Genomic DNA, 72,089 nt, shown 5'->3' with positions numbered 1-72,089 from the left:
TAAACGTGTACTGTAAAAAAGGGTTAAATTCAATTGTGCAGTGTTATAGTACGTCTAACTCACTGTTGTAACAACTAACTTATAAATGATATTCTGAATAAATTAAAATTGGTCGTTTCGTCTCAATTATTTTAATTATAATAAAAATTTTATACCGGGCGGGATAGAACTGGGATAACATTTTTAACAAATAACTCTAAATTGTGGAGATATATCTTAAAGAGTTATCTCGAGAAATTAATACCCCTAGGGACTATTCTTCCGAGGAGAGGTATATTTTGGCTGGCCAACTTGTTTATATTGCCTAGCTGATTATTATTATTATTAACCGTCATACCACGAACTCAACATTCACATTACAAAAACGTAATACACCAAACCGTCACGACGGTGAGCGGAAAAACACCATCCAAACCAAACCGCAAATGAATCCGTTAACGCTCACCGTCACACGGTGGTTTTGCCAACCCTTCGAGAAACTGCGGAAGCAGAGATTTCGAGAAACTGCGTACGCAATGATTACCCTTTGCCCCGAAAATGCGAACGCGTTCGCAGGCCTGACAGACAGACCCACAGACAGACAGACTGCACTGAGAGAAAAATATGCTGTCGAATTTACAGGTATATTTTGGACCCACGGGTGTCCATGTCGTTACTGTAGATTGAGCTGGATCTTTTCGTGAAATTTATGTACATAAACAAAATGTAAATTTTACATTTAAAAGTTTACGGTAGAGGTTTTTGTTGTTACAGGACAATATGTAAACATAACAGTAGGTAACTCTATACATTTTACATACACTATAGTACCGTTTCTAGCTAAAAATGTTTAAACTACAGTTCGCCCCTCAGTATATTTTACAGTTATTTGTATTTTATGGAAAAATATGTGAAATATAGTCTGAAGTACTGTATATTTTACCGTAAGTTATGTTTATTATATTGAAGAATTTGTAAATATACAGCTAAAATTACCGTATATTGTACAGTAAGATATATTTAATATATCGAGGAATATGTGAAATATACAGTCTGAGGTACTGTATATTTTACGGGTAGTCACGTTTATTACATTGAAGAATATGTAAAATATACAGTTTGAAGTACTGCATATTTGACGGGCAGTCATGTTTATTACATTGCAGAATGTGTGAAATATACAGTTTTAAGTATTGTATAATTTACGGGTTCGTATGTGTATTATATTGAAGAATGTGTAAAATATACAGTTGAAAGTGCTGTATAATTTACGGGTAGTCACGTTTATTACATTGCAGAATATTGTTAAGAAATTATGAGATGGTGTTTAAGTTTAAATGTGAAGAACCCTGTGATCTTGTTCCCAACCGCACTCGTACCCGTGCAACTAATCAACAAGCCTAGGCATGGACATCAGGCCCTGTCTCTAGGGATTGAATCGATCGTTGGAGCACGAAGGCGTCGGTACTCTCCGCCCTATCGCCATTTACACTGGCTATTTATATCGAGTGAGAGCGCAGCGGGGGGGGGGGGGGGGGTTCGGAACAGGGCACAAAATATATTAAAAAATATATTTACAAAGGTTTTTTATATTTACAGGTTAAAAGTCTAAATGTAATTTTTATCTTAACAATATGTAAAATATACAGTTGGAAGTACTGCATTTTTGACGGGTAATCATGATTATTATATTGCAGAATGTGTGAAATATACAGTTGGAAGTACTGTTTTAGTAAAGACAAAGCTACGGTTCTAATCGGCGGGCATTCCGCCTTTGCAAAAATCGTTCTACATGTAGTTACTTTCTGATTTCTATGTTTATAGTTTGACTTATACTTCGTACGCAAGGTTGCCAACCCTGTTCGCACGGCCTCGTAGTGACCTAGAAGCCCAACTTAAATAGGATAAATTCTAGTAAAATCCCAATTTGTAACGTTTTCGAAAGGAAAATCCTACGGATAATATAAGATCTTTCGGCCAAAAAACCCCTAGGTGAAATGCCAAAGTGTTGAAAATATATAACCTGGTGGCAAGATCGACCTCAAAATGCCAAGATCCTGGATAAATGCCAAGGAGTGGCAACATTGTTCGAGAGTTTGAAGAAACGAAGTTCTACGATCTAAGAATCTACATTTTTCCTGCAAAGACTATTAATACGCTTCGCTAACTAGACAGACGTCACCCTACAAGATATTGTTACCCCATTAAGGCTAGTTCCCACTTGGCGAATTTTCGAGACGAATAAAATTTTCGGGCAACGAAAAAATACGGGTTTTTTTTTCGGTCGCTGGGGAAGCGGTTGTCACTTTAGGGCGAAAATTTAAAAACGCTGAAAACAACTCGTGCGGGTTTTTAGTAATGTTTTAGGCTTAACATAAAACATAACTTCAAAATTAACCAAATGGATGTTCATGTTGATAATTTCAATAAATAAACGATTCTATTCGTGAGATAATTACCTTTACTTCAGAATCTTGGTCAAGTTGGCTGAGCCGCTTTTCTAAAGACCTAGGCTTAGTAAGTGACGGACGGGAGCGGAATAGATCGAGGGAACGCGTTTGCTGATTGGCTGAAGCTTTTTATCGCCAAGGTGTGGACGTCAAAAAATAGAACATTCGCTAGATACCGCGGAGACGCGAATTTGAAAAAAAAAAACGGAAATTTTATTCGCGAGCGTCAATTTTCAGCGCGAAAATTGTTTTTTTCGCTAAGTGGGAACTCGGCTTTAGAAACACGGGAGAAGCTTCTGACCAGCCGTTAGAGGCGCCAGTAGTAGCACTGCTGAAGTGCAGAACAAACTACGACCATCGTATGCCGAAAATAAAAGAAAATTAATCGTTATGACGATCAGTACAAAAAGGTCAACAAAAGTACAATAAGTTCATTCTTTTGCCTGGAATTCAGCAACTTAAAACATTAGCGTATCACAGCAATAATTCAAATATTGATGATTAAAGAGTGACGAAAACGTCATTGAATAAAATATTAGAGATTTTTTTATACTGCGTAACAGGAATGTACCCTCGGAGAGATAAAGATTAGTACCTTAAAGAGAGTACGTAGTTCCATGTTTATGGTGTATCAACGAGTTCCGCATTTCTACCACCAGGTTTAACAAAGCTAGGAGTGTTATTTGCTAGTTACCTAAGAACGAGTTTTAGCAGATGATTTTGGGATTTAAGTGAGCGCTTATAATAATAAATGTAACGTTCCACCCAGTAGCGTAGCCAGGGTTTAATTTCGGAAGAGGCACACAATGGATACAAATAAAATACATAAATTGTATATACACGTGCCACCTGTGCCCCCCTAACTACGCCACTGGTTCCAACTGAATAGTTTATTATTATTTGGTAAAAGTAAGAGTATACTTTTATCTTTAAAATATATTTTTATTAGAAAAAACATACTGTCATTAAAAAATAGCGTTGCGAAAATAAACTAATGGTGTTATGTAATAAATGTGTTCTAAAATATTTAAAATTGATTTTTCATTAAAAGTTCTCGTTATGAACTTGTGAATTTTTCCCTTCAAACATGTATATTTTAGCTTCCCATATATGTAAAACATACAGTTTTCAATTACATAAAACGTATTTACGATATCAAACTGTCCTTTTAACGTAAGCTAACTTACTTAGCGAAAGCATTATATTTATGTTAATTTTGCAATGTGCACTGACAATTTCACAGACATTTTCCCTGTAATTTATACAGATTTAAAGTGTGCTAAAGGTTTTTACGTAACTCTTCGGTACTTTTTACGGTAAATACCTTTCTTAAAGAATACACGTTATTACTGTAAATATTCTCTTTAAAAAATACCAAAACCCGGTAATATTTACAGGACTATTCTGTCAACGTGTTGCATCATATTTTCATGTAAAAATGTCCTGTTAAAACTACGGTTTTTTCTCTCAGTGTGACACGGTGGTTGTATAACCCCTCCTAGGGTACAAAGTCCCCTCGGAGAGGTAAAAAGGTGAGCCGCAATGTGTGTGCTACAGTCATCTGAACTGGCCATACAGGTACAATGTCCCGAAAGGAAGGCTTCATCGCTGTCAATGATCACCCACGGTTCAAGTAGTTTTTCCCAAAGTCTTTAAGAGTGCATGATCTAATTTAAATGAAATTTTACATAAAAGTAAATGAAAAGTTAAATTTGTAAATAAGTAAATTTACTTGGCCCCTACTCAAAAAAAAGACTCTTACCTTTATCACTAAATATTTTCACGCCTACATTTCGGATGAAACCGCAAACAAACTGATCATACGCCTAAAGTGATTTGTAAATTTTTAATAACTTATGTGTGAATGGTCATTTACCAGAAATTATATACAAATACACATCAGTATAACCAACAGGAGGCAAGTTACAAGTCAAAGGAATTTCTACACTCCCCATTATCTTGGCCATTAAATTATTTAAAATCACATTTTTTTAGGAGATAAGGATCTGTATTATTTATTATCCTGGTCTTTTCTCTGTACCTTACTTTAACTACTTCATTTAAAATTTCAAAATAATTTAATTTGGGTTCTTTACTCATCGTTATACAAATTTCCTTTACAAAAAAGGCGCCGCACTATCAAAATGGCGGCATAGAACGCGCGATTGGAAAGTCTAACGTTGCTCGTGACAGCTCCTAGTAAATTGGGTGACGTCAAAAGTGGCCAACGAATCGTATTGAAGCTGTATAAAATATAACTGAAGACTAGAAGTTCTGAGATATAACATATCGCGGCCTCCGTAGCTGGGTGTGTAAGTCGGTTTGGACTGAAGCCGGAGGTTGTGTGTTCGAATCCTGGTATCAAAATTTGGCGTGGTGGAAGGTAAATTGCGTTGAAAAAAATTAATTTTAAAATTAAATGTAGAATTTCAAAATTGTGTAGTTAATTCAATGAAAACATTGGATAATTAATTAAATGTTTTTTGATAGTTTTCGCAAGTTTATTTTCCGATACCTTCATTTTTTCGCAGCTTTCATTGCCAAATTGTATAACGAAAAGGCGAGGAAGTCTGACCTTTTAAAGCTCAAATAAGAGTTTTAACGCTATGCTTCTCAAAGGTTTAGTTGGTTTACATTGCAAAACACGAGGGGCGGGTCTCTTCCATTTTGGGTGCGTCTTAATCATAGTAAAATGATTAAATCAGGGTAATCAAGATTAGAAAATCTAATTACGATTTAATCAATCTAATCACGATTTAAACGAGATTTAATCATTCTAATCATGATCTAATCATTCTAATCATGATATAATCTTTTTAATCAGGATTTGACCATTTTAAACAGTTTTAATCATTTTAATCACATTTAATCATTTTAATTAAATTTAATCATTTAATAACGATTTAATCATTGTAATCACGATTTAATCATTGTAATCACGATTTAATCATACTAATCACGATTTAATCGTTGCAATCAGGATTTAATCATTTAATCATTATTAAATCAGATTTAAACATTCTAATCATGATTAAACGTGATTCAATCAACATATTCGTAATTAAATTGAATTTAATCAAAATAATCACGATTAAATCGGATTTAATCTTTTGAGGCGTGCGTCGTTAATCGAGGAAGTGACCTGCCCCTCGGCAGTGCTGCATACTACAGGCGTATCAAGATGAACTAGATAAAATTGATACGAATGAGGAGGTAGTTAAAAGATTTAATTAATAAAGAGATTAGAGTTCAAATCTTTGGCTAACCACAAGTACGATGATAAAATAAAATAAAATTTGTCCGAATATTCTGCGTAATTATTTTTGGGTAGTTTAATTCCGTTAACCGATCTAGTCGGACTTCCTAGCTCATTTGATTCTAACTTGGTTAATACTGCTTAATTCGACTAAAATCGGCGATTTAAAAGTTAAAGAAATCTGGAAATATGCGTTAAATAACTCGAAAAAATCTAGCGCTATCGGCTCCCACCCAGACATCCATTTACGATTCTTTCAAAAGAATAAAACCTTCCGCTGCCGCTGAACTATAGGTATTTCACTCTTAATTTTTGTCAGTGTAAAATGTCATTAGATTCGACTTCACTAAATTCTCTCGCTGTCTGGATTAAGGGAAAACCCCCGGAATGTAAAGTCACGTTTTCCGCCATGCACTAGATGATGCAAGGATTCCCTCAATTCGAGCTATATTGTTAGAGTAAAAAATTCCCGTTCTTACGCGTTGATTAGCACTAGTGACGTTAAAAACGAGTCGTATCCCGAGTTAGCGGACGATTTTCGATTGAATTTCCTCTCCCTTTAACCGTATGAAGCGTATCGCGACTCTTCGCGAGTTTTTAAAAACACCCGGAAAACCAGATTTCAACACGAGTAAGGTTTTAAATATCAGAATCCATCCAACCGGCTAAAAGGCGGGAATCTGGAGTGGCTAAGAGCATAGAGATGTAAATAACGGCCTACTACCAGCTTGCCTATCTAAAACATGACCATAATTACGGTCAAAATCACAATTAGCTACCAAGTACGATACAAAGCTCCAAAATATCTATTTTCTTTCCAGCGTCAAATCAGCGCCATTTTACTTTTACGCAATAACCCTCGGAAGCACTCGGCGGAAGACGCGAAAACAAACTCGCCTTATTAGTTTAATACTAGGGATTTCAGGGTAGGGTAAGAAGAGTAACCCTAAGACGTCATTTACTCCGATTCTGCGGTGGCAAATAGTTTGAGTCGGAGTAAAAACGTTTTTCCAAAATGGCTACTTGGGCCCCTTTTACTGGCTAAGAAATACAAGTCGACGCAACCCTAATACGAGTTCTGAGAATGGTCGGAAAGCCCGTTAAAAATGACGTTGTCGGCGAACGAAAAACCACGTAAATGAGCTAAGCCTTGTCGATACGCGTATTAGAAATATGATTTCCCATTTAATCTTGGTAAAAAAACCTATATACCAATAAGGAACCCAAGCCGGTAAAAGAAGTTCATTTACTTTTTATAAGAAATTAATTTCCCACTGGTAAAAAACGTCAACGAATGTGTTGTGAAGTGCAATTGCTGCTTGTTCAGCTACACGCAAGAGTAATGAGATTTTCTTAGAAGCCTCCTCATACAACGTAAACCTTTGTTTAAACAATCGGCAATTTTGGTCAGCATTACCGATTTTTCTGAAATTTAGTTATTAAAGCCATCCTATACTAGCAATAATACCCTGAAAAATTCGCAACTCTATCTCTTGCAGTTTCTGAAAAAAAATGTCCAGTCTGAGCAATTCAAAACACCATGTATATAAGCCGTTTTAATTCTTGCTCATTCTAAGTTTCTACGTTAAATATGTTGGAAGAATATAATTTGAAACCCTTTATAGTTATTCTCTATACCGAAAATTCAAACACGTTCAAACAATTCTATTCTGTTTAAATACATAACCAGTGAGTCCTTCCCTGAGTCACATTTTCATAGCTAGGGGGCATCTACGAATCAAATTTCGGGGAAAGGTGGTGGAAGCGTAGCTTTGAAAGTGATAAACCCCCAAAACCCTCCTTAAATACGCCATTGTTTTTTAGTAGTAAACAAAAGTATCGCAAAAAGTCGCATAAGGGGGCCCCAAAAAGAGTTTCGCGGGGGGGGGGGGGCACTGATTCCGGGGTTTTTCCCTTAATCCAGACAGCGAGTTAATTTAGTGAAGTCGAATCTAATGACATTTTACAGTGACAAAAATTAAACCTATATACCAATAAGGAACCCAAGCCGGTAAAAGAAGTTCATTTGATTTTCGACGCGATTAACGCTGCTGCGAGGACGCAAAAAATAAGACCGCCTCTTTTTTTCCTCCCCCCCCCCCCCTTAGCGTGACGGGGGTTAGGGCCTCAACGTGTCCGTCGATAGTCTCGACATATTAATTCTCCCTGAGTATAAATAAATACATTCTTGGTTATAGTGTGCATTTTAATAAATATAACTTTCTAAACTAGTTTACGAACGAATGTTCAAAAATGTTTATAATAAGACTAAACGTAATGAATGTGAAACGAATGTTTCCTTATCGTGTTATATTTCCTGTAACACTTTCTAGTAAGGTTTGTTTTAATTCGCGTGCCTTTGTCGTCGTCATCCCGACTACGCGTTCGACATTGGTCGGCTTTCGTCTCTTTCGAACGCGGATGGTTTTTTGGTGGTCGGGAGGAGGTCTGCTAGCGAGCACTTGGATTTTTCCTTCCCCCTTTCGGTACTTTCCCCCTTGTTGTTTTCCCTTTAATACCAACATAAAACTTATCGCGAGCTACCTCCATTTCGGACCGTTCTTTTTACCCAATTGCCGTAAAGCTTTGTCGCGTTATTAAATGTTTTTATTTATTTTAAAATACAAAAATTATTCTAGGGCTCCGATTTTAAATTTTTTTGAAAGGCCGAGGTATGTACATTCGAACGAGATATCATTGACTTTTCTAGACCTAACTGTTGAAGAGATACGCGCATCGGCTAGACTGTACGGGAAAGGGAAAATAATACACACAAATACTAGGATAGTGTTAAAAACGTTGGGGTATTTACAAGGCTGCCGAAAGCGGCCCTGGACCCCGGAAAATAAATTTCGGGCCACAATAGTAACGTAAATATTAGAGATAATTAAGGCAAAACTAGTCTTCCTTTGTTCGAAATCGTGCCCCCGAGGCTGCAAAAGTCTCTTGTTCGGCCTGGATATTTACTAATATGAAAAGCATGTTTAACGTGAAATGTAGGCCAAGTGTATTTGGTGATATTTGTTCTTCCAAACCATATTTTGTGAAATTAGCGGGAGCCCGTGAAGGTATATTATATCTAGAGACCAACATTAGCCGTGTAGGCGGACGAGTCAATTTTAAAATAAGGCCTCGTGTAACAAATATTATTTCAAATTCCGCGCGTTTTTGACAGTTTTACGAAGAACAGGATGTCTCGGACATTGAAGTACACGCAATCCCGCGATGTGTTAATACATTTTGATAATTAATAAATTTGTATTATTTTTCAATCATCTTGTACATTTACTGATAATGTACAACAACCGTGTATATTAAAACCTTATCTCAATCACCCTGTCCTTTAACATAACTAACCCACTTAGAGGAATAATTTTTGCACGCCTTATTAATCACCCTGTCCATTAATTATAAACCTCATTTCAATCACCCTGTGCATTTAATTAATAAGCGCACTATAGCCACCTAAGTGTAAATTTCATCGAAAAATTCACCGCCCGGGACAATAACTCAATCACCGTGTCATTAACCATAATCAGGGAACTAATTATTAGCAACCGAAAAGTTACTTTACCAGAAAAAATCGTGACAACGCTTTGTCAATCACCCTGTTCAATACTAACAATATTTCAATCACCCTTTACATAAACGTAAGCGCACTAGAACAACCTAAAAGGAATTTTTACGAAAAGCAGCACTTTCGTAAGAAACTATCTCAAGTAAAATTAGCTAATATATAACGTATCTATATCCGAATTTACTTAATTATATTACGTAGTTAATTAATTCGACCCCTTATAAATCCTTTTTAAGACCCTTAATTAACGGTAGAAGTTACTTGTTGATTTTAACCCTTTTTTCCATTAACAAAATCCGTAAAAAATCAATTTGGACCCATTATCTGTTTTTTTTTTATTCCGCCAGTAGTTCCCCTAAATTATCCAAGACTCTTGACACAAACAAAGATGGCCATGCTGAGAATTCTCGGAATCCCTGTGACCCTTCCGCGTAACCAATACACGGGAGTGTAGACCTTTACTTCGGAGCGCTAAGGAACCAATACGGGAGTGTAGACCTTTACTTCGGAGCGCTGAGAGACCAATGCGGGAGTGTAGACCTTTGCTTCGAAGCACTGAGGGACCAATACCGGAGTGTAGACCTTTACTTCAGAGCACTGAGGGACCAATACGCGGGAGTGTAGATTTTTGCTTCGGAGCACTGAGGGACCAATACGCGGGAGTGTAGACCTTTGCTTCGGAGCACTGAGGGACCAATACGCGGGAGTGTAGACCTTTGCTTCGGAGCACTGAGGGACCAATACGCGGGAGTGTAGACCTTTGCTTCGGAGCACTGAGGGACCAATACCGGAGTGTAGACCTTTACTTCAGAGCACTGAGGGACCAATACCGGAGTGTAGACCTTTACTTCAGAGTGCTGAGGGACCAATACGCGGGAGTGTAGACCTTTGCTTCGGAGCACTGAGGGACCAATACCGGAGTGTAGACCTTTGCTTCGGAGCACTGAGGGACCAATACCGGAGTGTAGACCTTTGCTTCGGAGCACTGAGGGACCAATACCGGAGTGTAGACCTTTGCTTCGGAGCACTGAGGGACCAATACCGGAGTGTAGACCTTTGCTTCGGAGCGCTGAGGGACCAACGCGGGAGTGTAGACCTTTACTTCGGAGCGCTGAGGGACCAATGCGGGAGTGTAGACTTTTACTTCGGACCGCTGGTGAGGGAACAATACGGGAGTGTAGATCTTTGCTTCGGAGCACAGAGGGACCAATACCGGAGTGTAGACCTTTACTTCGGAGCACTGAGGGACCAATACCGGAGTGTAGACCTTTACTTCGGAGCACTGAGGGACCAATCCCGGAGTGTAGACCTTTACTTCAGAGCGCTGAGGGACCAATGCGGGAGTGTAGACCTTTACTTCGGAGCGCTGAGGGACCAATACGCGGGAGTGTAGACCTTTACTTCGGAGCGCTGAGGGACCAATACGCGGGAGTGTGGACCTTTGCTTCGAAGCACTGAGGGACCAATACCGGAGTGTAGACCTTTACTTCGGAGCACTGAGGGACCAATACCGGAGTGTAGACCTTTACTTCGGAGCACTGAGGGACCAATCCCGGAGTGTAGACCTTTACTTCAGAGCGCTGAGGGACCAATGCGGGAGTGTAGACCTTTACTTCGGAGCGCTGAGGGACCAATACGCGGGAGTGTAGACCTTTACTTCGGAGCGCTGAGGGACCAATACGCGGGAGTGTAGACCTTTGCTTCGGAGCACTGAGGGACCAATACCGGAGTGTAGACCTTTACTTCAGAGCGCTGAGGGACCAATGCGGGAGTGTAGACCTTTACTTCGGATCGCTGGTGAGGGAACAATACGGGAGTGTAGATCTTTGCTTCGGAGCACAGAGGGACCAATACGGGAGTGTAGACCTTTACTTCGGAGCACTGAGGGACCAATACCGGAGTGTCGACCTTTACTTCGGAGCACTGAGGGACCAATCCCGGAGTGTAGACCTTTACTTCAGAGCGCTGAGGGACCAATCCCGGAGTGTAGACCTTTACTTCAGAGCGCTGAGGGACCAATACGCGGGAGTGTAGACCTTTACTTCGGAGCGCTGAGGGACCAATACGCGGGAGTGTAGACCTTTACTTCGGTGCCCTGAGGGACCAATACGCGGGAGTGTAGACCTTTGCTTCGAAGCACTGAGGGACCAATCCCGGAGTGTAGACCTTTACTTCAGAGCGCTGAGGGACCAATACGCGGGAGTGTAGACCTTTACTTCGGAGCGCTGAGAGACCAATACGCGGGAGTGTAGACCTTTACTTCGGTGCCCTGAGGGACCAATACGCGGGAGTGTAGACCTTTACTTCAGAGCACTGAGGGACCAATACGCGGGAGTGTAGACCTTTGCTTCAGAGAACTGAGGGACCAATACCGGAGTGTAGACCTTTACTTCAGAGCACTGAGGGACCAATACCGGAGTGTAGACCTTTACTTCAGAGTGCTAAGGGACCAATACGCGGGAGTGTAGACCTCTGCTTAGGAGCGCTGAGGGACCAATACGGGAGTGTAGACCTTTACTTCGAAGCGCTGAGGGACCAATACGCGGGAGTGTAGACCTTTGCTTCGGAGCGCTGAGGGACCAATACGCGGGAGTGTAGACCTTTGCTTCGGAGCACAGAGGGACCAATACCGGAGTGTAGGCCTTTACTTCGGAGCACAGAGGGACCAATACCGTAGTGTAGACCTTTACTTCGGAGCACTGAGGGACGAATACGGGTGTGTAGACCTTTGCTTCGGAGCACTGAGGGACCAATACCAGTGTGTAGACCTTTACTTCGGAGCGCTGAGCGACCAATACCGGAGTGTAAACCTTTACTTCGGAGCGCTGAGGGACCAATACTAGAATAGGTTTGTAAAAGAAAGAGGGAGAAAAGGGAGGGAACTAAACAATGATTGAACGGTAAAAACTATTTAAGAACCCTTTTCCATGACCTTGATAGAAAGAACATTCGACATTCGACAATCGTTCCGTAGTGCGGCTGCGCGATTTTGAAATTCCTCGTTCGATTAAAGAAGGTTACGCGAAAAAAACTACTCGACTACTCGAATAAGGAATTTTCTGGCATAATCAAGTACTCGATTTTTGGATTGGCCAAAAATACTATACGTGACGAAAAAATTTAAAATATTCGGTATCCGACTCGATTGCCTAAAACCAAGTGCTACTCGCACAGCCCTACAAAACACGCATGGTCACGCATTTAACGAAAATTCACTAAGATTACGTGTGGTCACGCATTTAACGAATATTCACGAAGATCATAGAAAATAAGTAGAACTAAAGAAGTTCACTCGCACCAACCCATCATTAAATCTTCCAGTAGGATTTGCAATAGTGAATATTATTTTTGGGGCACTATTGCGTGACGTACTTATGTTGTATTATGTTACTTATGATACATAGTTTTTAGTTATCTACCTAACGAACTAAAATGAGCAAAGTTGTTTTGACAGTTTCAAATAATCTGCGCTTTAGTTTGTTACAGGGGGGTTTTGGTTCCGAATGAAATTGGGACTGTGGCACAAGCGGGCACAGTCAAGGGGTCGGGCACTCACCCAACATGTGTACGGGATTTTGAAATCCGGGATTTCACGCTGAATTTCAAGATTTATTGTTGGATTTTGGATTTCTTAAATTTTGTCCCGAATTTCGAGATTACGCGTCGAATTTCAGGATTTCTTGACGGATTTCGAGATTTTAAAAAAGTCTTTGAATTTTGAAGAAACTGAGGCTGGATTTCAAATTTCTAAAAAAGTGTACGGGATTTCTTCGAATGTCCAACCACTCGGGCTCAGAGCTCCCGCCAGGTCCCTGGAATTCCTAAAAGCCCCAATTTTACTTTATGTCCCCAAACCAACGTAATGATTCCTATTTGGATCTATTTTTATCATAAATTCAGATTTGGGGGGGAGCCCTGTATGGGCCTAAACCAAAATGTGATTTATTAAATTTCTATTTATTTTAGTAGAACCGCGTAACCTTGTTATTCAATCAAGAAGGCGAATTTCTCTACTTTAGGAGAATGCCCGTGTCGAGCAACGTGGCCGAATTTCCACCCGGCAGCGTTGCCAGATTGCCAAAGTCAACTTATCGTTCCCAAGGGGGGATTATTCGTAGTAACGGTTTTTCTCTCTGTTGGATATTGACGAAAGCCTCTAAGCTCGGTCGCCAATGACGTAGATGGATGCCAAATCTTAGAGGTACCTCGCGTTCGCACAAAATTCTAGCCGTCTTACTTAGCTCCAAACTATATCTGTCTTTATAAGACTAAATATGCGAGTATATAACTTTAATCGGAAGTAACATGCTTTTAATGTTAAAAAGCATGTTATTTGTTTTGATTTATTACTATTTTAATGAAGTATTAAATGTTGGAAAATTTATTCAAAATTCTTTTAATTTTAACGGTCTTAATCAAAGTCATACATTTTTAAAAATATTTTAACATTAATTTTAAAATATCACAAATACTTTTTCACTATGTTATTTTTCACTAGATTATTTTTGGCAACTAATTAAATGAAAAAAAAGGAAAAGGTCATATAAGACAACCTTGTTAAAATGTTTTTGGTTAAATACATTTAAGAGAAAAAATTCATTAATCTTTCATTTTTAACATTAGATTATTACTTGGTGAGCTTTTTCATTTTTTTATCACGTTTCCTTTCTTGTGATTCTATATTGCTTGCCATATTTATAACCTTTATCCTGATGAGTGTTCTCATTTTAATGTACGTGAAAATTATTTCTCTTGGATATTGAGTAAATAATTGGCAAATTTTATCGGTAAAATTTTTTACAACACCCTTTTCTTTACTTATACTAATTAACTTAGAATTTGTAGCCTCTTTGTGATAGGAGATAAACATTTTTTCAAAATTATTGACATCGTTTAAGAATGTATTGGACGGAATTACCAAACCACCATAACTTAATTGAGTAACCCATGAAGGAATGGTATACGAGTGGTCGTTTAGAGTGTTTGAAGAACATTTCAGATCAATATTGGGGTATTTCTCCACAAATTTTTTTGCCACCCAACCAGCTAAATATTCCATGCCACCTTCCTCTTGTGGGGACAAATTTTTTTCGCCATTCTCTTTAGTTTTATTGTTTGTTTTGGGCGAATAGTTATCATTTTGTACATGTTTACTATTTTTTGGGGGTGAGGTAAATATTTCTTTAGACATTTGACTTGGTCTTAATATTACACAATTTGTGAGGTTCGTTAACTTTGGGTTTTTTTTAATAGGAGAATGAGTGGGAGAAACTACATTATTAATACTACATATTGAATGTACATTAATGTCATTTGAAAGTAAGGACGTAATATCATCAATATTTTCCATTATGTCTTCGTCATCTACTATTATATCAGATTGCTTGAGAACATTTGTAACAAAGTATTCATCGCAGGATTGAGACACAGAGTTAACATTTGATTTCACTATTCCTGGATTTTTACCAAGAACGATCATCCTAATCCTGTAAAAGGCATTTATAGGAGTAGGATGATCGTCCAACCCTCCTCTCGTTCTCAATTGAGAAAAAAAGTTTTCTAAGCAATCCTGATTTAACCGATGGGTCAATATGTATTTAATTCCATACTTATTTTTTAAATCATAATGAAGACCTTTAAGGGATTTGTTCGATATTATAATACTTTTCTGGAAAATTTGCAGAATCCCGTTTTTTTTCCCATCACAGACCATAGCATTCATTGTGTATGACATTTTATCTAAAATTTGATTTTGAGCTGAAAAATTAATACCATAACCACATTTGGATTCTGGGGTGTCATATTTAACAAAGCTGTTCATAACATCGAACCAACTATTTACTGTTTCTATAAACTCTGCTGTATCATTACAGAGCCCCATTCTCTTAACAGCTGTTGCCACGTTGTGCGATAGAAGTTCAGCGGCTAGCCTAACGTTCTGTCTTTGCGTTTTAACACAGTTGAAATGCAAATTGGTTAGCTTTGGGCACATTTTTATTTCACCGACATAACTTTTAAACATTGTAAGGACTGGTTCTTTAGATAGCTAGTTTCATTTAAGTTTGGTGTAGAAAATAACTTTGTACTATATGGGTTTGATGCTAATTCCTTAGAATTCAAAGTTGGTAACAAATCATTAAAATCTAAATTTTGAAAATAATTTTTAAATGTATTATTTCTAATAGGGGTGGACTGACAACCATTAAAATCTTTGAAAATTGAGCTATTGCAATTATAGGCACGAGTTGAGATGTGAGGTGAATCACTCTCTTTAAAATAGGAACTTTTGGAAGTATCACAAATAGAATTTGAATTTCCATTTTCTTTTGAAAGTTCATGTAGTTTATCCGTAGACAAGGAACTTTTGGTATTATTATCACAAGTAAAGGTTATGTTCCCTTTTTCAATAGAGTTTTCTTTTGGATCTTGTTGGTTTATTGAAGACTTAATGTTCAAGGAACTTTGGTTGTTATCACAAGTGGAATTTAAGATCTTTTCACTACAGGTGTCTTTCAGAATTTCTTGGATTTCAGTAGGCTGTATATCACAAGATACATTTGATATTGGGTTTTCATTAGAGCATTCTTCAGTAGTTAGATTATATTCTGGGGGTAGAAGTTCATCTGGGGTTGATTTTTCACTGGAAATGGTCTCAACCTAAAAATTGATTAATGTTATGTTTAATATTTTAATGAAAAAAGGATTAATTTTTTAAAACCTCTTGATCACTTGATTTTCGCCTGTCTCTTGATTTTCTTCCCATGGTTTGGCATGCGGCTTCATTGATTGGTAAGTTGATTGAGGGGATAGCCGATGGTATTAATAACTTCTTTGATTTATAATTCATTAAGTCTGCCATCAAATTTCTTTGAAAGTCTTGTTCGATGAAATGGTCTGAACATATCCTGGCACATTTTAAATTTAGGTTGTCTCGTAAAGATCCACATGCCTTTATCCATTTCTGTCGGATATTTATTTCGGATGGAAATCGATGGTATGACACATTCTTACCCCTACTTCCAGTAAAAAAATTACTACACCCAGAAACTGAGCAGCGTTGACCTGGCATTATCCTAAATCAATGGCGAAACGTGGTCTCTAAATTCAAAATAATCAAGTCAAATTAAGGCTTCAAAGTTAAGACTCGGCAAAAACTAATACTAATTTACAACAGATTATTCAATAAAATCACTAAGATTGCAAATTACCACTATAACCTATATAATACTCGAAGCTATTTACTACATTAAAATTTAAAAAAATTTATTTTTACCTGCGTTTGAATTATAAATTGGTTAGCCATGATGACAAGCCATCGTCCGACGGTCCGCAAGGTTCGTAAAATACTGCGTATAATAGACGGTCCGAATGGGTAAAATCCCAACTTCTGCTACACGCCACTCGCCGATTTTGTTGTGGTACCCCAAAATATAACGCGACTACGCGAAGGCTCGTTTATTCGGCAGTGGCATCCACTGACGTAATGAAAGGGGAAACACCGGTTGTTTGCCTCCCTTTTTTTGCGCGCCGATCTCTCGTTCCCCAGAACCGGCTCTATAAGCCAACCTTATTATACGCAGTATTTTACGAACCTTGTATCGTTCCAACGTCTAGAAATTTCAAATTTTCAGTCCAAGGCTGCGTTCAGTAACTCAAAAAAGCTCAGCGCTAAGTCAACAGATTTTTTGGCTTCCGGTTTTGACATCACGTTGCTCGTCCGTTGAGCAACGAAGTGATCGGCTGTAAGAGCAGATTTTTCCGTTGCTCAACGGTCACGTGACGTCTCAGCACGAAGGAAGGCTAGCTGCGGACGCCACAACAGACGATATTTTACAAAATTTACAACGAGCGTAAAAAGCGTTCAACAAAATACTACGTCACGTCACCATGGTCACGTTAGCAACGCAGCCCAAATTATTGTATCCGAAACATCCGGCGGGAAATTCAAATTTAAACCCATCGTAACTAACGCTATAATGACGTCAAGTCGACTCGTGTGACGAGATTATGATCCAAGTGTCTGGGAGTTTGCCCAAATTTCTATCAAAGGAATTCCGTTATGTGGTTCCTTGTCGTATTTTTTAAATAAACGTGAAAAAATTTAGACCGGCCATTAAATTATCAATTTGTATAGTACGCCAATAATGAATTGTCAAAAAAATGGTACTATAAAGTACGCACCGAAAATCATGTAGCGATTTCCATTTGACTGCTCTCGAGCTATCTAGATCACTCTGATCAAGATTCGCGTGTTCCTTTTCCCGCTCTCGGGTGCTCCGAGATCGACCAAAACCGATTTGCCGATTTCGACAGATCAGCGGATCGAGATCGAGATCGGAACAAATTTTTGCGTGTTCTTTTAGATTTTTGGGCAAAATGGCAGACCAAGACGCGAAAATTCAAATTACTAGCGGACGAAAAACCACAAAGTGCGGGAATGGCATGTTCCATTTGCGGTCTTACTCTAGTCTATTGGGGCGAGATCTATGACGTCAGAGACAGATTCGGAGCGAATCTCGAGCAATCAAATGAAAACGGTATCAAACAAATTGTACACCCAAAAATTGGTCACCTAACCGAAAAATGTCGCGTGTTCGTCCACCAAAAAATGTGCCAAAGTTTGCTATTCACTCTCCATTCATGGTCCGTATTGGTGAAAGTGTTCCCTCGACAACGCGAATATCTAGCGGTTTTGTAGGGTCGTTCCTCAAAGGTACGCTTTAGCTGACTTCTATGTTATAAAAAACAAACAGATCATCCGCTAGTTCGATTTTTCTCTTAAAAAATCTTGGGAGGCCACGACTTTATCCAATATACTTTACTTTTTAAGAATAGTTATAAACATTTATAATGAAAAAGTTCTTATATTTTAAAAATTGCAAAAGTGGCTCTCGATGTTATGAAAATATAAATTTTTGCCCTGTTCCAAAAGAATTTTCAAAATTATAAAATATTTATTTAGTCTCAATATCACTTTTAAAAATATCACATTTTAACACGTTTAAAAATATCACAATTTCAACTCATTTCAACCTTTTAAATTTTTAAGAGATCTTGACTATTATACAGTACATCATTTTTCAAACTATAAATCCTATAGGTTCAAATTCAAATGGTTCAAATTCAAGTTCATTAGGAAAAAATGTTTTAGTACATTTTACAGGGGTGTAATGGCTAAGTCATTGGCTGACTTGTAAGCCCTGCTTGGGTGCTTATTCAGTTATTAAACATTGAGATCAAATTAACCAAAGGAAATATACACAATTAACACTATATAAAAAAAACAAAAAGAAAACAACTGTATATTATATTTATAAAAAAAAATAATAATAGGGAAAAATATAATTACTCACTAAATAATAAAACAGACAGAAAGTAAACAGCGGTAAGAGAGTTTCAAGTGGTAGTCCTACTCCGTAGGTTTTTGTTCTATCAAAAATAGCTTAAGTCTCTTTTTAAAAGTATAGATGATTTCGTGTATATCGATTTTAACGATTATGGAATTAAACAATTTGATACCATTATATAATATTGAGGTTATTTTTTTGCTGGTGTTACATTTAGGTAGTTTAAACATTTGTTTTGATCTCGTATAAACAAATTTTTCTGTTTTTCCTAAAATTTGATTATTACCGTGGAAATCTTTGTACAAAAATATGATGGTTAAAAAGTTATATAGTTGGAAAATGTTTAGAATCTGGTTGTTTAAGTATAGCTCCCTTGTATGGGTTAAGAACGGTACGTTATTTATCGATCGAATAATCCTTTTTTGAAGCGTGGTTAGTCTGCTTAAATTGTTTTTTGATGTATTACCCCAGATACATAACTCTATGTATTTGTATCCCGCTGCTCCGCCTAAGCACTACAGCGGCCTACGAGATTAAACAGGCCGGGACAAAAGTGCGCTTTGCGAAACAACGTTCGGCCAGTGAGACAGCCATCATGACTGCCCCACATATAGCAAACAAACGCCCTCATCATGGCCCAACAAAAGACGACACCATGGGCTGCCCGAAACCCACCCTCGCACAGCTGAGGACTAGAGTGACTTCTTCTTCCACTGCAAACTACCCTCCTTAGTAGGTCACTGAATGACGAGTATGGAACACCCATGACGTTCCAGTGACCCAGCGCCCCGATCACATGACCTTGAGAGCCGGGTATGGAGCCCCCCACAGGCTCCAGTGACCCCATCACACCACTAGATAGGGACCGTGGGAATACAGAAACCATAGCTGATCTTTGAATAGAATAGAGCGTAATATATTTCTTTTAACATTTTATGGGATAAGATATTTTTACATTTGTGGGCCATTCCACAAACATTTCTTAATGAGTTACATAACTGATTGGTTTGCACGTTCCAGTTTAGGTGCTGGTCATAGTATATTCCCAAATATTTGTAGCTTTGTACCCTTCTTAAATTATAATTATCTATATGCAAATTTTCGCTAGTGCTAGTGTCTTTTCCTATGTTACTGAAAACGATATATTCTGTTTTATCAAGGTTCAAACTTAAGTTATTATTTTTAAGCCATTGGTTTATTTTTCTAGCATCTGGTTGGCTTTACTAATTACATAGTCAATACCCTTACCTCCCAAAATTAGCAACGTATAATCTGCGTATAAAAAGGCCTGTTTTAATAATATTTGTTATATCATTGATATATAAATTAAATAGAAGTGGAGAGATAACAGAACCTTGTGCTACACCATTGGCTAGGTATTTTTCTTCTGACAGAATGCCATTTACCCTGGTAACGCAGACTCGGTTTGACATATAGCTCTCTAGTCAGTCTCCCGCGACACCTCTAATACCTAATGTGCGTAAATTCTGTATTAAATTTGTATGTGGTATGGAGTCGAACGCTTTCCTTAAATCCAGAAAGACTCGAACGCATAATTATCTTTTATCAAGAAATCCCATACTATTCCCATACGCCCCACAGATGGCATTAACCGTTCAAATTCCTTCACGAAAGCCAAATTGCGATTGTGAAATTAGGTTGTATTTTTTACAGAAGGTTTTTAATCTATCATTGAAAGCTTTGTCAAATATCTTGGCTATGAAAGGAAGTATAGATATTGGGCGATAATTTTTACATTCGTCTAGTTTGCCTTTTTTGTGAATGGGGACGATAATGTTTTTTTTTTTAGTTTGTCAGGATATATACCTGTGGAAAATGAAAGATTTATTAAAAATGCTAATGGGAGTAGTAAGTAGGGGAATACAAATTTCATGGGTTTGGAGTGGAGATCGTCTATGCCCGCGGCCGACTCATTAGGGATACTCTTGGCTATATTTAATAGCTCCTTATTGTTGATAGGGTAGAGAGCCATTGTTGCTGACATGTTAGGGCAATTGCTATTATAAATGTCTGCGTTGCTAGGGATTTCTTCTGTAAAGTAGTTATTATGTTCATTGGGAGGTATAGGTATTTCTATCTGGGAAACATTTTTCCTGTTCATTAGGCTATTTAGTATATTTCACTTTTCTTTCGCGTTTTTACAGTTGATTAATTTTTGGTAGAAGTAATTGTTTCTAGTATTTCTAATTATATTATTGGTTGAATTTCTGAACGCTATGTAATTACTAATATTGTCGTCTGAAGGTTGTCGTATAGCTTTCTTCTGTAGTTTGTGTAATTTTTCTAATCGTTTTTTTTTTAATTTTATATTTAAAACTCTTTTCGTATTCTTCCTTAATTTTAGTTTCAAAAGTGTTATATGCGTCATTTATATTTTCTTTTTATACAATTGAGACCAGTCTGTCTCGGAGATTTTTTGCGCAAAGATATTAAGGTTTTTTTTTACAAAAGTTTCTAATTTCCATAGTTTTGGTAATTTGGGTTTTTTAGCCGTGAACGTAAACGACCTTATGGTCTGTAATATAAATATCAAGAAGGACCACCTTTTCTTTAAAGTTTAAAAAAATATTGTCTATGCATTTTCCAGATGCGTTTCGTGTTGGCTCGAAGATTGTTTGATGAATAATAAATAAATATATCTAAAATTGCGTTGGAGCATGGGGTAGCAGTAATTAGATCTACGTTGAAGTCGCCTGAGACTATGATTTTTTTCGCCATGCTTTGTTTGACGGAATTGCTAATAATAAGTTCGCATAGGCTTAGGAAGTTATTTATATTGGATGAGTGAGTTCTATAAATTATAATGTAAATATCCTTTGTTTTGTTATTTTGTATTACATAACTTTAAATTTCGGAATTAAACATGCATTTATTGGTGAAAATTGTAATTCGCTTTTGTAGTAAAAACCCACCCCTCCTCCTATTTTATTACCTATACCGCGAAAGGTGTAGCCAGGGTGATAGTAAATAACATCATCTTTAAACCAGGTTTCGGTTAACGCATATATTTCTGGGTCAATATTTAATTGAGATATATTTGCTACTAGAGAGGAGAAATTGCAGTGTGCACTGCGTATGTTTGAGTAAATACAGCTCATAAAAAAAGGTGGAGGAAAAATTACATCGATAAAATAAGTGACGGGATTATAAATATGGTTTAGTCTTTTCTTTCTACTTTGCCCTTTACTTCGTTGAAATAATATTTTGTATTTTCAATTTCTATTAGGAAGTTTGCTATAAATTTTCCATTACCGCTGCCGTGTGTTTTTAGATATTGTATAAGGTAGAATCTTGACGTTTCTTGCTTTGGCGTGAAATCTGGTGAGATATATATCTTGGAGCCAGCAAGTTTGTAATCGTGTTTTAGTAAGTCAATTTTTAATTCGGGGTCATTAAGTTTTAATACTACACGCCTGGGTTGTACTTCTTTAGTATTCCCCCTTCTGTAGACTTGATGAGGCTTAATATTGATTTTAAAGCCAATAACGTCAGTAAGTATGTTGTGAATAGATTTGGCTATTTAAATCAGGCTCATTTAAACCCGTGATTGCAACATTTCCCTTACGGTTTTCAGCTTCTAGATAGTAAATTCTAGATTTTAGGTCACGGTCGCGATTAGCATTCTCACTGATGGTGTCTCTATATTTTTCTGTAAAGTTATTAAAGTCGAATCTAAGGGTGTCTACTTCATCTATCTTACTTTCTATGCTATTGAGTCTATTATTATGATCTTTTACTGTGCTTATTAGGTTCTCCATTTTTGCGTTTGTACATAGGACTGCATTGTTCAGACTATCTACTTTTCCAGATAAGATTTGGGAGCTTTCTTCCAGACTTTTCTGCAGGTCTGTTTTTGTTTTACGTAACTCGGTAAGGATTTTTTGGAGGTCACTTTTTTCAGACATATTTGCATATGTTAGGGTTGAGCACCAGCAATAACACAGTTCTAAGACAAATAAATTTGAAAAGGAAGTTTTTTTTATTACCTGTAAAAATTCAGGAGCGATTAGAGATGGTCGAGAAAAGCTGGTGCTCTGAAGTTGCCGTGAGATCACTGTATCTTATATAGACTTCGTAAAAAATAATCTGGCGGTTGTGGTACTGTAGATAAGGGTGTCGTAGTAGGTGACGTTGTTATTAGATTCTGCACAGGTTGATAAACTTGTTTTTTAGGATCGGTCGTAGGTCTTGTTAGGCTAGAATACTTCGGGCGTTGATGCAGTTGCGTTCCTTTGGCCAAGGATGAAAGAGACAGCTTCTTGTGTGTACGCCGATTTCTGTAAAAGTTCAGGAGCGATTAGAGTTGGTCGAGAAAAGCTGGTGCTCTGAAGTTGCCTTGAGATCACTGTATCTTATATAGACTTCGTAAAAAATTTTAGTTACCAATCCCCACTGCGGATTAAGAGTGGATGCTATAGCAACTCCAGCTTATACCCTACTTACGTAGGTAAAGAGGCAAACCCTTTGGTGCTTCCTGTAATATGTTTACCTATTTTTTTAGCGTGCAGATAAACTTTACCTTGCAAAACAGGTTTTTGGTTCATGATACTTGTTTATTTACCCTTGCTCAAGCTCAAAACCAAAAATTAACTTGAAAAATGATAAATGAAGATTTAAATGAGTCAAGATGAACAGGTTAATTCGTTACGTAAATTCAATAATGTAACGAAAATGAAAAAAAAAACACTGAAATACAACAGGAATATCTTCATGTATCAACGAATACTTTCCAAACTCAGAGCCAAGACCTCTTTTTATAAACTATAAGAAATCAAATGATCTGTATAGTAGATAGCCTGTTACAAGTCAAGATATATTAAGGCTTAGTTGGTAAAATAAAACCCTCCTTATGAGGCCACCAAATGGGGACTCCTTGGGGAGTATGATCAAAGGCCAGTGACCCCAGGAGCATGGTACATGGGTCAATAGACCCAGAAGCTCCCATGAATACGGACTGCAAATCCAGTGACCACCCTAGCCCCACAGATAGGGACAGAATATATAATATACGAAGATGAATTGACAATAATAGCTAAAAAAAGTAGTTGAGGGAGAGTTCAAATATATATATATTTCTACTGAACCCAGTTTAAATATAATCAAAACTAAGCTGTCGTTGGGTTAGCCTTCTGTGGCCATTATGCCGAACTTAATAATATAAGGAGATTGTCAAATTGGCCCAGAAATATTTCACCTAACTTCAAGGAAATATTGATTATTGATTATTGATTAATTTATTGATGCCATACACAGAGTGCATTTGTTGAAACACGAGTAATTACATCACCCTAATCCACATGAGCGAAAAGCTCGTGCGTGGAATGCGATTCTAAATAAATTAACAAGTTTTACCTTTCGAAACGGCAGAAACTATGTTTATAACATAAAAAGAGAACAATTTAACGAACTTCAATAAATTAACATCACGATAATTAATTTCACATTAGTACGAAAAATATTATAATAAAGTTTACATTTATACATTAATCAAAAGATAAGGAAGAATAGATTCTATTATATCCATATTCAATCAACCATTGACATATTTTTTTTTAAATATGGATATATTCACAATTTTTTTCATATCAGAATCCAATAGATTATATAACTTCGGTCCTAAATAAAGGATATATTTTTGTCCAATTGATTTAGTCATTTTGTCTATAGCTAAATTATCACTCCCAATAAAACGGGTGTTATACATATTAGGTGGTTTTAATGTTTCTCTAATTTTATATGTATATAAAAGTATAGATATAGCGTATAACTGCCTAACGGAAAAAAAACTAAAATTATTATACAAATTTAATCGATGTTCATATCTGTCTTTTTTTAAGCAAATTCTAATTATGTTTCTTTGTAATACCTCTAATGGTTCTATAAAGCATTTATATGTCCCTCCCCAGCCAACTACACCGTAAGCTAGCGTTGACTGGATTAGGGCACAATAAACCGTTCTTAACCATGATAATGGGAGGAAGTTTCTAATCTCATAAAATTTATATAAACAGAATCTTAGTTTCTTTATGACATTGTTAATATGAGCATTCCATTTAAGATTTTTATCTATGGTTATTCCTAAATATTTAATTTCTGAAACATCCTCTATTTCCAGACAGTTGCAATTACACAAATGATCATTCTGATACTAGTGAATTATTATCTTAAAGTCATTAACATTTTTTAAGGTTCTACTAGAAAAACAGATATTTAGTTTTAGTCACATTAAGAGTTAGTAATCTATCATTTAATGCTTTATGAACCGAGTTTAGTGATGTTTGCACTATTACAAAAACTTCAGCCCAAATATTTCCATGGCTTAATATTAAGGTATCATCAGCAAAAGATATAAAACGTCCATTAATTGGGATATTGCAGAGTTCGTTTACATATATTAAAAAAAGTATTGGGCCCAATATAGTTCCCTGTGGTATATTTGAAGTTTGAGATTAAAATTTTTTTTTTCACCCAGAGCCAAAATTTCAAAAATTTTTCCTGGAATATAATTCCAAGTTGTTAAATTAATGTCAGCTTAGGGTAAAATAAGCTTTCATAAGGAGTCAGTCAAATTGAAACAATATTTAAAATGTCTTTTTTATTTGAAGTAAAATGCAAATTTCTGAGTATATAGGCCTATATAATACAGAAAGATAATGACAATAGCTAAAAAAGTAGTCGAGGGAGGGTTCAATTATGAATATTTCTACTATATTTATAATAATTAAATGTGATAGAAAATGATCTAAATGCAATAAAATAACTTGAGATTTTCTGCCTTTTGTTAAGTCTTTTAAGAATACTTGTCGTGCGTGGTACTGGTACGGCATCCGTCTACGCTTCGTTAACAAACTTAACATCCTGGAGAAATTTGAAAGGTTAGGCTTAGCAAAGAGGTCCCTTTTTTGGTACATCGTTTTGAAACGTTTAATTTCTTGGATGATAATAAATTAAAACGTATTCCGACAATCTGTGAGCGCATTAAGGTTTCCTTAAACCTCTAGGAGGTAGAAATCCGCACTTCTCACAAAGATTATGAAATCTGTCAAATTAATTAAGCATTCTATCAACGTTATCGAACGCCCGGAAATGTGTAAAATGGCGGATTGCCGTTGTTGCCACTCTATGATTTACAAAATGCCAAGATCGAGCTCGAAAAAATGCCAAGAAAGGCCAAGCACGAAATTTGAAAGCAGAAACGAAAATTAAGCGTAAAAATTTTGTTTTATACAGGTCACCGCGTTTTATAAAGAAAAGGAGTGGGTTCAAATTGACTAAATACCATTAAAAAAATATTTATATTCGCAACCGAAACGGCTCTAGATGGCGTTGCGGTGCCGACCTTTTTTTTAGCCACTTATTGCATAATATGTAGCATCAACGAGTGCGAAAAATGGGTTAATTTTGGAGTCGTTTCCGTTCTGTTGTACATGGAAATAATAAAGCGTGAAATCCAAAGGAAAACAATACCTTTTCATAAATGTAGGCGTCGGTTTTAAAACTGTATTTGTCAGTAATGTCTGACAACAGTGGCGAAGCTAAGACCCCCGAGAAAGTCTTTTCGGGGATTTAGCCGGAATTAAGCATATTATTTGATAGGAATTTAGGGCCCCCTGAAGACCTGGGGCCCTTCCGCATTGCGGGGGTGATATCTACGTGACTGTCTACTAATGCGCTACGTCTTACTGAATTCTGTCTACGTTCGAAAGAGGTCTTAGCCATTGTTTTCGGTGTAATTTGGGAGTTACACCCGACCGTGAAAACAATAAAAACTTACACAAACTAGAGACTAGTAAGTAGCACACCATGACATCCGCCCCGGGTGTCACCCCATGCTATGATATCCGCCCGTGTGTCATCCATGATAGCAACGCCGCCTATAAACGTTCCTTATAAAGACATCACGCTGCCTTATTCATAGATCATATATCTATGGCCTTATTTCCAAAACCACGTCACTTTGTACACAAATCTTAAGAAGATACCTAGTTTTGGAAATAAGGTAGCTCAATTGTTTTTATATCTCCCCTTATTTTTTTTATTTTGTATCAAAATTAAAAAAAAACTACGTTTTCGCAAAGAAAATCTAAGGAAGAATAAAAGATCCTAGAACCGAAAAAACTCTAGGTAAAATGCCAAGGTGTTGAAAAAAAATACCCAGATGCCCAGATCGCTCTCAAAATGTCAAGATCTTGGGAGAAATGCCAAGGAGTGGCAACATTGTTATTTTACTTGTTGACTTGTTGTTTCGTGGAGGTTTGTGCATGGGTTTGTGTTTCTTTATTCTTCACACAACACATATGATTTGCATTGGTTTAAAGTGGTCACGTGTGTTTCGTTTTTATAGTTTTTCCCCATTGGGTTCATTTAGTCACGTGGGTCGTCTGCTTAGAATCAAATCCTTTCGTTCTGCTATTGGAATAAAGCGTAAATGCCATTGGAATAAGTCGAATAACGCGTAATAGCCAGGGCCGTCTTAAGGCATAGGCTAAATGGACTACAGCCCAGGGCCCTCAGCCAGTTTTGGTGCCCCGTAAAGGCCCGCCATACAGCCTCTACTCTAGGGATAAGGGTTTAGTTGGTTAAATAATATATATGCTCATTTAATATTATGTATCATTTAGTTATGTCTAAAGTAATTTGACTCATCGCCACATCGCGTATCATACGGTATCAACAATTTCTAAACCTAACAGCGAGTCACTGTCAGTAAAAATCTTATTTTCAATAGGCCTATGTTATACATTTGAAATTAAAAGTTTTGGTTGATTATTGTGTAGTTGAATTTAGACAACGAACATACAAAGGCTGACCGTTGGGGATCGCAAAGGTTTTAAGATATAATTAAGCCAGGGCCCCAAAAGGTCTTAAGACGGGCCTGCTATCAAGTACTCGATAACCCGACTACTTAATAATATTACTCAAGGTTTTTTTTAGTTACTCGCCTCAAATAAGATAAAGTTTCCCCTAAATCCAGTACTCGATTACTCGAGTCAACTTCAATATTACTCGATGAAAATAACCGGCTCGATTGCCTAAGATCACTAATCGCAAAGCCCTAATGGATAATAGAAGGAGTTTAGATAAGCCTCGTCTAAATAAGGCTAGTCTAATACTCAGCATACGTATGTCACCGAATTCTACGTACAATTCTTTTAAATAAAAATTTCTATTTTCTAACGATCATTAAACGAAAATTGTGGACTAATTCGCCCAAAACCATAATCGTGTTTTCTCAATATGGCATCATTCGCTAATATTATTACATTTCTAAAATGAAAAGGAAAACTCTGATTTGACTAAATTTTGTTTGAAAATTTCAAAAGTGCATGTATTCCTCTCGGGAAAGTCTCATAAGATCGACTTTCATAAGATCGACTGTTGATGTTCATAAGATCGACTGCTCACAAGGTCGACTTTTTGAAGTCAAATCAATGTCACCTGATAGTTAAGCCATAGAAAATAGAATGGCTTATTAGCCTTTGACAACTGTACTAGTACTACTAGGTAAGGCTTATATTTAATATAGTCGATCTTATGAACATGCCATTTGGTTCATAAGATCGACTAAAGTATAGTAGCAATTTGATAGTAAGATTTCTTCTATAGTATTAGGAAATCAACCTATTCTCTATAGCAACGAAAATTTGATATAGAATTTAAAAAATATATATTTTTGAAACACGGTAATTTCTCATAAAATTTTAATCGAAATATTTGTGTGTTTTTTTAAATTGGTAATTACCTACTTATTTAAATTTTTAAACTTGAGTTAAATTATTCGGAAAGCATCCAAATTATATATTTGCTTTCAACCAGACGGCGACACGGCATAGGTTTCGTTTGCAATAAACAGTATATGTTTTTTTAACTAGTTTTAGTTATATTCATTATTATTTAAAATTATTTATGTTAAACCAGCATTAATAATGCCGGTTTAAATGCTTTTATTTAAATAGTTTGAGACTTAAGTTAATTAGAAAAGTTCAAGATTAAGACTTGGATTAAACTTTTAACTTGCACAACTTCCACTAATGGTAAGAAACAATTTAAAATTCCATTTCTATTGGACTTTATAGAGTAGTAGCACTCCGTAGCTTTGGCCATGGCCGCTATTGTGGGCGCGAATTTTTTATGAATAGGAAAAATCATGGGTGACGTTGTGTGACGTAGCACTGCCATTACTCTATTGTCACTTAATACCTATAAATAGCTGATTAGTTTGATGATTAATTGATTAATGATTATTAAGAAAGACTCATTGAGTACTTGACTTATTGCTCAAATATAAATGAAATGGAGGTTAAGTTATTTTACTAATTTAAACTTAAACTTGTTGTAGACCTCAGACATTGTCCCAGTGAGGCAGTGACCAAAACCTATTGACATTGAACATTTAAACAATGACTGATGACCGTAATGAGATGCATTTTTAGAATAGTCAGGACCGCGACGGAATACCAAGGGCTTCTAATTTTGAAGAAGTCTCTACCTCCTCAAATATCTATATAAAAATAAATTGTCCCTTAATTTTTTGGCTTAATTTCAATAATTAAATAATATGCATATTTGGTTTGAAAATTATTAGACACTTTGAGGACCAAATAAACAAATTATTTGATATAGTATTAAATATTTGGATACTATACAGTATTTGATCAAATATTTTAATGACAAAATTATTTGACTTTTCAAATATTTGATATGGTCCCTAAAAAAGGTATTTGCACATCCCTATTTAAAGGAAATTTGTTTATTAACAGAAAATCAAATGATTGAGCAAAATGCAAAATATATTTATTTCATACAAGCCAGATTTAGATATAAAGGACATCGCACTTCTTCTATGGGATTTGGCTTTCGACAGATTTTGTTACTATCAATAGAGTTTTCTTGCCAAGATTCGCGGTGCTTCCCAAAACAGAGCGTAGGATTTGGTTATTTTCTGATCGCATGATGAACGAACTCGGTAAATAAATAATTAAAGATTGGCTAAAATCGATAAATAATTAAAGATTGACTAAAATCGATAAATAATTAAATATTGACTAAAATCGATAAATAAGTATTTCATCTGTTGCGGTGTGACTGTTTCTTTCTTATCAGCGAGTGTTGAATGGGGGATTCAACGAAACGGTTAATCATATATATTCTGAATTTTTCTGATTTCTTATGTATTTATTTTATGTTATGTTTTCTTTATTATTGCTCATAAAATATTGAACAATAAATTATTCCACGTACGAAAATTCATCGAATAATAAGTTGCGAGAAAAGAAATAATGAATAATGAAGTAGAGGTGTAAAAATCTTGGCAAGAAAACTCCATTGATAGTAAGCCAGGACTAGCGACGCGCGAACGTAGAACGCTAACCGATGGGCCGTGAGTCCTTGACTTCTTTTAACAAATAGACTATACTAAGTTTTGTCCACTTTTGACCGCTGATAGGAGCTAGGGAAAAATAGCAATGGACACTTTTGCTCCTTTGATCAAGCTTAACAACATGTTTCAATTTCAAAAAAATCTGTCGAAAGCCAAATCTTATAGAAGAAGTGTGATGTCCTTTAAAAAAAAATTAAATATGAAGTCTATATATTTACATTGACTAGTTTGGTTTAACAAAAAAAACTCCCGACAAATTGAAAGTGAAAACAATTTTTAAAAAGGTTTTTGGAATGAACATAATATTGAAAACGTTATAATAGCGCGAGATTTTTTAAAAACAATATTAAAAAAAAACAAAATTTCCGATATGCAAGAAAAATGCGTTAAATTCGATAACCAACCTTAGGTAAAAACAATTTGAAATTCTTCCATGATTTGACCGCAGACTGGACAACGAAGAGATAGAGGTTCTTCTCGTCGCGCAGCTTGATCCGCAAGTTCCTCGGCGCATTCTTGGCAATAGCAGAAATGACGGCATAGCATGGCCATGCGACTTCGTGGGACGGCCCAACACACGATGCAGGTCAAAACTTGAAGATTGGCAGCGGCTTCTACTTGAACTTCTTGAACGGGAGCATAATTCAAAGGAGGGAGGATCGGTGCCGGAAAATATTGTCCATAATCGTCTGCGGGAATTTGAAAATCTTCTTCGTCGTCGTCGTCCTGGGTGTTTGCGGCTTGGGCGTCTGCGGCGAGAGCTGGTCCAGCTAGAATCTGAGCGGGAACAGGAACCGGAACCGGAACCTGCGCTGGAAGAGCTAAGAAAATATTCGGCGCTGCGTCATCTAGAAATAATTCAAACAATATTTATTATGGGCCAAATACATCTAAGTATATCTGTGTACCTTTTCTTGAGGTACGTCTGGGTCAGGAATCACAAAATGTTGCCCAGGCTCTATTCTGTGTTTGACTCTATCTATAAAATCCCCGATAGTAAAATTTCCATTGCCATAACGTTCGGATAATCTCATAATTGCTCTAAAAAATCAAATAACAATTGAATTAGCGAGGAAGAAATTACTTAAAAATATAGATGAAAGCAACTAACTTGTTGTTATGGAGATATTTTTTGTTACGCCCACTACTAGAGGCCTGCGCCGATCTGATATAGGTCGGCGGCGGCGTTTGACCCAAAATATACCGGCGGCGGCGGCTTACGCCGGCGTTTAGGCCTACGGCCGCGGCGTCTTCGGCGTGGCCAAAATGACCGGCGGCGGCGGCGTACGCTGGCGTTTGTATAAATTTTAGAGCTATTTTTTGTAGTGACAGTTTAAAACAAGACGTACGACGGTCAGAATACACACAATCCTTCTAATGTGTTAAGTTTGTTTGAGCTATTCACAGCAACCTGCAACGCCGGTATCACAACCAATATATATCCACGGCCACACATAATTGTATTTACACTTATTTGTTACTTGTGGTCATACGTTGCAAGCATCGCGTACTGCTCCGATAAGTGTCACACTTATTTGTTACTTCAGGTCATACGCTGACCAAAAAACCTTACTTAAAATTAAAATTAAGCAACGTAATTGCAATTCTATGTGCTATGGAAACCACCGCTATTCAAAAATATAACTTTCATGAAAATCGGATTTAAATTAAGGAACATTATGTCGACTTTCAGGCGGAAATATAAAACCACGAACATTGGGGTCCCGTAAATAACCCCGAAAACTATACTTAAATTTAATATTTACTGATATAACCGAAGTTGTAGTTCCACTGAATTCTAACCTATCCAATAATATTTTTTTTAACGTTACTGGACTTAGTTTTTAACAAAATATCAACCACATAAAGCCAAACTACCGAAAACGGTAAGTCGGGCAATGCCCAACTTCTTGGGCTCCGATTTGAAAACTTTATGAAAGGCTATCAATGTTAATGTATGTACATTCGAACGAGATATCATTGACTCTTCTAGTTATAACCGTTGAAGAGGTATGCGCGACACGGTGCCATCGGCGGCATCGGCATCGGCGGCAACGGCTACACTGTACGTGAGACTAATACACACAAATCCTTAGGATTGTGTGTAAAAAACGCGACCAGAAGGGCAGTGTGTCAGAATTTATAGCCCGGTGTACCTAGTAACAGATACCATACCACCGGAGGCCTATCATCATAGTGCCCTACGCCAGCGTCCCCAAGCCCGGACAGGTGACAAATCCAGCATGGGTAGGAGTACCCCACTACTGATGGTCGCACCTTTGACGCAAGCCACTCAACCCAGCAGAAGGAGCAGCAATGGGTGGACCAATCCCCCTTCGCACACAGCAGTTCGAGTAAGAGTGGATGCTCCTAAAGGGGAACGGCGAGCACACAGCTGCCCAAGTAACCCGACACAGCTGGCACCGGAGATCCCAGTGTGATTCCAAACGGGCCGCATATGGAGGCCCGCCGCCCCACAGCAGGCTACCCAATCCGCCGAGGCGGCCAGTTTGCACGGACCCTCTCCGTTAGCCTGAGCCGTAGCTCAGTATCCAGCAAAAACCTGACCGAAGTCGGAGGTGGAGATAGGACCATTTGTTCAGAGCTAACGTCTCCCAGTGCGCCACCGCCCTTATGGGTTACAAGAGCCGGACCCCGACTCCCCGGTAAAGCCACCAGTTATTGCACACTCTATCCCATTTATGGCCCGACCAGAAGGGCAAGGGCAAATACCAACTCGTACTAGTCCTTCCATGGACTAATTAGTGTACTTCACACTGGGACGCCTCGTTTCCGAATATTTGCTTCGGGTGATTGTTAAATGTGCGCTCTGGCGGCGGAGTTAGGAACTAACGGAAAACAAGGGTCAACCGGGGAAGAAGGAAAAGGGGGGGGGGACATATCGATAAACCAAGCAACATTTAAATTTAAAGGGAATTAAAATGTGGATAAGCCTTGGTTATATTAGTGACTCTCTCTATAGCCAAGATAGCAATGCTGGAATCTATTGACGCTTAGTGAAAATGCTATTACTCTGCGGCGACCGAAATCCGAAAACCAAAATTTGACGTTCGACGTCGTGTTCAAATGTAGTTATTTTCAGGTAAATGAAAACCAAGCTTAATATACCAAAAAAAAAGTGTATACAGAAAAAAAAAGAAACGGCGGCGCGCCGTTCTTTGTATCGGCGGCGGCGGTGGCGGCGTGCGCCGATTTTCGAACAATCGGCGGCGGCGCGATAGGCGCGTTCAAAATTATCGGCGGCGTTTAGCGGCGGCGCAAGCCTCTACCCACTACGAATGACTTCGTCCTGTTCTACCCGCAAAGGATAGTCCCTTTGTTCCCTATCTTCTACCATTCTCAGTTTGTCTAAAAATAACTTTAATCATTATAAAAAGAGAAAAAAAAGGGTAAAAAATAGCTTCTCTACCTACCAAGGTACAGGTAAATATTTGGATGTTTGGTTGGCAGACTTCGATTAAACTGAGAGTTAAACGACTCTACGCCGTTGTTCGTTCTTTTGGTGCGACCGTAGACAGAGATGCTCTCGGCACCAACTACGTCCAACCATGAATCTATTTAATAGATTCATGGTCCAACCAATATTGCTGAAAATAATGAGCTAAGGCGTTCAAACTTCCAGTGTCGACGTTTGAATACTGCGATTAATAAAAACTTTGCTTTTTAAAAAACGAAAAAAGATGTAAAATATTTAAACTATATTAAATTTACTAACCTGAAGCAATGAAAGTTCAGCAATTTTACCCATTATGTGAGCAAGCCCATGGGACATGTCGTCAGCTTTAAGAAGTGGCAATATCATCATGAGTTTCATGATACCGTGAGCATCTTGACGATCCTGATCTCTTTCTTCATACATTGCCAAGAGTGCTGGTCTCCAGGGCCGTGCTTAGGGGGGGGGGGGCGAACCGAGCGGTCGCCCAGGGCCGCTAAAATTTTACAATTGTGTCAGTTTCGCCCGGGGCCGCGAGACCTCTAAGCACGGCCCTGCTGGTCTCTTCTGCGTTTTGCGGTAAATTGCCTATTTTAAGAACTAAGGAAAATTTGACAACGGACAATTTTGATCCTTTGACCCGCTTTGGCATTTAAAGGGCATAGCACTTTTTCTATGGGATTTGGCTTTCGACAGCTTTTTTCAAATTGAAACACATTGTTAAGCTTGATTAAAGGAGCAAAATTGCCCATTGTCATTTTTCCCTAGCTCCTATAGTTTGTCCAGTATCAGCGGTCAAAAGTGGACAAATCTAACGTCGTTAGTGTATAGAGTGTTGTCGTCTGATACGATTTTGAAAACTTGTAACGTCACAGCTGTAGTGTTAATAGTGGCCGCCATGACAGTTACCGTTTTTTATCAATAGGCAAATTACAATGGTGACGTCGCAGGGTTTCAGACGACAACACTCTATATAGTCTATAGTCTAGATTAACGTTCTACGTTCGCGCGTCCCTAGTCCGGGCTCACTATCAATAGAGTTTTCTTTCCAAGATTTTTACACCTCTAATTCATTAGTTCTTTTATCGCAACTTATTATTCAATGAATTTTCGTACGTGGAATTATTTATTATTCAATATTTTATGATCAATAATAAAAAAACAACATAAAAGAAATACTAAAGAAATATATATGACTAACCGTTTCGTTGAATCCCACATTCAACACTCGCTGATAGGTAAGAAACAGTCACTCCACAACAGATCAAACACAATTAAAACTCAATACTTAACTATTTTTTTACTGAGTTCGTTCCATTGAGTTGGGAATAATACTATCTAGAGCCCCAGTTCAAATTTTCCCCATAGGCTTTAACACAGCATTAGTGAAGATAGGAACGAAAATCATGGGAGGGTTATCAACTACGACAAAAGCCACCTATGAGCGAAAAATGCAACTATTTAAATGAAAAATTCTTCGATGTCCCCTGCCGCCACCTATTAGCGACTTTGTGAACTATTATAATTTAAAGCTAAAAAACAAAACAACGAAGTTTCTTGGTAAATCATATTTCATTTTGAAATAATTTAGAGTATTTTAAAATATTAAATTGCACTAAAACAAAATAAAATATGTAAAAAATGAATACAAATAAATAATAATGAATATAAATAAATAAATAATGATTATAAATAAATAATAATAAATATAAATAAATAAATAATGATTATAAAAAAATAAATAATGAATATAAATAAATAAATAATGAATATAAATAAATAAATAATGAATATAAATAAATAAATAATGATTATAAATAAATAAATAATGAATATAAATAAATAAATAATGATTATAAATAAATAATGAATATAAATAAATAAATAATGAATATAAATAAATAAATAATGAATATAAAAAAATAAATAATGAATATAAATAAATAAATAATGAATATAAATAATAAAGAATATACATTAACTATTACCGTTTACCTCGCCAAGTTTTTATGGGAAGGGGAAACCGAATATCTCGGGGATAACTCCTTTAAACAGTGGGGAGAGAACTTGCAAACTCAACGCAGAAGGCGTGGTTCTGGATTCTCACTAGCTGGGATCGAACCCTGTTCCTCTTGCGGCGAGGCGAAAGTGCTAACCACTCCGCCATCCCACTTTCCAGTGTACGTTATCTGTAAAAAGTTATCTAAGTAATGGTCTAACAATTTATTTTCTTCTTAAATAGTACCATGCCAGCTCTAAAATTTGTATTTAAGAAAAGTGAAGGTGTTGCTGTGTTTGTAAGCATTTTAAAAGTGGTGTTTTTCCTGAAGTCTTCCTCTGTAAAATGATCACCGCAAACTGCATCTGTTGCGTTTGGAACCCAGTCTGATCTTCCAATGGCTTTGAGCCATTTTTGCAACAAAGGATTAACTTTATATGGAAACCTTATTGTAATTTTGAATTATTTAGAATAAAAATGTCTTCTATTTTTTGGAATATTAGTGCTGCTCCTACTTATGCCAAGAAACTTTTTTGTTTCTTCCATTATTTTCGCAAAACGAAACTGCGCATTTGCTACCCATTATGCTTAAAATTCACTCAAAATCTATTACAAAATAGTAAAGAACTCACAAAAGAAACCTTTATTGTTTTAATAAAGAGTTTTCAGATATACATGACTTTAATTTAAAAAAACGCGTTTTCAAAAAGTTTATTAAAAACGCGTTGTTTTCCCTCTTCAATTCAAAAGTTAAAATTATAATAGTTCACAAAGTCGCTAATAGGTGGCGGCAGGGGCCATCGAAGAATTTTTCATTTAAATAGTTGCATTTTTAGCTCATAGGTGGCTTTTGTCGTAGTTGATAACCCTCCCATGATTTTCATTCCTATCTTCACTAATGCTGTGTTAAAGCCTATGGGGAAAATTTGAACTGGGGCTCTAGATAGTATTATTCTCAACTCAATGGTTCGTTCATCGTGCGATCAGAACGTCGACACGTCGTACCAACAGAACGAAACCAAATCCGACCCGGCTCCGTTTTGGGAAGCACCCCGCACCCCTAATTTTGGCAAGAAAACTCTATTGATAGTGAGCCCGGATTAGCGAGGCGCAAAAATAGCGATGGGCCTGACTTCTTTTAACCAATAGACTATACTAACAAGGAGACGACCCGAGGTGTAACACACCGATTTAGTTCAAACTCGGGGGTTTGGTAGACCTTCATGTAACTTGAAAAACCTTAAAGGGAAATGTCTCCATAGGCAACCGTTTTGGCATGGCAACCAAAAATGTTTTTGACAACTTAAAATAGAAATTTTCCCATTGAATATAACATGGGAATCTGAACAATTTTAAGGGTACCCCATGTAAAACAATTTAATTTCTGAAAATGCTAGAAATAGAAAATATAAATGAAAAAATTCGAAATTGATTAATATTTTTACATCGGGTACCCATAAAATTGGTCAGATTCCCATGTTAGTTCCAAAGGGAAAATTTACATTATGTGTTGTCAAAATATATATTTTTTTTATTGTCAACGTTTTCTATTCATAATTTTGCTATTTATTGCAATATACACTCTTAAGAAATGATACCTTAGCCACGGCCGTCTCGAGATCTGCTTCGCGCTCATAGCGGCCCAGGCGATCGTACGAAAATCGCGTATGGGAAATGAGTTCAAAAACTTCTCACATCGTTTTCTGGCGCTAGTCTAGCCCCCCCTTGAGAAAATTCGCAGCCATGTTATCGAATGGGAGGAACTGCGCGGAACTTTGGAATTTCAATTATTATCGCGTAATGTGTAATTTTTTGTAAAATATTTTTTTAGTAATATTTAAGTTAATTAATAATAAAAAAGTTAAACACCTCTTGAGATTTTTTAACGCAAAGTAAAGTTTTGAAAAACGTTATTAAAATTTGGTCATTCCGGAGCCAGAAGTCGCCGTCGACGTTTTCTGTATATAAATGTAAACATAAACACGTGGTTCTCCTTATAGCTGTATTTTTGCTATGTAGTAACTTAAAGAGGCCTTTGTTTTGTATTAATGTTTAAAAATTTATTTTAATTAAAGTAGTGAAATAAATGAATTTTAATTAAATAACTGTCACTTGGAAGATCACTATGAATGAAAATAGTGATGGAAACTTGGAAGGTATTTAAATCTGATAAATATAATAAACCAATGTGAATTTCCCACTGAATGATACACAACTAAAAATTTAGAAAACTAGAATTTACAACTTGAGTACTTTTCAAGAAAGAGGCTTATGCACAAGTTCATTCACTTTCCCAAATTGGCTATTTTTAACAATAGGTACTTTTGTTTTTTTTTGGGTTTTGTTTATTTTTTTAGATGTATTATTTGTCAAGGATTACAATAATGCAAAAAGTTTTAACCGCAATTTATTATTTAGAAAGTTATGATAAATTTAGTTTTGTTTATTTTTTTAGATGTATTATTTGTCAAGGATTACAATAATGCAAAAAGTTTTAACCGCAATTTATTATTTAGAAAGTTATGATAAATTTAAAATTGTTACTTGCCAGCAATTTTTACCTAGGAGGCTAGGAAAATACGACATATTTCGAGATTTTTGTACGTGTTGGATGAGGTAGGACTGATGACGAATTAGATTTAACGACAAGATATTACTAAATTTTTAAAACGTGTGCAAACCGAAAATGTGTTTACGGCTTTTTTGGTTTTGTTATTGTTTTTTGTTTATTATTTGTCAAGGAATACAGTAATGTGAAAAGTTTTAACCGCAATTTATTATTTAGAAAGATATGATAAATATAAAATTGTTATTTGCCAGCAATTTTGGGTTAAGTGTAGAATAGCTGCCCCCCACCCGATTTTTTTATATATTTTTTTTGGATAGAGGGCAAGATGGGGATTACTTTAATTTTCATTTTTTTTTTGGCGAAAATGAATATTAACAAAGATATGCATTTTTAAACATTGGCCTTTTGCAGTGAATTTTCCCTAGGACGATTCTTTAAATTATTAGATTTTAATGCGTTGTGGATAACGTGGCGCTGATGACGAAAAAGAAAATGTGGAAATGCAAAACATAATAACTTACTTTTATATTTCAGGTATTTTCGCCGTATTTCAATGCATTTTAGGGGTTTTGGCGGGGATAATAGGTTAGGTTATTTATATTATTAGGTTGGATTAATATCGGGTTGACGATACTTGATGCGTCAGGCTTGGTGCTGTCCTCTAGGTTGCGTTATAGATGGCCCATAGCTTTTTTTAGTATGGGGTTGGGGAGGCGCCGCGCGCCCCCAGCGCTCGAGCGAAGTGAGTGCGCGGCGCCGTTAGGCGCCAATACTTAGAATACATTCGACGTTGTTTAAGTCAACATCACACAGATGACATATAATATGACATAGTATGGTTAAAAAAAGGCTAAAATGCTTTGAAATACGGGAGAAATTCCCAACCCTTAAAAGTTAGTACTGTTTTGCATTTCAGCCTTTTTCTTTTTCGTCATCAGTCCTACTTTATCCAAAAAGTATTACAATCTAGTAATTTAAAGAATCGTCCTCGTCATCAGTCCTACCTCATCCAACACATACAGAAATCTCGAAATATGTCGTATTTTCCGTTGTAAAAATTGCTTGCAAGTAGCAATTTTACATTGATCATATCTTTTTAAATAATAACTTGCGGTTAAAACTTTTTGCATTACTGTAATCCTTGACAAATAACAAACCAAAAAAACAAAATAAAAACACAAAAAAAACAAAAGTACCTATTGTTAAAAAATCCCGATAGGGTACAGCTCTCTCTATGAATGTTGTTACTATAGCCATTAACATGATAAAGCTTTGCTGCGGATACCTAAGGTTTCCTCTGTCGGACAATTTTATCAATCCAACTAATGGTGAGTCAGAATTAGGCTGTGATACATTTTCAAGGCACAATTTGCAAAAATGTTTTTCCTCTAGGATTTGTACTACATAACCAGCCAAGTATGCGATACTTGCTAGCCGTAAGGTGCATCTCTGTGTATCTGGGTACTCATAACTTCAGATGGTAACGTAACTTCATTGCCGTTAAAAATAGTTGAAAATCCATCGAGTCTAGTATCAATCATGGCTGATAGATCTGTGAAGCTGTCTTGGGGAACGTTAGATGTTTTAGGTTTTGTTAATGATATAGTGCCTCTCTTAAGGTAGGATTCCAAATTGAATATAGTTTCTCTTGCATCAAGCATGTCATTCCCTCCAGCCATTTTCCTGAGAATGCTGAAAAACATTTCAAAATCATCGCTCGTTAAATTTCTTGTCAAGACAAACTGGAAACCAGATTTAAGGAGGTATGACACGCAAGATATTGTAGACAATGAAGTTATTCTAATAGATATTATAGATTAATATGTTTCCTTTGTCAATTGTAACATAAGGAGCTGCAACCTCCCGTTGCACAATATTTTCTTTAATTTGCGGATCTTTAGACCTTGATAGTAATCACTTTCCTTAAAATGTCCCACTACAAACAAATCTTGCGTGATGCGTAAGCTTCATTGACACCAAAATCTTTTCTAGATATGTTCTTAGTCCATAATTTGCATAAACTTTCATCAAAAGTATAATTATATCCACTTTTGCTTTCATCAACTGGAAACTGATGAAATTATACATTGATATTCTTCTTAGATTCATAGAATGGAACACCACAAATTTTTGTGGTGGGCATTTTTGCAAATTAAAAATAGGCAATATTTTAAAACTAAAGTTTGAGAAATTTGAACTTAATTTAAAGAATAATAAAGGTATTTATTAAATAATATGAATAATTTTGTGGTTTTTTATTTAAAATTCTGATAAAAAAATGCAAATACTGGTTTGAAAATTTTGAAAAACAAAAGAAACTTTGGTTAGGCTTAGCAATTAACTAATAAAACTCAATATAAGCATATTACTTTAATTAAATAAATGTTTTAAATGAAAACTTATTAGATAAAGATCAAATCATAAGATGTATATCCCAAACTTTCCAGAAGTTTTTGAAAAACAATGCAAAAAGGATTAACTAGTTGAATTTACCGCCATAGAAAACTATTAAATATCCCGCTAATTTTTTACATTTAAGGGGGGGCTCAGACAGTGCTCCTAGTCAGAGGTGGGCAAAAAGTTGCGAGCGTTCGGAAAAATGAGCATATAGAGTTTTAAACACGGCTTGCTCAAGTGAGCGAGTACTCAAGGCAAACGAGTTTATTTTCTCTATCTCTAATTGAGAAGCCTCTGGGCGAGCGCCGAATAGTTCGCTCCGGCGTTGATGGCTGACGGCGCGCTGAGGGAGATTCTCCCCTCGACGGGTTAGTTCCCTCACTTTTAAGCGCTCACCGCGCGCTGAGCGAGATCTCCCGATCGTCGGAATAGCCCCCTCACTTTTAAGCGACGCGTTAGTACCCTCAGTAGAAAGCGCTGACGCAGCGTTGAGGGAAAATTACCGAGAGAAGGAATAGTTCGCTCAGATTTGAGCGCTAGCTACGAGCGGATTTTGATCATGGTGAGCAAATCGCTCACAGCGCGGCGAGAAAAAATTTCAAAAATCAAACATTAAACTATTACTCGGCTATGGGTTTATTATTTACTTTTTTTATTAATAAAATGAAGGGTACTCTAAACGTCGGGAGTTAATGATATCTCCGATTGAATAAAATTCAAAGGTTCTTCCGAATTTATCCAACGATAAACTAGACTGCAAATATTCCGTTTAGTGTTAAAAGAGCTTTATTAAATATTAAAAGCCACAAATTATAACAATAAGCGCTAGTATACATTCTTTTGGTCTTGACAAACTTGGCAGGTGAAATGGGCTACGCGGTACGCGTTTCTTCATTTTTAGGGGATTGTGGCTCGCGCTACTTTAAAGGAAAATATTAGCGCGCTCTCAACTTAAATTAATGATCGGTACCATAAAAACAAGTGGACATTTACTAACCCCTAATCCAACTCATTTGTAAATCTCCAGAATTTAATAGACAGTTTTAGCAACTACCTACAGGGGCGGTGCCAGAAGATTCTTAGGTGTAGGCTAATAATGTTTATCATTTGTGGGCCCCCTGTTCCTCAATATTGGACTTAAAATTAAATTTTGCAAATTCAGGTAATTTATTTATTATTTGATATTAGTGCGGTTTTTAAAATTTTACAGTATTAACTATCATCACATATTTTATTTGAATTTAAAAATCGACTTGATGTGGCCCCGTCAGATCGATTTGTGGGCCCCTATTTGAACACAAAAGTAGGCTATAGCTCGGGTTGCCTACCCCTAACGCCGCTCCTGACTACCTACACCGGGATTTTATTCACAGTGAACGACGACAGAGTTCGTTTACGGTAAATCGCGAAGAGCAAACATTTCAAAAATTAAACTTCACATTTGACGGTATGAACAAGTTAATAATAAGATTATTTTTAATGTATATGTAAAATATAATACAATATCTTTGCATATAACCATCTTCGATTTTGTCCATTGTTTATGACATCGACAAAAATAACCATATCATCAAATGATCAAGCTAATTGCGAAGATTCACGGTTTTTAAATAATAATTTTTTTCAGAAAAAAAGGGAGGGGTTGGAATTAATATAATGGCCAGCCTGTGCCAATATTAAAACTGTTTTAGTTCCAAATTGAGGTAACTCGATTTACGCGAATTTTCTTTTTTGCCGTTTTTCAAACTTCCTTTACACTAAAAATATAAATATTACAAATAGCGGCCAATGTATAGTTACAAAGTTATCGATTATTTTCCATTTTTAAAAAGCATTACGTTATAATTTTTTTTCCAATTTAAATAATATTTTTTAGATACCTGGTTTTGAAACTAATAGCGTTCTTTTCGTTTTTATTTCACACCGAATTTTAGAAATAATAAAAATGTTTGAATAATTCTAATGTCTAGTTTGTGCGGGTAACAAAAATCAACAGTGAAGAAGCTGTCAACGATCACCGTCAAGCTCAGCATGTGGGGAGTGGGGACCCGCTGGCTGCCGGTGAGTATGAACAAGGAATAAGGGGGGTGGCATTACCAAGGTAACCTATTTAAAGTTACAATAGACAGTAGGCTATAATCACTATGCTGTAAACATCTGTGTCGCGCGAAAGCGATCCAAATGTAACGACTGACGATTACGATAAAAATTACATCATTCTTCCGAACTTCAAAAGGGCGTTATTTTATTTCTGGGGGGGGGGGATTTCTATTTGAACTTGTAATAACTTACACACAAATATTTTCTTTACATTTTTCTGTTTTTATTGCTTACGATGTTACACTTTATATACAATATTGGAAGTATTTCAATAATTGATACCTACAAAGATTCTCAAAAAAAATTGTGTGGATCGTGTCATTTTCGCCTAATTTGGTATGCATATGTTTCTTAACAATGAAACGAAACCAAAATTAGTTACAGACATACGCCAAACGAGGAGGCAATGAACACCGCTAATGCCCCACAATGGAACATTTTGAAAAAAAAAGGATCCACCGTGGAACTTCGTATGTCATTAGAAAGTGTTCATCTTGTAAAATACGGAAGCGAACTTAAAGCCTGAAACTGAATAAAAAAACTCAAGCCACAGTCGAAGTACTATAACTCCAAAACTATGGACTCGAAAAAATTAAACTTCGAAGGCGAGAAAAATTATGAACAGCTAAAGCAAAAAACACGAAAAAATTAAACTAAGGAAGGACCGAAATACGAATCGAAAGACGCAGACTTGAGAAAAGTCGACAAGAAACTGTAACGAAATGAGAAAGGAACCTACTATTTATACTATTATTGTAGAAAGGATTACGAAGCGAGGTATAAGTATAGGAAACTTCGAAATTGCCCTAGCATTGGCTAAGACCCAAGGGAGGGGCGACTCATTGGCGTCAGTTCGGAATTCTGGCGTTGACCCCCCGTCATATGACGTTAAGAAGTACACGCTATTGTTGAAATTGAAAACTGCGAGAATGAAGAAAATGGGTTCGATGCTAAATAGAAAAAACCCTCCATCGACTGTCCCCCTATTTTAATATTTTTGTCAGGTGCAGTAACGAGTAAGTGGCGCCCTTGCTGTCTGGAATGGGCAGTGTTGAAAAAAAAAAGCCCAAAGTGGGAAAAAAGGTTTGCAGAGCCAAATAGGATTTTATGAATCGGGCCAAGCCGCCAATTCAATGCTTTTGAATTAACTAATATTATTCTAATGTCTGAATATGTCGGCTATAGATTCCAAGGTTCAATAATATCTAATCGGCCCGATTAGTCGCAACTTAGTAAATAGTAACACAGAATAAATAAATATTGTAAATAAATGTAGTAAAAATAGCTAATAATACCATTAGTTAATAATATTGTTACATAAGTATGACACGTCTTATTCTTTATATGCAAAACGTTTACTGATAACTAGCCACAAGAGACACTCTATACAGGGTCTTTTTTTTTGCTCGGAAAAGTGTTTTTTTTCAAAAACTATTTATAGTACCGATTTCAAATTTGGAAGGTCAATTCTCTATACCGGGGGACATCAGTTTGAGAAATTTGAGCGTTTTCGGTAATGTTTTTCACCAATTTTGAAAAATTATTTTTCGACCACTAGGTGCGAGATAAAAAATTTCTATTATAAAGTTGTAGGCCGTCATCGAAAACCCTTAAAAATTGTTCACTCGACGAAAAACAATTTATTTATCAGTGAAAATTCGAGCTTGAAAAATTTACAAGTTGGTGAAGCCAAATTACGATTGTTTGAAACGATAATTGAAACCGAATTACCTAATCCAGTTGAAACTTTGGTTAAAAAAACGACCGGATTTAAAAAACACGAGGCTATAGGTCAATCCTAAACATGCATTGGGTATTTAAAGGAAAACTTTGGGAGATTATTATCAGTGTTTGATAATATTCCGAACTATGCCTCGTTATTCAGTAGCTGAGCGTACCGAGATAGTTGCCATTTACTATGGAGAAGCAGCGCAAAACCTTAGAAGAGTGACTGAAATCTTCGCAGAAAGACATCCAAATGGAGCACCATCTGTAAATACAGTAAGACGAGCAATTCACGATTTCAATCAATTTGGTAACTTGCAACCTAGGTTTCGCGGATTGGGTCAACCGGATTTAGACTTCGAGAACAATGTACTCGCGTACTTTGTGGCATATCCTCGTCACAGTTGCGCTAAAGCCGCTGCTGATTTGGGTTGTTCTGCAAATCGTGTGTGGAAAATTCTTCATAAGAATCGCTATCACCCATACAGAGCTACGCTCCACCAAGGACTAATTGACGGAGACCATCAAAGACGTTATGAATTTAGCAACTGGTTACTAAATGCTGTCCAAGAAGATAGACAATTTTTGCGCCATGTTTTGTTCTCCGACGAAGCGTCATTTTCTAGAGATGGGCCCTTTAATCATCAAAACAGCCATCTTTGGTCTGACATCAACCCACATTGGGGTTTTGAATATCATCACCAGGTTCAATTTGAACGGGTCAATGTTTGGGTTGGACTTGTTGGAAACCGTTTGTTTGGTCCCTTTTTCCTGCCGACGAACCTCAACGGCCAAAGGTATTTACATTTTCTACAGAACGAACTGAGTGACGCAATCGACGACCTTCCATTGGCTGAAAGACGTCAGTTGTGGTTTCAGCAAGATGGCGCCCCTCCGCATTTTTCCCGGCAAGTAACTGAGCACCTCAACAACGAGTTTCCTGAAAGGTGGATAGGGAGAAATGGTCCAGTGCATTGGCCAGCAAGGTCACCTGACCTAACACCGCTGGATTATTTTCTCTGGGGATTCGTTAAAGCAAAGGTATACGCCATGCCCATTGAAACTAGGGAGGAACTCATTAGACGAATAATCAGTGCTTGCCGAGACGTCACACCAGAAATGGTAGAGAAAGCGTTTGAGAACTTAATTGTCCGCGCACAAACCTGTGTTGCAGCCAATGGTGATATTATTGAAAATGTTTTGTAAAAATTTATGTGAATAAAATATCTGCATTTAAAAACCAAACGTGTACATTTTTTCAAGTGTGAAAACTCTACTACGTTTGTATTAGACTTGTTCCCTTTTCAATTATCGTTTCAAACAATCGTAATTTGGCTTCACCAACTTGTAAATTTTTCAAGCTCGAAGTTTCACTGATAAATAAGTTGTTTTTCGTCGAGTGAACAATTTTTAAGGGTTTTCGATGACGGCCTACAACTTTATAATAGAAATTTTTTATCTCGCACCTAGTGGTCGAAAAATAATTTTTCAAAATTGGTGAAAAACATTACCGAAAACGCTCAAATTTCTCAAACTGATGTCCCCCGGTATAGAAAATTGACCTTCCAAATTTGAAATCGGTACTATAAATAGTTTTTGAAAAAAAAACACTTTTCCGAGCAAAAAAAAAGACCCTGTATAGAGGGCTTCTCGTGTATGACGTGCCGTTTATCAGCATCTCGCTAGGGGCGATTTTTTACCGTGATGACGTCACTCTGTAAATAGCTTTTAGTGAATTATTTCCATTAAATTATGGATTTATGATATTACGTAGTATTTTTATTTTTATTGATTAACGTTTTCATGTTAGTCTATCCGTAGTCCAGAAAAATATACTTTGGAGCTAACGTTCCGTAGACGCGGCCCGAATATACATGGTTTTCTCCGTTTTCCTATATACTTATTTCGGTTTCAGAAGGGCTAGTTTTGATCTAGTCTATCTATGAAGCTATACGACTCATTTTTAGGGGGAGTTCAGTTTAGCGAAAAGTATATTTATATATGTATATTATAAGTCAAGCCTAAATTAGCGAGTGAATGCCTATTTCGGGGAAATATTTGGTTAGTCATGTCCCGCTGCGACTAAGAGACGTTTCCTATGAGTGGTCAACCTTTGCCTTTTCGTTAAGATGCCGAAAGAGACGCCTTCGTGTCTGGACTCCACCTGCGGGTCCCAAAATTGAAACGATTGGGATAGTTTGGAAAGGGGTTGAGGTTCCACCCCCCCCCCCCCCCCTCTTTTCAAGCTTCAAGTTGAAAGCCGATCGCTAAAACGTAAATACAGCAACTTAGTTTTACATATAGTTATTATTATTGTTACTAATTATTGATAATTTTTGTTTTTTTATTTCTTAGGACGATTTACAGAAAAATATTTTGATATTTTCTGTAACGAACAAGAACTCGCCCAAAGGCCAGACGAGCTGATGAATGCCAAGTTAAAGAACGGGGCAATGGAATTTGAACTCCAGTTGTATAAGGAGCAGTTGGACAATGCCAACAAAGCCCCCTAAGTGGCTGTAGCTGGTTGTTCTTGCGTAAAGGTCTCAAAAATTCAAAAACCAGAAGAAGCCAAATAATTGGCTAAAACCAAAACGGTCCTTTTCAGGACCACCTTCGTTTGGTCTAAAGACCATTAGACTGTGTGATTCTAAAATGCTGAACTATTGAAACTAAAATATATTCGCTGTTTTAATTGTTCCGTATTTTACAAGATGAACACTTTCTAATGACATACGAAGTTCCACGGTGGATCCTTTTTTTTTCAAAATGTTCCATTGTGGGGCATTAGCGGTGTTCATTGCCTCCTCGTTTGGCGTATGTCTGTAACTAATTCTGGTTTCGTTTCATTGTTAAGAAACATGTGCAAACCAAATTAGGCGAAAATGACACGATCCACACAATTTTTTTTGAGAATCTTTGTAGGTATCAAGCAAGAGCGAAGATTTAAATAAATATTGAAATACTTCCAATATTGTATATAAAAACAGAAAAATGTAAAGAAAATATTTGTGTGTAAGTTATTACAAGTTCAAATAGAAATCCCCCCCCCCCCCCAGAAATAAAATAACGCCCTTTTGAAGTTCGGAAGAATGATGTAATTTTTATCGTAATCGTCAGTCGTTACATTTGGATCGCTTTCGCGCGACACAGATGTTTACAGCATAGTGATTATAGCCTACTGTCTATTGTAACTTTAAATAGGTTACCTTGGTAATGCCACCCCCCTTATTCCTTGTTCATACTCACCGGCAGCCAGCGGGTCCCCACTCCCCACATGCTGAGATTGACGGTGATCGTTGACAGCTTCTTCACTGTTGATTTTTGTTACCCGCACAAACTAGACATTAGAATTATTCAAACATTTTTATTATTTCTAAAATTCGGTGTGAAATAAAAACGAAAGGAACGCTATTAGTTTCAAAACCAGGTATCTAAAAAATATTATTTAAATTGGAAAAAAAATTATAACGTAATGCTTTTTAAAAATGGAAAATAATCGATAACTTTGTAACTATACATTGGCCGCTATTTGTAATATTTATATTTTTAGTGTAAAGGAAGTTTGAAAAACGGCAAAAAAGAAAATTCGCGTAAATCGAGTTACCTCAATTTGGAACTAAAACAGTTTTAATATTGGCACAGGCTGGCCATTATATTAATTCCAACCCCTCCCTTTTTTTCTGAAAAAAATTATTATTTAAAAACCGTGAATCTTCGCAATTAGCTTGATCATTTGATGATATGGTTATTTTTGTCGATGTCATAAACAATGGACAAAATCGAAGATGGTTATATGCAAAGATATTGTATTATATTTTACATATACATTAAAAATAATCTTATTATTAACTTGTTCATACCGTCAAATGTGAAGTTTAATTTTTGAAATGTTTGCTCTTCGCGATTTACCGTAAACGAACTCTGTCGTCGTTCACTGTGAATAAAATCCCGGTGTAGGTAGTCAGGAGCGGCGTTAGGGGTAGGCAACCCGAGCTATAGCCTACTTTTGTGTTCAAATAGGGGCCCACAAATCGATCTGACGGGGCCACATCAAGTCGATTTTTAAATTCAAATAAAATATGTGATGATAGTTAATACTGTAAAATTTTAAAAACCGCACTAATATCAAATAATAAATAAATTACCTGAATTTGCAAAATTTAATTTTAAGTCCAATATTGAGGAACAGGGGGCCCACAAATGATAAACATTATTAGCCTACACCTAAGAATCTTCTGGCACCGCCCCTGTAGGTAGTTGCTAAAACTGTCTATTAAATTCTGGAGATTTACAAATGAGTTGGATTAGGGGTTAGTAAATGTCCACTTGTTTTTATGGTACCGATCATTAATTTAAGTTGAGAGCGCGCTAATATTTTCCTTTAAAGTAGCGCGAGCCACAATCCCCTAAAAATGAAGAAACGCGTACCGCGTAGCCCATTTCACCTGCCGAGTTTGTCAAGACCAAAAGAATGTATACTAGCGCTTATTGTTATAATTTGTGGCTTTTAATATTTAATAAAGCTCTTTTAACACTAAACGGAATATTTGCAGTCTAGTTTATCGTTGGATAAATTCGGAAGAACCTTTGAATTTTATTCAATCGGAGATATCATTAACTCCCGACGTTTAGAGTACCCTTCATTTTATTAATAAAAAAAGTAAATAATAAACCCATAGCCGAGTAATAGTTTAATGTTTGATTTTTGAAATTTTTTCTCGCCGCGCTGTGAGCGATTTGCGTAAACGAACTTTACCGTCGCTCACCGTGATCAAAATCCGCTCGTAGCTAGCGCTCAAATCTGAGCGAACTATTCCTTCTCTCGGTAATTTTCCCTCAACGCTGCGTCAGCGCTTTCTACTGAGGGTACTAACGCGTCGCTTAAAAGTGAGGGGGCTATTCCGACGATCGGGAGATCTCGCTCAGCGCGCGGTGAGCGCTTAAAAGTGAGGGAACTAACCCGTCGAGGGGGGAATCTCCCTCAGCGCGCCGTCAGCCATCAACGCCGGAGCGAACTATTCGGCGCTCGCCCAGAGGCTGCTCAATTTAGCCCTCTCGCTGAACAAGAGCAGCTGGAATTCGAATTTGAAGCGCTCGCTCATTACTGCAGGATTTTCAAAAACGAGTGCTCACTATTTTTGCCCACCTCTGCTCCTAGTGTTAAAAGAAGGTATTCGCGGAAATACATAGGAGAGGAAATCTTTGCCTGGGCCATAGATATAGGAAACGTATATAAAGGTTTAGATAAAATATTTCAAAGGGAGTGAATACGGAGGTGACAGCTAGCAGAAACGCGTAATTTCTGCAGGCTATCCTTATAAGGCGCTATCTATCGGTAAGAAAGCTCGTGCTATCGTCGTGAGAGCCATTGTCTCCTGCTTAAAATTTATACTAAAAGTCACCAACAGATGGTGTCTAAAGACTACGGCCTGCGGAAAGGTCAAGCACTTAGTACTAAAATGCTAAGAGAGCTCGCGCTCCTGGTCGCGTGCCTTCCTCGGTGTCTGCTAGGTGTCAATTCCGTATTTTATGTTAGGCTTAGACGCCCCGAAATTTATCTAGACCTTTATATACATTTCTTATATCTATGGCCTGGGCCGCTTAGGGATGCCATATTGGGCTGGAAAGCAGCCAATTCGGCTTCTTTTCACGAATATTGGCTGGAAATGAAAGGGTTGACTGTTTGCAGGAAATTGGGCTTCTAGGGTTTTTTCTTGGGCTTTCGGTACTTGAAATACCGCCAAGAGCCAAGACCAATAGAATTTAGCGAATTTACGGCGCACTACTGAAAGAATATCGGAATGTGAAATAGCGAGCCAAATCGGTCTCGGACCACCTTTCCCCCCCAGTGTGGGCGCTCCATTTTTATCGCGTTCTGAGAACGGGATTGGTACTGTCAAACCTTTACAGCAGCTTATGATATGCCACCTGTCAGTAAACCGCTTATCAGTTATGGTCATAGGACAAGGTTCACGATTAATTGTTGGCTTGTTTTTGGGCTGAGTAGCCTAGGACTTAGTCAGTTTTTGGCATAGATATAGGAAACGCATATAAAGGTCTAGATAAAATATTTCAAAGGGAGTGAATACGGAGGTGACAGCTAGCAGAAACGCGTAATTTCTGCAGGCTATCCTTATAAGGCGCTATCTATCGATAAGAAAGCTCGTGCTATCGTCGCGAGAGCCATTGTCTCCCGCTTAAAAATTATACTACAAGTCACCAACAGATGGTGTCTAAAGACTACGGCCTGCGGAAAGGTCAAGCACTTAGTACTAAAATGCTAAGAGAGCTCGCGCTCCTGGTCACGTGCCTTCCTCGGTGTCTGCTAGGTGTCAATTCCGTATTTTATATTAGGCTTACACCAAAGAATATAAAGCCCCAGGAATGGAAGGATTGATATTTTTGGCCGCGTGTCTTGGCCGAACTAGAAACTTCCGGCAAAGCAAATCAGAGTAACCGGAAACGGTTAACGCAACCCGGTCTCTCTTTAAAAACGAGAGGCGCAAAAGTTCCACTAGACGGAGCTACACCTTCCATTCCTGGGGCTTTATATTCTCTGCTTAGACGCCCCGAAATTTATCTAGACCTTTATATACATTTCATATATCTATGGTTTTTGGGCTGCTTTTCGAAATATCGATTGGCGGTTTTTTGGGCTTCTTTCCGATTTCATTTTGGCGGGTTGAAGGTTTTAAATCTGGCATCCCTGCGGGGCGCCGCTATGAGCGCGAAGCAGATCTCGAGACGGCCGTGCCTTAGCTATTCATGTATGTAATAGCTATCGACATCAGTGCTTCCACTTTGAGGGTATTTTACCCTTTTTCGCGTAAAATGGACCTCGAGAGGGATTTTTTTTTCGAGATTGAGGGTAATGGGTAAAATGAGGGTATTTTGAACATTTCATGGGAAATTTAAGGGTATTTAAAAATTTTGAAAATAATCTACCATGAAATATAATTTCCCTTTTTGACAAAGTGTAACTAAGTTGGCCGTAAGTAAAAAACTGGTTTTGCTTATGTCGAGACCTTTTTAGGTTCTTTCTCTGTTGTCAGCTTTGCCGATTGGAGCAGACAAAAATATTGTTTTCGTCCCTAATATAGCGAATTGCATACCTACCATTAATATTAGTGTCTTTTTCTTTGTAAAAATTAAAGAAAAAAACTGTGATAATTAAACTACATTTTTTGTATCGGTTTTTTTTATGGGAATTTTAATGGTATTTTTAAATTAAAAATGGGTATAAGTGGGTATTTTATTGTTTGATTCTTGTGGGAATTTTAAGGGTATTTTGGAAATTTGGAAAGGGTAAAAGTGGGTATTTTTCAGCTTATGTCTGGGTAAAATGATCTTTTGGAAGTGGAAGCACTGATCGACATGCTCGTTGTCATTAAAAATAGCAAATGAGAATAAGATGACTGCCCCTATTCGAAAGATACCTTAAAAATCTACAAATTTAGGCAAAATAGATGTCAAAATTATAAACACAATATTGTTTAGTTATGTTTAGCATTTTATTACATGACTTTTTTTCCTGGCGATCTCTTTTGTAACGGCGAAATTTCCCGCGTCACAAAACCAATTCCGGCGAATTAATGGCGGGGAAATATGCAAGCTACTCCACAAAAAAAATACCTCTCCTACTACAAAATATACCATATTACATTCATAAAGGTAGGTGCAAGAATAATTCTTTAATTTAGTTTTGTTAGATCTGGGTTGCGAAAGTTGGTCCAAGCACGTGAAACATTCGGTATTTTCTATGGCTATCTTTACAATATATCCACCTACTAATGCAATGGCAGTGTTACGTATTGAAAGCATGCTTGAATTCTGAGGAGTCATACTGCTTAGACCATGAAGAATATTCATGACAATTTTTGAGATGGCTTTGACCAATGATTGAAATTCCTTTTTGACCAATGATTGAAATTCCATTATAGTGGTCTTAAAATGTTCGATATCCACTGCTTGGGTATAGGCGTTTCCAAATTTGAACGGTTTAATTAGTCCAATTTTTAGCATGTTTTCTAAGGCTGTAGTGCATGATCTGGCATCCATCATCTCATTATACCCCCCTTTTGGACGAAGGTGACTGTAAAACATTTCAATAGCATCGCTCGAAAGCTTGCTGGTTAATAGGAAATGAAAATCAATTTCCAGTAGGTATTGGATGAGTGCTATTGTTGATTTTGTGGTTAGAATAACCGCTCCATACGTTTCTTCACTGAGTTTTTCCTCCTTGAGCGTTGCATTTTCCTGTATCATTTGAATTATTGGGATGAACTCATTTTCTAACCAATCTGACCTCTTCTGTGGAGTTTGAGTTTTGGTCGGTTCTTTGAAACAATCTTCATTTTCATCACTTTGGTGAACTATAGTTGACTGGTCCTCCAGAGAGAATTCTTTGAGCGGAGAATTTACTAGATTAAGCTTTAATTTTCGAACAAAAGGCTCTCCATCAAATACCAATGGAATGGCATTGGGTAACAACCGCTTTTTCTATTGGTTGAAACATTAAAGTCACTTTACTTAAAATGCTTGTTGCATATTCTTGAATTGTTAGTAGCTTTGCATTTCAGAATTTATTGCCATTTGTCTCATAAATTAGTATTTTGGGAAAGAATGGAGGATTATTGTGGTTGTTGTATTTGCATCTTTTAAGCAACCCTTTATGATGCACATATTAACCATTGCTAGTGTAAACAATGAGCTCTTATGAAAAAAAAATATTTTATATTAGTTTGTTATGACCAAGGGTTAGGGAAATATCTTGATATATTTGATCATTTCGATTTTTAATATAGAAGCCAACTGTATTAACGTAAGATAAACCTTATATGTTCTTCATATAGTGAAAACAACTCATTGGATGAGATATTTTAAGTATAAAATTGCAAATACGTGAGGTTAACGGCTGCAAGTGATCTACAATCCGCTATTCGCGAAAACAAAAGTACGGTCAACTTATTGCGTTGTCGAAGTTGGCCGTTCCCGAGGAAAGCGCCATCAAAGAATATAAAGCCCCAGGAATGAAGGATCGAAGAATATAAAGCCCCAGGAATGGAAGGATTGATATTATTGGCCGCGTGTTTTGGCCGAGCTAGAAACGTCCGGCAAAGCAAATCAGAGTAACCGGAAACGGTTAAGGCAAACCCGGTCTCTCTTTAAAAACGAGAGGCGCAAAAGTTCCACTAGACGGAGCTATACCTTGGAAGGCTTGACATTATTGGCCGCGTGTTTTGGCTGAGTTAAGCTTGTTTTCCACTAGCGCGCGTCATAATGTTATTTTCTTTACGCGCTGAAACTCGTCGTTGCGCGCGCCAGTTTAAAACAAGCATTATACACTTCTGGCAAAGCAAATCAGAGTAACCGGAAACCAGTGGCGGATTAACTACCACTCGAGCCCCTAGGCCAAAGATAATATATAACTACGTACCCTAGATTTGAAATCACGGCGTTTCTCGATAGCGCGTTTTCTGTTTAGGCTCTTACTGAGTTCGCGCCGGAAGTTCGGAAAAATCGGGCTCCATAGCAGGGTGGGAAATAAGGAATTTCAAGAGATAACCCAAGATGATATTACTCACCTATAGTTTTCTTTCGTTTAGAAACATTTTTAGAGCTACAGGCATGATCCATTATTGTTTTAAAACCATATAACGCAAAAATATCTGGTATCTTGAAAACCGCGAGTCAAAAACCACGGCGCAATTTTTTTTTTGTTTTCAAAATAAGAAAGATATTTATTTGGTGCCTATGACAGCGGGGTCTTCGCACCACACACTCCAAAATTACATAAAAGGACTTAGCAGCAGAACAAAGAAGAGGAAAAATTAAAAAACGAAAATAGAAAAAACTGACAACAGACGAAATCTAATGACAGCCAATTTAAAAAACTAGGCAAAACAAAGGTAGGAACTTAACATTAATTGATTTTCGCCACTTTTCAATAAAACTTTACGTTTTAACTAGATGTCTGTAGCCCTGCCAGCTCCATGTAGGCCATTTTCCGACTTCCGCCGGGAACTCAGTAAGAGCCTGCGTTACGTTCAAGGAGCTTGATTTCCTAGGCTTAGCTTTGTTTAGGGCCCCCTTGACCTTGGGAAACTTGCCGCGGCGGTTTTGATATTCGTTTAAGCATTTATGGTTGTACTTTGTACGATACTAAACTTTCTTATGAAATATATATAACTAAAAAAATCTGATGATACATTTTTAATTTTATTTTTAAATTATTATTTTTTAAAAAACTTTATAGTTTTTCGGTTTAAAAATATATTAATGATAGATTTTGAATCAATTGTCTGAAGAATATCCGATTCAATATGCATAAGTGCTAAATTTCCAAGTTTTTCATCACACATCGTTGATTGATCGTAAATTTGACTTTAACCTCTTTAGAGCCGAAAGTGAAAACTCACCTGAACAATTGGTTATCATTAAGCACAAATAAATTCGAAAGCAAATATATATATGTAATAAAACACAGTAAAAACAAGATGAATAACTGACCATTGACAAAGCACACCTTAACTGAATTCGTCTAATCCAGCCTTTATTGGCACTTGCCTTAAGTTTTATGAACAGCGCACAGTCAATCAGTCATTCAATTAATAAAATATTATAATATATCAAAATCAGTGGCGGCTCAAAAAGGCTGGGTCCCCGTGGCGGCAATGTTTTGTGACACCCCCCAGGACCGTGCACAAGTTTTCACGGGTCCTTCGTATTGCACCCCCCCCCCCTGGCCCTAAATGGGTTAGAGTGTGCAATAACTTGTGGCTTTACCGGGGAGTCAGGCTAACGGAGAGGGTCCGTGCAAACTGGCCGCCTCGGCGGATTGGGTAGCCTGCTGTGGGGCGGCGGTCCTGTTTCCCGGCCTTTTGTAATCACACCGGGATCTCCGGAGCCAGCTGTGCCGGGTTACTTCGACTGCTGTGTGCTCGTCGTTGGCTGGATTTGCTACAGCATCCACTCTTAATCCCACTGCTGTGTGCGAAGTGGGGATTGGTCCACCCATTGCAGCTCCTTCTGTTGGGTTGAGTGGCTTGCGTCAAAGGTGTGACCATCAGTAGTAGGGTACTGCTACCCATGCTGGATTTGTCACCTGTCCGGGCTAGGTGGACGCTGGCGTAGGGCACTATGATGATAGGCCTCCGTTGGTATGGTCTCTGTTACTAGGTACACCGGGCTATAAATTCTGACACACTGCACCCCCCCTCGAGCCCAAGGACATTCTTCAAGTTTAATTGTACTAATTTGCACCCCCCCCCCCTTCGGGCTTCTCCGTCACTGATCAAAATTGGTCAAGAAAATAACCGCCTCATTGGTCCGTTATTATTTCGTGGCTACTCGCAAAGCATTATTTTATTTAATTTTACTCATTTTTGAGGACAACAGGATACACGCATGAAATAAATGCTTGGATTATACTATATAGCTAAAATCAATAAGCAGAGTAGTATTATCAATAAAATAACGTTTTCATGTATCCGGCTTTACTACAAAACGAAGATAATACAGACGATCTTAGCGGCGGTTGTTGAAATGAAATCCGACAATCAGTATGAAACGCGATTACAAAAATTTGTGTTTGGACAATTTTCCAACAATTTTTTTCCAACTAAAAGTTTAAATATTTTTCTATTTTGCATTAACTGTGGATTATTTATTCTCGAGGGCCCTTCTAGAAAAATCCTACCGGGCCCATTTATCCTCCGGGCCCGTAGGCATAAGCCTGCTCAGCCTATTGGATAATCCGCCACTGCCGGAAACGGTTACTGCAACCCGGTCTCTCTTTAAAAACGAGAGGCGCCAAAGTTCCTCTAGACGGAGCTACACCTTCCATTCCTGGGGCTTTATATTCTTTGGCGCTATCTAGCGTAAAAAATGTCATAAATAAAATCGTCAGTGCTTGTATTTCTAGGCCTAGTATTATAGAAGGCAGTGCACTGCGGAACGATTTTTCTTTAAAACATGAAAGTAACTTATTTTGATAACCCTCGGCGACACCGCGGAATAACTTCTCAATTTTTTAATATTTGCGTGCGGTTTGACACCATTACCCATTAATAAAATTTCTTAAAAAACGTCCAATTTACAACCGATTTCCCAACGACAAATTGCTCAGTTAAACGGTTTGCGACATATTATTTACGATTTGCAATTTTGCGTGCAACCGACATGGAACTAACTAACTTAACAAGGCAACCGCCAAACCACGTCAAAAAAAATCGGTAGATGGCATAGCATTCGACCAAAAGTGGATATAAAACAGAAAGTCTGGGAGGAAAAGGGTTCGTTAGCTTTCTCAGTGGTTTCCTTCAAAAATGAGGAGCTGTTTCCCCTATACAATGATTGAGCCAATCAGGAACGACTCTGTTACGTTTGGCCTATGTCTCATGACGTCACGGTCAGAGGAAATAGTTCAGATGGGCGATGCTAGCTAACCTAGCGGTAAAACCAAGAAGAATTCCTTGGTAAAATTCCCAAAGACGTTGTCACGTTGGTTAATTTATTCCTTTTTCAAAAATTTTGCCTCTGTTAAGTTCAGCGTGGCTCAAGCTCGTAAGAAATATACACCAGAAGAGTTAGCTTTAAAGCCGAAAAGTAAATTTAGTCAGTGTAATTTATTTATAAAAGATTTGTATTCAATTGGTATTATACAAACCAGTGAAGATTTAAACCAAGGCTTAACTAAAATTCCAGTAGATAGGGATGTACAGACAAATTTTAGTATAGTAACATGGATTAAATAACCTTATAAGGTTATTTAATCAATGATAGTAATAACCAAGGTAATAATGCAGAATCGCAAACTGAGATTTTGGGTTCAATTTTATCTCAAGAAAAGGGGGATGAAATTAATTGTTTTACAACTAATAAACTTAAATGTGCTAAACGTAAATGTGAGCCAAATGAAGCTGCCAAGGAGACAAATTGTGATGAAGATTTGACACTGTTGAAGAAATCAAAAGTGGATAACTGCACCCCGATTAAATTACTAACTTCAATTGATAATGTCCCATGTAGCCTGTCGTGTATAATATTTTATATTGAAACTTTTCTCAATCACCGCTGGGACTTTTCGAATTATTGTTAAAAATGTTTCTTTAAATTTTAATCATATTTCACAACTGAAGTAGTTTCTTTAATTGTTTTCCCTGGATTATTTCTACCAGATGAGAGGCGAAACTGATCCGATAACCATTTTTGTAACTGTTGACACATACGGCATTAGGGAATCATGTCCAATAAATAAACCTCCGTTGTTAATTCCCCTCAAAACTACAGGGATTTTATTGAGGTTTTTTGCCAAGCTATCCAATGTACTACATTGGAGAGTTCATTTGCATATATTGGGTCATAAATTATAACTGGGTCAATTCCTTCTTCATTAAGTACTAAATTGTATACCCAATTATTCCATGCGTACAGAAATCCACTATCCTCCTCTTTCTTCAGAGTAATGCGAATGTAACAACTCGTGTTGAGAACACATATCTTCTAGTAGTTCTTTTAAAGTTCCATTGTTTTTAAATTCGTTAAACAATTTAAGCCGCACACCCCATTCAAACAAAACAAAAATGTTTTTATCAATTATCTACCTAAGCCTTGCCAAACATGTGAATTTTCACAAAGAGCAGACGCACCAAATCCAGCCCAAAGACTATATAATCAGGTGGATAAGGAACTGAAGAAGAACTATAATATATCAGCCGATTTACGCAGGTACATGCGAGTAAAGCGCCATTTGTAATGCTCCGCCAAAAGGGGTAGGCACAAACTAGGGGCATGCTTGGGGGATCCTCATTTTTGATGGAACAGGGCTACCTGGTCCTCCCAGACTTTGTTTTATATCCACTTTTGATTCGACTTCCGTTTGTACCACCAAAAAATTGGAAACACCCGATAGGCAGCCCGTTTATACGGGTAAGGGACTAAGGGCTCAAGCGAAGGGTCCCTAAGCTAGTTAGTTCCATGCAACCGAGTACCCGAAGACGAATATTTCAATAGGTACAGTTTCATTGCTCAAATTAAGATAATTATTAAATTTACGATAAAAGGTATATTCGAAAAACCCCTGATTTTAAAGTATTGTTTTACATTATTACAAACTTCGCATAAACAGCCAAAAGGTATTGAAATCTTATTTAAATAGTTTCCTAATCAAGGCTTAGTTTGAAGGTCCTTCCTATTATTCACCCAATTCTTTGCACAGTGATAATTCAACCAAAAATTACACAAAGCGAGAACTAATTTTTTCAAAAATGCTGACAACCAGGCACTCACTAAGCCATTTTTAAATGCATTTAATCTGATAAAAATGTAACGACTAGTGCCTTTCTGAATTTAAAATTGAACGAAAAAGCTTAATTATTTATCATATGTTTTCCTTTAATTAGCCTATTTTGTTTCCGTAATTTGCCTTCAAATTTCCAAGGCATTTTTTGGGTTCATTTGTTGTTGGTCAATAATATTTAATTTCATTCATCACTTTCAGGAGTGATTGGTAATCTTGGAATTTTATTTGGCTTAGGCCCCAAAAGCAACTTTACAAATCCTCCCAGTCGAAGCAGATTCATCAACGAAAAATGAGCGGCCAAGAAGGGAAGAAACACAAGTGCACCGAGTGCGTCTACGCCACGAACAATAGGGGGCATTTTATTGTTCACAAAAGAAAACATACCGGCGAGAAACCTTTTCAGTGTGACCAGTGTAATTACGCTTCCGCACACAAAAAAGATTTGATTATTCACAAAAGAACTCACACGGGCGAAAAACCTTTTCAGTGTGACCAGTGTAATTACGCGTCTGCACAAAAAATAAATTTGATTAACCACACAAGAACTCACACGGGCGAAAAACCTTTTCAGTGTGACCAGTGTAATTACGTGTCTGCACAAAAACATCATTTGATTATTCACAAAAGAACTCACGCGGGCGAAAAACCTTTTCAGTGTGACCAGTGTAATTACGCGTCTGCACAAAAAATAAATTTGATTAACCACACAAGAACTCACACGGGCGAAAAACATTTTCAGTGTGACCAGTGTAATTACGCGTCTGCACAAAAACATCATTTGATTATTCACACAAGAACTCACACGGGCGAAAAACATTTTCAGTGTGACCAGTGTAATTACGCGTCTGCACAAAAACATCATTTGATTATTCACAAAAGAACTCACACGGGCGAAAAACCTTTTCAATGTGACCAGTGTAATTACGCGTCTGCACAAAAAATAAATTTGATTAACCACAAAAGAACTCACACGGGCGAAAAACCTTTTCAATGTGACCGGTGTAATTACGCGTCTGCACAAAAAATAAATGTTATTAACCACAAAAGAACTCACATGAGAGAGAAATCGTCTGGATGTCCAAAGCGCGGATACAGATACCAGATAAATTTAATTCACGAAAAAACGTGTCACACTCAGAGGGCAAGGCCACACAAGTGCCCAATTTGCGACCATAGCTTCGCCACGAAAACCATCCTCCGAACTCACCTTCGATTTCATCGTCATACCGCCAATCAAAGTGGCGCTTCGACGGGTCACGAACTAGATCCAGGACACCAAACATCGTCACAACCACTGATTGAGAGCCTTTGTCGTCAATGGGGAGTTAGTTCTTGCTCGGTGCAGCTTCGACGGGTGTCAAATGAACAAGTTCCATCTTGCACCAAAAACCCCGTCTCCGCCCACGTCGTACAACCGGAAGCTCCTGACGCGAACCTAACCTCGACCCTACCCGTTAAGAGGGAAATGGTCCTTGGCACTGAAAGCCTCTCGGTCGATGTCAGCGCCATAAAAAAAGAGCCCTTCGATGACTACATGGAGTTTGTTGGTATTCCGTCGGTCGTCAAATTAGAAGAGTTGGGGTGTCGGCCAATTGGGGATAACAACCAGAGTGTCTCAATGAACGCGGACACTCTTTTCAAGGTCGAATGCGGTTCTGAAGAACAAAACTTCTGAATTTTAGAACCAAACTTACGAAACACGTGGTTTTTCTGTCAATTTAATCTCACTTTGCTTTTTCTTACCAAACATTCAGTTTCATTTCGATCCAAATAAAAGTGTTTTCCTTCAGATCCGTCCTTGTAAAAGTCAATTCCGGTTGTAGAAGACGACATTTTGAAAGCGGTTGCGAAGAATTAAAACTCCAAAATTAGAACTACACCTCTTAATTTAGAAGAAAACCTCCCACTTTAGAAGGAAATTTATCACTATAGAAGGAAACCTAGCACTTTAGAAGGAAACCTAGCACTTTAGAAGGAAACCTAGCACTTTAGAAGGAAACCTAGCACTTTAGAAGGAAAGCTACCACTTTAGAAGGAAAGCTACCACTTTAGAAGGAAAGCTACCACTTTAGAAGGAAAGCTACCACTTTAGAAGGAAAGCTACCACTTTAGAAGGAAAGCTACCACTTTAGAAATAAAAGCTACCACTTTAGAAATAAAAGCTACCACTTTAGAAGGAAAGCTACCACTTTAGAAGGAAAGCTACCACTTTAGAAGGAAAGCTACCACTTTAGAAGGAAAGCTACCACTTTAGAAGGAAAGCTACCACTTTAGAAGGAAAGCTACCACTTTAGAAGGAAAGCTACCACTTTAGAAGGAAAGCTACCACTTTAGAAGGAAAGCTACCACTTTAGAAGGAAAGCTACCACTTTAGAAGGAAAGCTACCACTTTAGAAGGAAAGCTACCACTTTAGAAGGAAAGCTACCACTTTAGAAGGAAAGCTACCACTTTAGAAGGAAAGCTACCACTTTAGAAGGAAAGCTACCACTTTAGAAGGAAAGCTACCACTTTAGAAGGAAAGCTACCACTTTAGAAGGAAAGCTACCACTTTAGAAGGAAAGCTACCACTTTAGAAGGAAAGCTACCACTTTAGAAGGAAAGCTACCACTTTAGAAGGAAAGCTACCACTTTAGAACGAAAGCTACCACTTTAGAACGAAAGCTACCACTTTAGAACGAAAGCTACCACTTTAGAACGAAAGCTACCACTTTAGAACGAAAGCTACCACTTTAGAACGAAAGCTACCACTTTAGAACGAAAGCTACCACTTTAGAACGAAAGCTACCACTTTAGAACGAAAGCTACCACTTTAGAACGAAAGCTACCACTTTAGAACGAAAGCTACCACTTTAGAACGAAAGCTACCACTTTAGAACGAAAGCTACCACTTTAGAACGAAAGCTACCACTTTAGAACGAAAGCTACCACTTTAGAACGAAAGCTACCACTTAAGAAGGAAAGCTACCAATTTAGAGGTAAAAATCCAGGAAACCTACCAATTTAGAACGAAACTTACGAAAGACGTTTTATCTCATCTTTCCTTATATTTTCGTAATCCTAATTGTTTTTTCTAAGATGTATTTTGTATTCTTTATTTTTTTTTCATAAATTGTTTGTTTTTCTTTGCAAAATTTTCAATCAATAAAATGGTTGTCCTTCAGATTTTCCCTCTAATAATTCAAATCTTGGCAGACGGAATTCGTAATGGCACTACCACCATCCGAAGATCCTTTGCCGCAACACTATTTAGAAGACTGAAATATTTCTAAATGCATTCGCAAATTCGTAAACCGAAATTTATGTAAACTGTTGTATTTTTCGCCAAATTCTAATTTAATCCTAAAACATTAGTAAAATGTGGGTTCATCAACCACATTTAAAACGCGTCTAGATCCCAAATTTAGAAAATATTCCTTCTACAGACGAAGCGAGTGCTTAAAATAGTCAATCTTTTGTACGATTCAATGATTATTTCATTTGTTGCCAAGTTACGCGTTAGTCCAGGGTTATAGCATTTTTAGGAGGTTGGATAACGACGCTGTACCAGTAATAGTCACTCTTGTCCCACAACTACTCAGACTTTCTATCCCCCAATCTAATTGAAGGATGGGATTTTTACGTTGATTTGTCAACAGCGCCTTCTATTGCGGATAAATATAGACTCGTTAATAAATAAGAAAGGCATAGTGGAATCGATTAATTATGAAAATAATTTATTAAAATGTATTTACGTTTAAACTAAAAGTATGACTATTTACTCAATGTAATCAGCAATATTTATTGAAGTGTCGACGAAAGTTTTGTTAATCGAACGATAGAAAGTCATTGATATTTTTTTATCACGCGAATAACTTACGTACTTATCCCTGATAATTTTCCTTTTATAATCCATTTAAACTTTCCAAAAACTTTTTAATATATGTTCTGGCTGATCATTTAGGAAATACCAAATGAAATGGTACTTCTATTATTGTAAACAACTATGGTAGTTACAGTGTGTACAAAATGGTGTTGCAAATTTTGATTGGGTTGTTCGATCTTGTTACTGACTGTCGTTGAGGACGTACTCGTTGGTTGATACGAACTGGTCTGAGGTTTCAGATCTTTGATTCCGTAATTCTGAGCTGAGGATGTGGGAACATTAGCTGTTGTCAGCCGCGAAAGGATCTGGCTTAGATGCTTTTGAATCATGGTTACGAATTGTAACTGGCTTTCTGTTGAAAACATCCGAAGCTCTCAGAATTTAAAATAAAATATTAATTTCTATTAAATTTGGGTACACGACTTGGAAATTGTACAGCTTGCGCAAAACAAAATTACGTAATATTCACAAAATAAATTTGATATATAAATAACGTAATATACACAAAATAAATTTGATATATAAATAACGTAATATACACAAAATAAATTTGATATATAAATAACGTAATATACACAAAATAAATTTGATATATAAATAACGTAATATACACAAAATAAATTTGATATATAAATAACGTAATATACACAAAATAAATTTGATATATAAATAACGTAATATACACAAAATAAATTTGATATATAAATAACGTAATATACACAAAATAAATTTGATATATAAATAACGTAATATACACAAAATAAATTTGATATATAAATAACGTAATATACACAAAATAAATTTGATATATAAATAACGTAATATACACAAAATAAATTTGATGTGTAAAAAACATAATATACACAAAATAAATTTGATGTGTTAAAAACATAATATACACAAAATTAATTTGATGTGTAAAAAACATAATATACACAATATAAATTACATTTAATTCAATATACTTATTTATAAAAACAATATTAATGAAAATTCTGCTGGCTGGCCTCACATGTGGTGTATCTAAAAGTATTATTTACAATATTTTTATTTAGGCTAAATTACAGTTTAGATAAACTATATTTGATAAGTAAATAATACCTGGAGACATGTCATCGACGAGAAGTGTAAATAGGTAAATGTTTATTTAAATTGAATTGTAAATATTATATTTCGACCAAGGCGTAAGGCAGGGACGTAATTTCAAGATTTTTCAGGGGGGGGGGGGGCAGAACTTGAGTGTCCAATGGTCTAATGGCGGCCTCAGGGGCCAGCGCACCGAAACTGGTTTTTTTAAAGGGCAAAAACTTGTTTAATTTATACTTTATTTGCGCTGTCGCCGGAACTGTGGAACACCAAAGATTTCGGTCATAAATAAAAGTTCGCACCAATAATATGTATTTATATTTAGGAAGATTGAATATGTTGAGCCACCTTCCCCCGTGTCGGGAGCGGGGAGGAAGACCAAACGTCACCGGCTTCTGTTTCCATCGTATTGGGAAACATCAGTTTTACGGAGCCAATGAGATACCAATTAGTCGATTTATTTTAAGCGGAGGAGCATACCAGCTGGAATAGAAATGACGCGATAAATCGTCTAGATAGTCATTCTCTCTGAAAATTGTGAGTATAAATAAATACATTATTGTTCGTACAAAGATTAAAAATATAAATCAAGTTTAAAAAAATATTTATTCAATATACATATATCCAAGAAAGTCGAAAAGATTCAATTTTTAAAGTTAAAACACCGGATATCGTCTTTGTTTCATATTGCCGTAATCATCAATAACTTCGTCAATATTAACATTTTTTGCGTCTTCTAGGACCAGAAGATCGCTGAGACGTTGGTCTCCACATCTATTTCGGAGGTAAGTTTTAACACGTTTCATGCAGCTGAAAAATCGCTCGTTTTGAACTGATGTTACCGGCAATGTCAGAACAAGGTCAATTGCTTTTAAGAGCTCCCTGGAAGCTAGGAGCAACAAACACAACACCCCACACAAGGAGAACGCAACCCGTCAAAAGTCGTGGATTTTCTTGAGTACATTTTTCATTGGCTAGACGCTTTAGCGCCTGCTGCTCGGTATGGGGAAATTCGGAAATTGTCTCCCCCCCCCCGCCCGTAAAACGTTCATCGTAAAGGCTCGTGACGCTCGTCCAATAAAATTCGTACATAACCCTTCGTTAGCGTGTTTAAAGGCTAGCTGCGTTCTCCTTGCGTTTGTTGCTCCTAGCTGAAAGCAAATGGATTACGACTCAAGCATGTTCTAACTTCCAGAATTGTCAACGACTTTTATTCTATAATTGCATAAAGATAAATATAAGACTTTGCTGAAGCCAGTTCTGTGTGAAGCACTATTGTGTCAATACCGCAAGTGGGATATAGTTTCACAAGTTCGTTGATTGAATCTGGACATAAAAAAATATTGGCACTAGGATTGAAAGCCGACACACTCTTTAAAACACTACAGTTAACTGTGAATCGCGCCTCGATTTCAGATAGAAACCTGTCTATACACTCAAAAAGGATTCCGACGCGCATTGAATTTGAATCATCAGTATTTTGGGTCTTCTCTGCAACCTTCAAATTCTTCTTACCAATTATTGACATCACATAATAATCGTTTTGAGTCTATTTGATCGATTCCCAAATGATCGAACGGGTCCCATTTGATCGAATTTCCATTTGATCGAAATCTACTGTAGGGTAAAATTACTAGTTTTTGGGAGTAAATCGAAAAGGCAACATCTAGTCAGTAGACTATGAATAATAATTATTTCTTTAAACTGTACTAAAGAAAAATAACCATAGTACGAACTCTGTACCTAATTTTTAGCAATAGAAGGGCCGTGAACGTGGTCAGACCCCTCGTATACAACGGTGCATACGCGCCTACGGCGCGCGTACATCAACCTAACCTAACCTGACCTGACCCTATTTATATATATAAAAAACAACGGGCCGTTAACGTCGATGTCATAAAAAATTCCATCATATAGTGTATAAAGTAACAAGTTGGCAAGCCAAAATATACCTCTCCTCGGAAGAATGGTCCCTAGTGGTATTCATTTCTCGAGACGACCCTTAAAGATATCTCCGCAATTCAGAGTTATTTACGAAAAACGTATTCTCGGTTCAAAGCCTGCCCGGTATAAAATTCTAATTTTAATTTAAATAATTGAGACGAAACAATCGAGTTTAATTTATTCAGAATATTATAAATTAAGTAGTTACAACAGCGAGTTAGACTTACTAAAACAATGCACAATTGAATTTAACCCTATTTACAAAACAAGTTTATCAGTAAATAATACGAAGCAAATTTTAATGAAAGAAATATCTACAGAGGGTATTTGTATTTTTCTCGCTCACGAAATACTTGCCGCATCTTTAAAGCTCATTTTATTTCAACACTCGCCCTTGATAAAGATGGTAGTGGACGACACGTAGACTTCCTGTTGACGTTGTGACACATACCGCATGAAAAAGACCAATATCATCCAATTTCCAATATCATATAATGACTCGCACACCCAGGAAATCAATGACTGCATTAGGAATCGTAGATGTCCAAATATCCACACCAATAAAAAATGTATTAACAAGAAGTGAAAAACGTACCCTCACAAAGCACAGAAAGCCACTTGACTAAACCACAGCTCGTATATCAATAAATGACCGTAGACGGAATAGTTAGTGCGACACCTTACCATTAACAAACAGGAATTTTCGACGTTATTATCATGAAACCGGATAAGCTAAACAACACGACCTACACACTATAAAGTCTCCTCCAAAACTGGACGTTTTCGTGGAAACAAAATAATCTCAAAAAACCAAAGATAAAAATATAAGATCAAAGAATAGACAAAAAACAACATTATCTCGATCAGTAAAAATAACATACGACCCTTCCTTTGCCTAAAACCCAAATACATATTATATTAAAATAATTTAAATCTTACACGAAATCTTGTTCTATTTCAATTAAACCAAAATTTCATACTCTATTAAATACGCTTCCGATAAAGCTGAAGGTCTAATTTTCCATGAAGCGTAATAAGCGTCGTTTGTTCTGTGGTAGAACGTCAAGCAGGCGGTCTCGGGTGGTAAAGGTGGTAAAGTTATGAATTTTTTTATGGTAATACGTGTCACATTGCTACTTAAAACCTGATATGGAACCACATCGAGGTATTTATTTTTACTTGACGTTTTTTACCATTTTCCATTTTTCTCCATAGGGAAAAATGGTAAATCACGTGTATCTCGGGTGGCAAAGGTGGAAAAGTTATGAAATTTTTTATGGTGATACGTGTCACAGTACTTCTTAAAACCTTATATGGAACCACATCGAGATATTTTTTTTACTTGACGTTTTTAACGATTTTTCGTTTTTCTCCAAAGGGAAAAATGGCATATTAGGTTAGGGCGTTTTTTGCTTATAAAAGTTTTTCCAGTTGGTTTTTTTCAAAAATAAAATTTAGGTAGTCGAGAGTATAGTTCAAGGCACGTGTTTATCAATTTTCAGAGCTGTATACCAATTTCGAACAATTTATCACCATGCGCTCTCACTAACTCCACTTGTAGAAGCCACTGCATGATCAACTAATTGCTCAGAATTAGTTTTCTGGTTTTTACATTCTGTAGTTGTATTCTCTGTATCTGACTCCAAATTCCGTGTGCTTTTCCTCTTTAAGAAGGTAAACATTGACGCTTGTGTTGCTTTCTTTGCCATAACGATTAGGAATTGAAATTGCTTAAATATTTTAATTGTCGCGAATTCTACTGCATTCCGCCTGGGTCGTTTTATCTCAAGTTCCCGTAGTCATATATACTATTTGGTTATAGGTGGGACGATTCAACGAAATACAAGCCTAAATTATTTTTATAAGTTAAAAAATAATTACAACTTACGAGAAGTTACGCCTTATATTTTCGAAAGAAATCAGAAAACTCCCCAACAGCGTTACACTACACCCACTACAGACTGCAGCCTTAGGTACTATCGAAAATACCGCAGTTTTGGTTACAGTTTCATCTTACAGCTCAGTCCTACTAAAATCGCAACAATCCGTAGAAAACTTCCCAGTTTAAAATAAAAAAAAAACAAAATCAATGGCCAGATCATCGCTGGTTTAGTCACCGAAGCTTAAATATTTTAATTATCGCGAATTCTACTGCATTCCGCTTGGGTCGTGCGACACTTTTTAATGGTATTAATAATAAAAGGGGGATAAAATAATTGATACGTTGTCTAGGGAATATTTAATTAGCATTATAGCTTAGTGTAATGAAAGCGTCGACATTAAGATATAATAAAAGGTTTATTTGCACACTCATAATAAAACATATTCAAACATTAAAAACCCGACTTAAAACTAATTTAACCAAAACAGTCAGCTAACTTACAAACTAACTTAAAACTAAAATCATGATATTGGCTGGTTCCCCAAGTTACGTAAATGTTTATACGGTACCGTATTTTAGTTCAGCGATCTGGCGAATCTGGATTCCAGCGAAATAATTCTGTCCTTGGCAGAACGACACATCAGCGTCTCTTGGCTGTTACACTTTTCAGCGTACCACTCGTACCACGTTTCTTCGCTTCACTCGCGCATTACTTTTTCACGAGGACTAAGCTTCATTTTTTTTTAAAGAGAGAACGTAGCTCAACTATTCTAGTTGGTGACCAGCTCTTCACTGCCTGACCCTCTCTTCTTTTTCTGGGTCTTTCCTATTATTTTTCTTCCCGACCTCCTGTGGTGCTCCGAGGATGACCATCCCCTCGCCAGGGACACATTTTCGGGGAAAATTCCATGACGTAGTTCGGGCGTTCGAATTCCATCTCCAGGTGGATGCGATGTGCCACTTGTCACCACTGGCTCGTGTAAATATATATTTTTTGAACGTTTAAAGGGAACCAGCTTTTAGGGGTGAACCAGCCATTTTATGAATAAAAAACCGTTACAACTCTCCCCCACTCAATCGTGAGCGTCCACGCGAACATAATTAAAAAAAAACGCGCAATACCATCAATACAAATAAACACAATTAACATAATTAGAACACTAAGACACTAAGGTATACCTTATTATTTACAATGGCCAAAAAGAAAAATTACTACAATACGGTTAAAATTGGTATGAAATCGTAGCTTTGTAATCATAACACGTTAAAAAAATATATAGCACGATATTAGAATAATATACAAGATTAAACAATCAACAATAGGAGACAAAATGACTCCTAGCAAAATCACGCGTAAATAACACGTCCAGTAACTGGATCGCGAGGTCTGAGGCTACGAAACCTAGGGGAATGTTCACTGTCGCTAAGTTCAGCAGAAAGCTCCCTATTTTCGCTTAACGCGCTACAAAGCCTATCAATGTTGGCCGGACGCGCAACAGACATAGGTTCTAAGACCTGATCAGAATCCGGATCGGCATTACGCGCAGAAACCGGAGGCTCAGATAAGTTTTTGGTAGTTCGCTCAACATGAAGCTTCAATTCATGAATGTGAAACGTACCTTTTAAAATTCTCCCACCCTTAAAACATTTTAATCGGTAGGTCAGGGGTGATAGCTTTTCAGCAATGACAAAAGGGCCCTCCCAACGAGGAGCTAATTTCGAGGTGAAACGAGCGCCGGCGGAAGACAAAAAGTGCGAACGCTTGAAGACCAATTGGCCAATGTCAAATTCAAAATCACGATGTTTATTATTATAATACTTGGCTTGACGGGCCTGCGCCGCGGCAAGACTATCTTGGGCCTGAGTTACCGCGTTTTCAGTTCGTTCTTTAATAGCAAGCGCGTGGCTATGGATGGACTCGTCGCTAAGGACGTTCTCATGGGACATGGGGAAACTTATATCAGCCACAGTGCGGAGCTCGCGACCAAAATTAAGATAAGCGGGCGTGAAACCCGTTGATTCGTGAGTGGCCGTGCGTAGCGCCATGGCATACTGTTGTAGGCCTAAATCCCAGTCATTGACGGTCGGGGAAAGTTTAAAAATTTATCCTTACTTCATGCTTTGAGATAAAAGGCTGAAATTTTGTGAATATACTTCACAGCTATAGGGGATAATTCTAGGCGAACGCTTTTTACCGCCGACATCTTGGATTCAATATGGCGGACGCAAGTTCGAGGTAAATCTCGGAATATCTTATCAAAAAAACCTTATAACGTATGCAAATACTCTTGATATTGTATATCATCTATATTTCCGGTTTATCACGGGCTTGGGCGGTAATAATATTTTCCCGCCATTCTTAAAATACAGTATGGCGGCCGTTTCAACCTATAAAAGAGTGAGAATCACAATTGTTAAAGGGACGACTTATGGCAAGTTTTGGCTTATTCTAAAGGAACAGGGTTTATCTGTTTAGAGGTAAATCAACTGTTACTTTAACGGTCATTCCATAGCCCTTTGTTTCAAAAGTAGCATCTAAGAGTTCACTTTCGAAACCCAACTATTTGTATTTGTATGAAAATAAAACGACAAAAATCTGAACGCGTGTGATATTAGAGGGTGGTCTGTATCTTCCAAAAACGATGGACTTAAGACCAGCTATAATTTCCTTACTAAAATTAGATATTCCGAGATTTACACCGAACTTGCGTCCGTCATATTGAATCCAAGATGGCGGTGGTAAAAAGCTTTCGCCTAGAATTATCCTGTATGATACATGAACTTCGCCAAAGAGACTGTGTAAAAACAAATTTTCTGGACCAACTTTGTCCGCAGGAGTTGTGGTTTTAGATACAGCATCGTGAATATCGGGTTTTGGTAGAGTTCCATCTGCTTTCAGAATTTTCACTTGAACTTGAAGTAAAGTATTTTTCAAATCAATGTACGTCTCCGAGTTTCCAGCGATACTAAAGATAATTGCTTGGTTTTCATTTATGTTCGATGTTGGCTTATATTCAACCCATTGACTTCCTATTATGCCCGATTGAGTATAAGGTACGTGAAATAAATCAAGTTCCGAGCTAATGCTGTTCTGCGAACTGGGGTGAGATAGAGACATTGTTCAATAATAATGATTACGAGAATATATCAGACTGAAGCAGAGAACGTCTTTTCTTCTTCCTGGTTCGAACTGAACTGATGATGGGAGACGTTAGTTTCCTTTTACGTCCATATCCACTAAGTTTACTCACTGCTTCGGCGGCTCTTCTTAAGGTTTCTTTCCCCCGAGATTTTAACGCGTCTTTAATAGACACCACTCGAGACGTCGGAAGCAATTTTTGCTCCGGTATTTAAAAATTTTCGACCGAGGAATGTGGCACCTTTTTTGAGTAAAGGCATGGCCGACCGAAATGCCGAGGCTAATATATTTCCAAGTCCATATCCTCTTTGCACGGCTACTCCACGGTATACCGGAATTGATCCGTGTCCGATTTGATTTAAGTAATAGTTATTATAATCGTTTACAGAAACGTGATCTAGATTATGTGGAGACATGTTTCTCCTTTGACGCGCTAACTACAAATGAACAGAAGAAAGATTTTGCACCTGATTTTATAGATAAGCCCATGTTCTTCGGGGTTTAAAATGAAGAGTGACGTTAGCTATAGGCATATAATGAGGTCTGCAAAACTCCTCCTCAACAGTGTCTCCGTCTTTTCCTTGAATACTTATAATACGTAATAAGGGAACATATGAATCTCCAACCGATCGACTTTGTATGACATCGGAGTATATGAACAGAGAATGTAACCCAGCGTCCATATCACAGCTAAAAGGCGCCGTCATGGAAGTCACTACAGTTACATCTTTGCCTGGAGTTCTCGTGAATCCTAATATGATGGCGATTTCATGTGGTATGTAAACTTGGTTCATTCCTTTAATTTCGAATACCACCCGCCGATTAGGTTTGTTGTAATAAAACTCGACCCTTGAGTTAATTTTTTGTCCGTCATCATTGAGTGACATAATCTCTAGTAATTCTTCGGCAGAGCCGTAATATCCGGGAGGTATAAGTATGCTTATATCACGCATTTCCTCTTCGAGATCTTTCTTCACAAAATTATCGGGGTTCTTACCGTTCTTTGCCGTATTCTTGATTGACTGTTTTTTAGTCTTCTTGGGTATAGGTTCTTCCCAAGGTTCCTACAAGCGCTCGAACGCACTGGTTCTTCCAAGGAGTCTATAGTATCTTCTACAGTGTTCTAAATTCGAACTAAACATTCTTCATTAACGTTATTCCACGTTATTGGATAACTTATTTCGGCTAGTCCAACTTCGTACGCTCCCTCAAGTTTCATTGGTTCCGGTAAATACGTCCTGAACTTGCTTATAGTGTTGCTCCTGAAATAATCTATAGACGAGTCCGAGGGTAACGTTATATAGAAACTCATAGTACTACGATTTCTTGCACCCAAGAGTCAAAATCTGAACTGTAACCACGCCAACGTACGAGAAGCTCTTTCGTTCCGCCGGGTTTAGTTCTTTTCCTCAAAACTTTATCTATTTTAAACAAACTGCGACAGCTTTTTAATGGTATTATTAATAAAAGGGGATAAGATATTTAATTAATTAGCCTTATAGCTTAGGTTAATGAAACTGTCGACATTAAGAAATAATAAAAGGTTTATTTACACAAACATATTAAAACATACTAAAACTTAAAACTAATCTAACACCAACAGTAAGCTAACTTAC

General features: G+C 37.1%; 2 protein-coding genes and 2 long non-coding RNA genes across 5 annotated transcripts; 1 reads left to right on the top strand and 3 right to left on the bottom strand.

The window, feature by feature from the left end:
- Positions 1–14,619: 14,619 nt before the first annotated feature.
- Positions 14,620–22,679, bottom strand: LOC149923116 (uncharacterized). Of its 2 annotated transcripts, XM_090163367.1 has the most exons (5): positions 22,617–22,679; positions 16,536–16,872; positions 16,274–16,360; positions 15,981–16,223; positions 14,620–15,919 (listed from the first exon to the last, which is right to left on the bottom strand). In XM_090163367.1, exons 4-5 carry the CDS (start codon positions 16,119–16,121, stop codon positions 15,257–15,259), a joined length of 804 nt encoding a protein of 267 aa, XP_090019493.1. In that variant the 5' UTR covers positions 16,122–16,223; positions 16,274–16,360; positions 16,536–16,872; positions 22,617–22,679; the 3' UTR covers positions 14,620–15,256. The 2 variants fall into 2 exon arrangements, with proteins under 2 accessions (XP_090019493.1, XP_090019492.1); XM_090163366.1 differs by having other exon boundaries at positions 15,981–16,360.
- A 7,722-nt stretch (positions 22,680–30,401) lies between these two features.
- On the bottom strand, positions 30,402–31,612 carry LOC149923115 (uncharacterized). Its single transcript, XR_016477385.1, has 3 exons — positions 31,122–31,612; positions 30,919–31,051; positions 30,402–30,858 (listed from the first exon to the last, which is right to left on the bottom strand). It is a non-coding gene; the product is annotated as an uncharacterized LOC149923115 (long non-coding RNA).
- A 3,927-nt stretch (positions 31,613–35,539) lies between these two features.
- LOC149923114 (THAP domain-containing protein 1-like) lies at positions 35,540–36,046 on the bottom strand. Its single transcript, XM_090162351.1, has 3 exons — positions 35,979–36,046; positions 35,710–35,908; positions 35,540–35,653 (listed from the first exon to the last, which is right to left on the bottom strand). Exons 1-3 carry the CDS (start codon positions 36,044–36,046, stop codon positions 35,540–35,542), a joined length of 381 nt encoding a protein of 126 aa, XP_090018477.1.
- A 1,526-nt stretch (positions 36,047–37,572) lies between these two features.
- On the top strand, positions 37,573–39,650 carry LOC149923113 (uncharacterized). The gene is made up of 3 exons (XR_016477444.1): positions 37,573–37,619; positions 39,286–39,360; positions 39,425–39,650. It is a non-coding gene; the product is annotated as an uncharacterized LOC149923113 (long non-coding RNA).
- The last annotated feature ends 32,439 nt before the right edge of the window (positions 39,651–72,089 follow it).

The sequence above is a fragment of the Leiobunum rupestre genome, chromosome 11 (assembly GCF_980474605.1).
Source record: "Leiobunum rupestre chromosome 11, qqLeiRupe1.1.hap1, whole genome shotgun sequence".
Taxonomy (NCBI): Eukaryota; Metazoa; Arthropoda; class Arachnida; order Opiliones; family Sclerosomatidae; genus Leiobunum; species Leiobunum rupestre.
The sequence above is the reverse complement of the archived record's forward strand: the minus strand, read 5'-3'. Positions and strand labels throughout refer to the sequence as shown.

Coding starts and splice junctions, on each gene's coding strand:
- LOC149923114 (XM_090162351.1), bottom strand. CDS start 36,046: ATGGGTAGCAAATGCGCAGTTTCGTTTTGCGAAAATAATGGAAGAAAC. Junction 35,909..35,978: donor AAAAAAGTTTCTTGGCATAA/GTAGGAGCAGCA, acceptor AATTACAATAAG/GTTTCCATATAAAGTTAATC. Junction 35,654..35,709: donor CAAATTTTAGAGCTGGCATG/GTACTATTTAAG, acceptor AACTTTTTACAG/ATAACGTACACTGGAAAGTG.
- LOC149923116 (XM_090163366.1), bottom strand. CDS start 16,331: ATGCCAGGTCAACGCTGCTCAGTTTCTGGGTGTAGTAATTTTTTTACT. Junction 15,920..15,980: donor GAAAATCAAGTGATCAAGAG/GTTTTAAAAAAT, acceptor ATCAATTTTTAG/GTTGAGACCATTTCCAGTGA.